This window comes from Phoca vitulina, unplaced genomic scaffold, assembly GCF_004348235.1.
Source record: "Phoca vitulina isolate PV1807 unplaced genomic scaffold, GSC_HSeal_1.0 scaffold36, whole genome shotgun sequence".
Lineage (NCBI taxonomy): Eukaryota > Metazoa > Chordata > Mammalia > Carnivora > Phocidae > Phoca > Phoca vitulina.
In genome coordinates, this window is record NW_022589739.1 from 2,662,784 (window position 1) to 2,734,872 (window position 72,089).

Consider the following 72,089-nt stretch of genomic DNA (forward strand, 5'->3'; position numbering starts at 1 on the left):
CCACAGGGCCTGGGTTGGCAGGTGCTATGGCCCAAATCCCTGTGACTCTTCAGAAAACTGTCTCCAGTTCAGCCCTCCCCACTAGGATCCTGAGTGTGGGGATGGAGGTGTGTCAAAGGACAATTGCATCTGTAATCCTGCCTTTAAGTCGCAGACTTCTGCACACTGTGGGGAGAGGTTATGTTCTTAAAGACGTGGCCTCTAGCTGATTGGGACAACAGAAGAGCAAATAAGTGGGTCTAGTGAAGTCTCTGGAGGCCGAGCCTCAGGCCAGACCAAGCACTGGACTTATGCCCCAAATATGCATCCCAGGTTTCTCTGTGGCGGCTGCTATATCCCCTGTGAGATGCTCTTTATCTCCAGCTGGGCAGGGACTTTGTCTCTTGCAATGGCCTCAGGCACAGGACACCCCGGCCCATCACACACCTGTTCCCTCACCCTCTCAGCCGTCACCTTCATAGTAGTCACCCCTTTACTCACTCACACCCACGGTCCCCAGTGAGCCTTTGCCAAGGGCTCTGAGTACAACTGGGGTAGAAATGGTCACAGGCCAGGCCACATGAGTGCACAAGGGATCCAGAGCCAGGCTCTACTCCCATTGGCAGGCAGCTCTTCCTGAGCCCACCTCTGGCCCACCCTGAGACCCGTCTAACACCTTCTTGGTCTGGGGCAAGAGGGGTGACAGTATGGTCACGGGGTAGGGCAGAGCATCTGCTCTGTATCAGGCCCCAGCTAAGTGATAGAGAAGTAAATGAATAAAACAATTTTCTTAGAATTTCCTCTTCCATTGAAAGAAATATACAAATGTATAATTCAAACTAGTAATTCCACCAACAGGAGTTCAAATAAGATGCTTGACCTTTCTCTTGCCACATGTGCTCTATATGGTCTTGAATATTTTATGCCCCTTCTGGGCTTCTCATTGCCCCATCTGGAAGAGGAGAGGGGTGGATTAGATGAACTTCCACTCTGAAACTTATGTTTCTACAATCCAATGACCCCTTCCCCAGAAGCTTCTATAAGAGTCATCATGGCCAGAGGCCAGACCCAAACCTCCAGATTGCTCTGCCCAGAACTCAGTTTGCTCTGCGTTCTTCGCTCAAAGGTGAGTTACAGGAGACATCTGGCATTTGTCCCAGAGATAGCCGCTCACATCATCTGCTGCTATTGTTGGCCATTAGAGCCCCCACATCATTGCTTCCCTGCCCACTCTGCACCTGGGGGCCACCCCAACAGTCTCTCCAATCTCAGGACCCTATGGGTCATAAGACTAAGAAGGCTTGCACAAGGCAATTGTTTTCTCGTTGGCCTCCAGCCTCCAGCCTAACCCCGTCATTCCGGTGTTAGTTTCAACCCCTTAAAACACAGCTCTTGTAACATCCCCTTAGAAACCAGTTACATCTCCCCAGTATCTCTTAACTCAAGTCTGAACTGCTTAGCCTGGTGCTCATGACTCCCCAGACCTGTGTCCAGCCCACCCCACCTCTTTTGGTATTACCACCCTTTACTCCCCACTATGTCCTTTATGTTCAAGCTTCTAGGCATGTTCCCTGCTATTCTTCAGAACTGATTTGCTGTCCCCACCCATCAAGATTCAACATAAATGTGGCCTCCTCCTGGAAGCGTACTCACACTCCTTGCCAAATCATAAGGCACCCAAAATACTGAAGCGCTGACATGATTCATTCTGGGTTTGCCAGGGCCCGCTTGGTTTTCTAACTGACTAGTGATCTCCCATGGATGCATCTAGCACCCCCTGCTGGGGCCCAAGTCCCAGAAGAATATGCCCCTAGCAACCAGCATCTAGCATAATGCTCTACGTGTAGCAGGTAAAGACTTGTTAAAGACCAGTACAGACTTGTAAAAAATTCACTTGAAGATAGCTCGACAGAGGATGAAGGGAAAAAGGAATGGATGAACAGTGACAAAAAGCCTCAGAGGCCATGTCACATTGGTAGAAGAAAAACTGAAATGGATGGAGAAATAAATGATAAGTGAACCTTGGGCGTGGCCACCACCATCTCTCACCTGCATTACTACAATAGGCTCCTAACTTGCCTTCCCCCCTACTCTCATCAAACTGCCACCAGAGCATGTCATTTCTCTGTTCAAAACCTTCCAATGTCCACCCATATCACCCAGATTAAAAGCCAAAGTTCTCCAAATAACCCACAAAGGCCTTCATGACCTCGCCCAAATTATTGCACTGACTTCAACACTTTGACTTTCATTTCACTACAGGTCTATGGACCTTCATACTCCTCCTCAAGCATATGTCGGGACTTTTGCCTTTCTTCTTCCATTTGACTGCTTTTCCCCCAAATACTCACACAGCTTGCCGTTTCACTTCCTCCTGGCCTCTGGTTAAATATCTGCTCATCAGAGAAAATCTCCCGACCCTATATAGATGTATAAACCTCTCCCACCCTTGGGATTCACTTGCCTTTCTTGTATTTCTCCATAGTGCTCAGCACCATTTGCATGCTGTATGTCAGCCTGCTTACTGTCCATCTTCCCATACCAGGAAGCAGATTCTTCAAGAGCATGTATTTTGCTCACTGCTGTATCTCCAGTGCCTAGAATAATGCATGGCACAGAGTAGGTACTAGGTGGATAGTTGTTGACTGGATGAGTGAGGGATTGAGTGAATGAGTCTGTAACTGAGATCCCTGGCACCTTCGCGCATTTTTCTAAGATGCCCTTATCTGATGTGGTTGCCATTGTCTTGTGTCTGCTCAGTTCCAGCCCTGTCTGATGTCACAACAGATGGACAGCACACATTCTCAGGGGTTCTTTATAAGCGGCAAACTTAAGAGAACTGAAAGAGCATCTTCTGGAGGGGATGGGGCCAGGATTAGTCTACTGCCTGGTTCCTAAGGCCACATTTTAAAAAATCCTGCTCTCCCTCCTCCTGCCAGCTTTCTGCAAATTCCACAGGTTTAAAAGCACAATTCTGGTAGAAAATGAAGAAAACAAAAGCATCCTCTTTTCCATGGTGGAGCTCTTAGGGAGATATGTTTCTCTTTTCCCTTTGGACCTCAGCCCCAAGCACCTCTGCAGAGCCCAGCTACCACCTTCCATCAATCTGATCAAGGAGCCTAAATCCTAAGCTCTCATCACACTGAAAGAGGGGACAGAACACTAGAAGAGCAGAAAGTGAGATAAGAAGAGCAATCATCATGGCAGCTTCTGGTCTCACTTTCTTCCTGCTAACACCCTGCAATCACATGTGGCCCTCAAACAGCACAATGACATCTCCCCACCCCAATGGTCTCTTCGCCTGAGCTTCTGGGCTGTGAGAACCATGTGAAAGAAGGTTGAAGAAGAGGGGGACGCAGGTAATTCACCAGCCTTGAGTCCTGCTATAAACCCAACATAAACTCTTGTCTGTGACTGGACAGGTGGGTGTTGAAGGAGGGGTGAAGGGAGTAAGTGACTTAAATGAAGACAAAATAGATCATTGAATGAGTGAGTGAGGAACGCAAGAGTCAGTGAGCCACAGTGACTGAATAGGCTGTCTGTCCCAGTGCTAAGGGCCCCATTGCAAGGATGGCTCCCTGGTCTTAGTAAGACATGCTCTCTGAATGCTCTTACAGGCCTAAGCCTAGTACAACCTCAGGGGTGGGGAGGAGACTGTCAGCGTCTGATCCATGTGATATATCATGCAAATAACTCCCAAGCTCCAAGGAGCCTTCATAAGTTTGTAAAGATCCTTCATAAAAGCAGCCATGGAGCCAAGTCAGGACCACCTGGAGGCCTCTCAGATCTCCTGTATCCTCTACAAACCAGGGTAGATGGGTGAGCCACAGGCTCAGGGATGCCTTGTGACTTAGCTCCCTCCTCCAGGCAGCCCCTTAGAATCACCTAGGAATTAGATGTCATCTATCACCAGTCACCAAAAAGCTGCTGAATGACAGTCTAATTTGTGTTGCCCAGAAGATGGTAAGATCTTTGAAGGGGAGGGGCTGATAGGAACCTCAAATGCCACATGTCCTAAAATGAATTATCTTCCCCCTCCCAAATCTATTTCTTCCTTAAAAGTTTTATTCTAGTGAATGGCACCACCATCTATCTGGGTGCTCAGCTGATAAAGCTTCATTCATTCATTCATCCAACAAATATTTGCAGAATGTCTCAGTAACATACTAACTGCTAGGATCAAGCAATGAATAGCCCTCATGGAGCTCATCACCAAATAGGAAAAAGAGGCATTAATTATCATGTAATAATTGTAAATAAAGGTAAAGTTACAACTGTGATAAACCCTTGAAGGAGGTAAACAATGTTTTAAAGCCTTACAAAATGGGATTTGACATAGTCATGGAGGTCATGGAAGCGACAGTTGAGCTGCAAACTGAGAGATAAGTAGGAATTCAGTATGTGAAGACATGAAGGGAGAGTATCCTAAACAGAGCGACAGCAAATGCAATGGCCAATGGTAGGAGGGAGTCTGACAAGCCCAAGGGACTGAGACGAGGCCAGCATGGCAGATGGGAGGAAGGGGGATGCTGGCTAGGAGGACATAGGCAATGGTGGTAGGGTCGGACAAACAAGACCTTGTAGGATTTATTAAAGTGTTTGGTCTCTATCTTAAGATCAACAGGAAGCAACTGAAATATTTTCAAGGAGGGAAATGACATGAACAAGTTGTGTCTCGAAAGGCACTCTGGCTGCTGTGTAGTGAGCCAGCATGGATGCAGCTGGACCAGTTAGGAGGCTCCTGTGGTACTCTACAGGAAAGACGAAAATGGTGCCTTGAACCAGAGTGGAGACGGACAGACAGAAGTGATGAATTTCAGAGATATTTACAAGAGAACATCAACCAGCCTTGGTGAGGGATTGGACGGGCTCCAAGGGAGACGGGTGCTGAGGAGGACTGACAGTGCTCTCTGATGTATGCAGCTGCGTAGATGAAGGAGCTGGTCAAGGAGACCTGACATACCTGAAGAGGACCACATAGGAATAGGATAGTGTGGGAAAAGAACACGGAAATGCCGTTTTGGATATGCTGAGTTTGAGAGTCCCTTTGACTTTTTCATCTCCCTTACTTTCTGCATTTGAGAGGAGACCTCCTCTCCACCTTATCTTAATTAAGGCCCTTCTCATTAAAACAATCTCGAGGCTCTCATGAAATATCACCTCCTCAAAGAGGCCCTCTCTGACCACTCAATCTAAAGTACCCTTATGCTACTACTCTCTATTTCAGTCACTTGTGGGGTTTTGTTTTCATTTCTAAAAATAGATAATAATTTCTTGCACTTTGAATCATAGAAATAAATACGGACATATAGGTCTATGTCCTAGCTCTGTTTGCTAAGAGGGCATAGAAGCAATGGCACACCAAATCCAAAGAGCACATATTGTCCCAGATTTTGGTTTCTAAATACCATTCTCCACTAAAAGGATCCAGGGCTTCTTGGAGAAATGGCTAGTTCCAGGGCCAGAAACTTCCTTTTATCTCTCAAGATCCAGACCAAGAGTTTTCACCTCTGGGAAGGCCTGTCTGATTGCCCCAGTAAGAGAGGACACTTCCTGTTCTGATACGGCAAGGAGTCCCGTACCTGCTGGGATCACGTCCCACAAACAGGCCTGTCACTTATTGTTCACAAGCCATGTGGTCTGACTGCAGCTGGAGGACCAGGACATGCCCTGCTCACATGCCCTGTATTCCCTGTGCCTTGCACAGACCCTAGCACACCACAGGATCTCAATTAATATGTGTGGTGTGAATAAATGAAAAAGAGTAATTGAACTTTCTGCATCTTCTGGGAGATCTCTCTGACTTCATTATCCTCAAAAACTACAGAGAGTGAGAGAAATTCATTCTTCCCCTATTTTACATACAGGCCTTCTCTGAGGCCCAGAGAAAGGAAGATAACACAGTATACCCAGAGGCTAAGCTAGAGCTGGGGTCCAGGTCTGTTACCAATCAGTCCGGTGTTCTTCCCCAGAAGGGGAGTGGGACAAAAAGGAAGGATATGCCATTCGTGGTTCCCCTATTCTATGTCAGATACTACACTTCAGTACATTTTCTAGGAACCCCATTTTACATACCAGGAAACTGAGGCTCCAAATCAGATCTGTCTGACTACAAAGCCCACGCTCTTTTCTCTGCACATGGCTGGAATGTACAGCCCTCCTCTGCCCCTTCATCAGGAGCAGTGAGACAACCTGAGTCCATCATTCTGTCTCTCAACCACGTCCTTTAAACCAGCACCACACACAGGCCCACAGTGCAGCCCACACTCCCAGACCACAGGCTGTATTTTACATGGTTTCCAAGCCCAGGATATTTGGGTTGTAAGACAAAACCTCCATTTCTCCAGCAGAAAGTGAACACTACACACAATTACCCGGCCAAACTGCTGATGCCTACAGACACTGCATCATGCCGAATAGGGTCTGGTCTGCACAGAGACATTCTCAGTGGATCCTGGACTCCCCCAGAGCTTGGCACCGAGGGGACCCTGGAACCAGGGGAGGGAGGAGCTCTCTGGATCACAGAGTCTGGGTGGAGGCTTCACTCCCAGGACAGAGATTGATCCAGGGGAGAAGTGAAACCACAGAAGCCCAAAGCTGCCCACCCCAAGAGAGTGGGGTTGATCCCTGCCAAATCCGAGAGACCTCCCCACCCCGCCCCTGCTTCCCACAGAGTGGCAGTCTCCGTTTTGAGACTGGTAAGGCTGAGGATGCTGATGTTCAAGTCCTGGGGCCAGAAACGTCAAGCCCTTAGCCCTTCCCCAGTTGTCCCAAAGGGGTGGATTTTCCTGTTTTCAAAGCTTTAGAACCAGGGGAGTGATCCGCACACATTCACTACAGACTCTGACAGCAGACAGACCTGGGATGGAATCCTGGCCAGCTCTCACTTAACCTCATTGTGCTTCAGTTGCCTTATCTTTAAAACAGGAGTGCCTGTCTCACAGCGTTGTTCCAGAGGTTTCATGAAACAAAAGATGCAAAGAACATAACAAGGGGCTGGCCTTTAGCAGGTACTAAATAAATGGGAATAACCGTGAGTAAGCCTTCCCCCTCAGCCACTCTGACTGCAGGGCCCGACACAATCTTGCTGGATTTTAAACCTGTTCTCATTTGGTTGAGCTAAAAGTCCTGGGAACACCTCAAATCCTCAGCAGAGATACAATCAAATCTGTCTTACTTTTTTGAGATGACATTATTTACCCCTCACCTATACCAACCTCCCAAACTGCTGGAGGAGTTTCCCACGATGAACTGCTTGAGTTAGCAAAGTTTCATTTTGGTGACTCTTTGTCCACACACAAAGGAGAAATACCAGCTCTGCCTCCCTGCAAATTCACAGGAAGTGAGATACGAGTGAGGGATGACAAGATGCCTTTGGCGCATCTTGCAGTAGCTGTTGAGGCCGTTGGTTGGGCACATCCAGATACAATCTGTCTCATGGTTGCAAATACACTGATTGGCAATTGGGATCGCTCTTTTGGAGGAGGAATGAATCTCTCTAGCAAGCTGGCCCAGCTCACCTGTCACGGCAACCTCTGTCATAGCTTCCAGTCCTTCAACACTTCCTACACAGATACGGGATTGTGGGGGATCTACATGGTCTGTGAACCGGCCACCATTGCAGACATGCTGCATGTTGTTCAAAAAGAATGGATGCGACTCTGTACAAGTGTAACTGAAAGTGAAGTCGCTCGAGCCAAAAATCTTCTGAAAACAAACATGTTGTTGCAACTTGACGGTTCTACCCCAATCTGTGAAGATATTGGCAGACAAATGTTATGCTATAACAGAAGGATTCCCATTCCGGAGCTTGAGGCAAGAATTGATGCTGTAAATGCTAAGACAGTTCAAGAAGTGTGCACCAAATATATTTATGATAAGAGCCATCATCACCCAGTACCAGGTATTTCCCAGGACCTCAGGCCAATGACTCCTCCTTTCCACTTTGTAACCAAATGCTTTTGGGAGGTTAACAGCCATCAATGTGTGTGAAGGCAGTGGGGGGGGGGGGGTGACTTAATGCATACTGAGAAGCAGAATCCCAATACAGTGCCTGAAAGCCCACCATTAGAGTCCTTCTAATCATTCTTTAGTGCTAAACACTGCCCCCCACTGCTCCCCTTGCCAAACATTAATAGCCTTGGGCAGGGTAAAATAAGCAGTCTTGGAGTCAACTAGTTAATGCAGCCAGAGCCCTGCCCTGCATTCAGAGGCCCCCGGTGACTGACATCTCTTATAGGTAAGAGGTGACAAATGACGCCCTAACCACTTGGTAGACTTGAAGCCCCTCACTGGGAAGGAGAAAAAAGTGAGCATTTGTCTATGACCTCACAGGTCCAGGGCAGAAAAGCTTCAGTGTATGTCCCTCCACATTCCAGAGTCCAGACTCCTCATCCCGAGCTCTGGGTCCAGAAGAGCCATGCTGATCAGAGACCATGTGGTCCACACTGGGGGAGGCAGAGCTCAAGTCCAAGAGACACAGACCTCCCAGCAGAGCCCTGGGCCTTGACAGGGTCACATGAAGAAGGGGTGGCCATGGGGCCAGGGCCAGGCTTAGGGCAGGGGTCAAACTCCTTCAGGCATCCAGACACTCACGCTTTTGAGACAGGGAGGAACTGGCAGCTGAAGTCCTCAGAGCAAGGGGCATTTATCAATGGCCCAATTCATTCTTAACAATCCCCATTGTCTGAGCCAGCACAGAGATGGCCATTTTCTCCCAGAGCCACTAGAAAGAATAGCCCCAGGACATAGTCATGAATCCGAGTCCAAAGATACAGAAGCCAAAATTAAGACATGGTTTGGAAACCACGTGAAATATCTGAAATTGGAGATGTCCCCCCAAATCCAGGCAACACACTTCCCATCCTCACAGGCAAATAAAAGGCTTAATTGCTAGTTGTTCATTTATTTATTCTGATCTCTTTCTACAAAGGATGTGGGAGTTTACATTTAAAGATGTGTATACTATGTAGTTGTTAAAGCAGAAATTAAAAGTGAAGCCAGGGTTCCAATGAACACAATTACTACGCTGGAGCAATAGGATAGACTAAGAGCTTCCTGGCAGCTAGAGTAGGAAGAGAAACCCCCAGGTTCGGTCATGAGCTCAGGAGTCACAGAGACCTATAGAAATCCCTTGAGCACCCTCAGCCTCAGTTTCCTTGTCAGGAAAAAAAATGGGACTATTAACCTAAGAAAGAAAGTTGTTGTGAAAAGTAAATGAAATAAAGCATATACTAAAGATTCCATCAATATGTTTCTATTACCATTATTACACATGTCATTATTACTATTATTCTGATGTCTGACTTCTCCTCTTTAAACTGGAACTATGTGAACTTAGTGGAGTTGTCCTGATGCTCTATGATTCTGCATCGTTGCTCTGAAGTTCTGACTGGCAGGTATATGTATTTGATTAAGAGGGGGAAAAAAGGAAATAGACCAGGACTGAGTCACCATGAGTCCTCCAGTTTTCCAGTCTTGTCTTGAGCCCTATGGTGGCTGGGGGCCCCTACAAAGGGGAAGGCTGGGGAAGGTATGCAGACTTCCTTCACTCTGCAAGAAGGCTGCCAGGCTGACCTCAGCCCGCCCTTACTGAACCATCCCCAGGGGTCAGGCTGAGGACCAGGGCAGGGGAGAATAGATCCCTGCACCCCACTCAGGAAATGGCTGAAGATCATCTCTCCCCTGCATATAAGGAGACTTGGTAGAGTGAGAGCTCAGGCACTCCTTGGACTAAACCATAAACACTAAGTAAGATAAAGTCCATGTCATCTGAAGGATGCACATCTGGACATCCCCACTGAAGCCTGTCCAGAGGAGAATGACCTGGATGGAAGAGGTCTAGAAGCCATAACAACAATAACAACAACAACCTGATATTTTGGGTCACCTACTCCTCCAAGCACTGTTTAGTGTGTCCTCAGTGGTCCCCAGGGGAAGGAGATCAGGGAGAACAAGATTCTGTCAAGGAAAGAGATAACCACTGGGGGAAGGGAGAGGAACAAAGCCAAAGCCAGCTCTTTTAGCCTAGCTGAGATGGGAGACTCAAAACAGGGCTGATTAAAACCAAAGGGAAGGATTCAGTCCGGCTCAACTCACTGTCCCTCCCTGTCAAATGACTGCATGGCCCCAGCCCACAGAAGGCTCATGGTTTTTCTATAGCAGGGAGAATCCAGAGTGCAAACTAGAGCCTAGAGCAAATTACAGATGCCTTGCTCTGCCTCAGCCTGCAAGCCTGACCTTTTCATTTGTAAGAGGGTAAAAGCTGCTTCTAAGTCCAGACCCTTAAGCCCCAGGCTACACGGGCAGCCTTAGTGCTAGAACGAATGGGAAATCCCAAAGGCACTGTGTTATCATTTTCCCTGAACCCACAGCCAAAGTCCCTAACTTAAGATAGTCCCTACTGTGGCCAGTTTCTTGGACTCATTGGCCAAGGTACCATATGTAGGCTAAAGGGGACCCAAAAAGGGGGTCTGGAGGCTGAGGGTACAGTAAGCCAGGGGGGCATGTTTGTGCATATGCATATTCTACACATGTAGGTACGTGTTGCATACACGTCACTGTCCACAGGTGTACGTGTTGAAAGTATGTGAGTGTCTGCCTGGATGTCCTGACTGGAAGTGCATGTGTGGGTAGGAATGTGTGTACTCAGGAGCAGCTGTCAGGGTGTGGGTGTGAGCGCCCTATCAGCGTTTGTGAGTGCACACGACTGTGTGGTCTGCCCACCCGCTCTCACTGTCCTCCTGCCTCTCTGCCATGACAGTGGGTCCCCCAAGCTGTCTCCTCACCCTGGCCAGCCAGCTGGGGTCCCTCAGAGCCCCATCGACTCCAGTGTTGGCCAAGGACTCTGAGCTCCCGCCCTGCTTACAGCCGTGAAAAACCAAAGCCACCGAATGACCCACAGAGAAGATACCCCAGCTGGGGACGAGCCAGTCACCCTAGAAAGTCGGAGTTCAGATAACACTCTTTATCCTTACTCTGTCTTCATGGGCTCACGCACACACATCCATCCGTCCCCCCATGTGCACTCTCTCAGCCCACCTGCAGCCTTCCTACCCCACACACGAATGTACTTCCAGGAAAGAGACACACCTGTCACCTGCGGGCACACTCCAGGCCCACCTACCAGTACGTTCCCCCACACACGGACATGCTCTCTCACTCGTACTCCTCCCCTGGGACACATGCTAGAAAGTTCCACAGGCTAACACATCGGCCCAGGCACTTCCTCCCACGGCCCACTGCCACTCCTACACCTACCGTCCAAAGAGTCGCAAGCACGCTGGGTCCCCCACTAGGCCGTCCGACCGGCAGGGCCCGGAATCAGCCGGCCCAGGGGGTCTACTCACTGCGAGGGAGCGGGGCGGCGAGCCGGGTGCGCGCGGCGGCCAGCGGTGGCAGGGGCGCAGCTGGGGCTCCAGAGGCCGGGCCAGCCGAGGGGCCGCCCGCTGCCCCGCGCCCCCGCCCCGCGCGGCCCCAGCCCGCCCACTCCCCGGCGGCGGCCGCAGGACCTTCCACGACAGCGCGCCCCCTGCCAAGCCTCCGTCCCGCGTCAGCCACCGCCGCCAGGAGTCTCCGCCGGGCCACGAAGCTATTTTCGTGCCCCCGGCAGTGGAGACGTCGCGCTCTGGTCTGTGGGGAGCGCTGGAATGGGGCCGCGGTCAGGCTTAATTAGAGACCTGGCTCACCCCGGGGCCCGGCGGGAGTCAGGGCTGGGAAGCACCCCGGAGCCGACGAGGCAGGGGTGCCCACGTGTGCCCGGCGTGCCAACATCTGGAGAGGGGAAGGGAAGGAGCGGCGAGCGCTTCCCTTGGAGATGAAACAAAACAAGGAGGGGTTTGGGTGCGGTTCACAGGCTCTGCGGAGGGAGCCGCCAAACTTTGAGCAGTCCCCAAAAGCCTGGAATGCGCCTGGGTTCATTCACCACAGGTGCTTCCCTTTGGAATCTAAGTCACCCATATAAGATCACCGACCTCCAGAACACCGACCTGCCAAAAATGACAGAGGGTGTTTGTTGAGACTCCTTTTAACTTGGGACACATCAAACTTCCCCTCTGGATGGCTTTGTGTCAGATGGCTAAGTCTAGAAAAGAAGGCTGATTCCTACCCAAAAGCTCAGGAATGTTGCATTCCTGAATTGGAAGGAAGCTGCAAGGTCATTCCATCCAAGTTCCTCCACCCCTCCAGGAATCCAATGGGGCCTGAAGGGCCTCTACCCTCTCTGGGGGATCACCAACATAAGTCAGCCCCTAGCCTCCCTTGGGCCCCGTTCCTAAGCTTGCACCCTCTAGTTGGCAGGAAGTTCTCCTTGGCATCTAACCTAAATCCCTCATGTGTAAACTATCTCAATATGCTCACACTACACATGCAGAGGGAAAGAGGGCAGCTCCATCTCCATGACAGAATGACTGCTCCAAGGTGCCATCTTAGCCTCCTCTTCCTTGATGCTAATACCCTTGTTCCCTTTTTCAGGCCCGGGCTAACAAGGAAAATTGCACCCTGACCCTGGACACATCACAGCTCCTGACATTAACTCAACTGCCTCAGCTCTCTGGGAACCCCAGGCTCTGGGTGCCCAAGTCATTCAGATGAGCCAGCTTTGCCGACAGCTTCCAACTATCCAGGAGAGCCTGATTCCACTCCCCAGTCCCTTGAGAGGAGCTTCAGTTCCTATCTCAATCACGTCTGTCTCAGAGCCTGGGAACAGAACTTGGGGCCCAGCCACCCACATGGCTAGGCATTAACACTGGGGCCACAGCCTTCCTCAAATGGGCATGCTTTGCAGAATCTTTTCTCTGAGTCTGTTCCTGGTAGATGTGTTGTATTACAAAAATAGTCTGGGCTTTCTCCTCAAAGAGACCTGACTTTGCATCCTGCCTCTACTGCTTTCTAGCTGTGTGTCCTTAGACAAGTCACTTAACCTCCTCACGACTCAAGTTTTCCCATATTTACAAAGGGAATCATAATAATTCTGCCTAGCTCAGAGGGTGTTGGAAGTATGAGATGAGATCAGGAATGTAAAAGTACCTGGAAAGCCAAGATATTTTTTAGTATGCTAGTAATGGAATGAGGCTTAGATCATAAACAGGATAAATACTGGCAAAAGCCTCAGAAATCTTTTATTTCCAGAACCAAATTTTGTGCCTGGGTTTTAGAGCAAGAGAGGAACAGACTTGGTTTGTTAGAGTTCCTTTAGGGCATTTGTATGAATGTCCCCCACCCTGCATTCCCCAAAACACACACACACACACACACACACACACACACACACACACACTTTCCCAGATACGTACGGCACAGTCCAGCCTCCTGGCCTCCCGTCGGCCCCATAGGCCCCAGCTGCCTCTACCCTCGCTGGCCACCTCTCCATTCCCAGGAAGCCACCTCATGGCTCCAGTCTTGGCTGCAGCAACTCCAAATCTCCCTACAGAGGCCCCTGCGGGCAACTCCTCTCTCTTTGCCCATCCTTCTGGGCCATGGCTCCAGCAAGGCCTGCAACTCAAGGCAAAGGTGGCAGAGGCCTTCTCCAAGGCAGTTCAGAATTGAGGCTGCCCAAGGGAGCTCAGAGCTGGAACATCATCCCCCTTGACCCCCTCCGCTCTGTCTGCCTGGCTTCCCAGGGCTGTCCTGTTTAATTCTTAATGGAAATTCCATCCCTAGCGCCGGCCTGGCTGGCTTACGGAGTCCAGGCTTGGGCCAACAGCAAACTCCACCCAGAGACAAGAGGCCTCCTGGCCATATAAACACAGATACGCCATATGCACATATGTGTATACACACACGAGCAGAGAGACTTGGCCAGAGACATTCACAAATTAGAGATTCTCACCCAGATACAACCGTACACAGAAAGATAATAGGCACTCTAATCACTAATACTTAGGGCACGGTACTAAGTACTTTGCAGATAGCAACTTCCCTGATCCCCACAACGACCCTGGGTTCTGGTATTATCCCCAATGTACACATGAGGAAACTGAGGCACAGGGAGGCTAAGTCACTGGTATAAGGCATCTAGTAACAATAGCCTAACCCATGAATCCTAAGAACTGTGGAAGGGGCTTATGCCTTCATTTTGCCACCGTGGTCACTTTTCGTGGAAGTTACTATTATCCCATTATACAGACAAGGAAAATGGAGGCCAAATGGTTTAAATCACCTGCCTGTAGCCTCACAGCTTGTGAGATGCAGGGAGACTTTACACAGATATGTACAGGAACCCTCATAGATGAGCATGGGGACACACAGGTAAGGAGATACATGTCCACACGCACGTGCGCACACACAGAGGAACAACTGTAGTTTCTTCTACCAAAAGAAGCCTCAGGAATTGTCCAGAGCTGCCTCACGCAAAGGTCCCCTGTAGCCTGACTCCATGCTCTTCTTCCGTTCTGGCTCCACCAACTTCACAAATCACTTTAGGAAGGGCAAGTTCAGACCTAAATGGAGGGAAGATTTCAGGTTTACAGGTCAGCCAGTCAGGTCAGTAGTCAGCCCTCCATCCTCAGCTCCAAATCTGATTTGCCCAGCATCCGATACAAGGTCAGTGGAAGAAGGCCCAGGTGCACTTTCCAGAAGGGCTCCGTAGGGAGTACCTTAGAGACTCTGGGCACTGTGAAGAGGCTGACCTGGGAGGGCTCCCAGCCTCCAGGACCAGATGAGGTGGACAGGCCCCAGAGGTGGGGTACAGCACGAGAGCCTCAGGCAGAACAGAGCATGCGTTGCCCGAGGGAGCTGGAGCCACATTACAGACATGGCAAGACTTTGGTGGCAGGGGGAATGGAGGAGGAGACAGGGCAAGACCGGAGCCCAGGGAGTTAAGAGAACAGGCCTGCAGAAGGACAGAAGAATTTGGCATCCAAGAACTTGTCCACTGCTTAAAGCTTCCACGCTAAGCTGGACATCCCCAAGCAGAGGCTGTGCTGGCCCTGGGCCTCCTCCCAAGCAGCCCCACCAGAGAACACCCAGGAAGGCTTGTCATAATCAGGCTCATCTCCATTGCCTCTTGTGGTTTCTCACCCCCCGTCCCCATCGAGAATCCCCTGTACGTGCTGTCACAAGCCCATCCACACTGTGGTCTGAGGACAGCTCAGCAGGGCAGTCCCATAGGGCATCTGGATTGGAAAAGGTTTTTAGGAGAGAGGAATGCTAAACCCCCACAAATGAACCTGACATCACATTGTCAGGCAAGGGCTCTAAGAGGTGCAGACATTTTAGTCGGCGAATTTGCATTTCTAAAAACTTCTCAGATGCTACCCATTTGGGTGCCACACTATGAGAACTCCTGCTTTATAGAATAAGAGAAAGTCAGAGGTCATTCCAGCTCAAAAGTAAATGTGCAACCTAACTTCAGAGTGCAAATGGATCCTTCTGCAAGATCCCTAAAGAAAGAATTCACATCCCAGGAGTCGTTTGCACTTTCCGCTCCCCAATCTCCATCTTCCCAGCTTCTGTGCAGGCCTTGCTGTCCCTTACTATGTCTCCTGTGGGCTCCCCGATGGTCCCTCTGCCTCAGCACTTCCCAAGTGAGAGAGGACGTCCCCCACTCTGTGCTCCAACAGCTCAGAGAGGGTTATCAAGAAGAGGGACCTGCACAGAAGTAACTGCCAACCAGGCAGGCTCTCGGTCCTGGGGCTGGAGATACCGGATCACGATGTTGTGATGACAGCAGCAGGAAGGCCAGGGCACCCAGAGAGATGAGAGCTGGGCAAGGGTCCCAGGACCCACAGCTCCCCCCTCATGTCCCGCAGCCCCTGTCTCCATCCCTGAGGCGTGCACGCCACAATGGTGCCCTGCCTCCAGGCGTGATGGCACGATAGGGCACTCCGGGAGAACAGGGAGAGGTGAACCTGGCCTCAGAATCCCAGAAAGGCTGCTGCGGGCACACCTTTGACTCACTTGGCCCATCAAACTCCCCGGGACTTCTTCTGCGATGCCCTCAAAGGGAAAACTTCCCCCAACTTCCAGAGCCAGTGTGAGAATTTGTAATATAATTAGAACGAGGCAGTGTAATGGCCAGAAAGGTCCTCAGAGATCTCTGGGTGCAGGGGTTCTGAAATTGCATTATCCACCAGAATCGCCCGAGGGGGGAGGGATGCAGATTCCCAGGGCTCCTTCAGAGGTTCTGATTCTGTCGGCCAGTGATGAGCTGGAGCCCCCGGTTCACCTACCTCTCTTCCCAACTCCCTGTTCAGTGACTTCACTTTGCTAGCTTGAAACTGGCTGTGGTGGGAATGTTTGTTTACACCACAGAAATTGGGCTAACATTACAAATCGGGGTGTTTTGTTTTGTTATACTTCGCTTTGCTTTGTTTTAGAAAGTCTGTTGTGGACCATTTACTAGCACACCATGGAGCATGTGGGTCTCTATTTTCAAGCACCCCAAGGAATTATGATGCAGGCCCATTTTTGAGAAAGAAACACTGATCCAGTAATGAGGTTCTAACCCAAACCCATTATTTTACAGATAGGGGAACTGAGGTCCCGTGAAGGGAAGAATCTTGGTCACCATCACTGTGGTAGGCCCCTTGTGGGGTCACAGCTGCTCAGTTCAGGGTGGTGGGGGCTTAGGGCAGCCCTACCTGTTTTCTAGACCTTTTCCTGTGGCCTTTCCACCACACACCTGCGATGGCTTACTGGTTAAGTGAGAGAAGGCAGGAAGGTTCCGCCCTTCGTGGATCAATTATAATACCTCTTAGCAGCATCTGGAATTTGAATAGGCTGGACTAGAGGTTATTCATGGCCAGAACACTGGACTAGAGTGCCCTGGACAACAGGCACATGAATTCCAGGCACAGAGGGCCCCAGGGCTGCCCTGCCCTTCCTAAGCCTGACTTGTTCAGCTCTTCATTGAATTTAGAGAGATTCCCAAGCATCCTCCCCACAAGTTCCCTGCCTTAAAGTAAAAAGCTATTTTCCATTACTCCCAACCAAAACCACCTTCAGAAATACAGCTACAGAGCAAGTTAATAGAAATAAGAACCCAAGACCCCCACCCATTTGTCTTGCCCCTATGTCCAGCTCTCAGATGGGCTGCAAAAGAATGAATGAGCATGGAAACAAGCAATTCCCCAGGGCAGTGGTTTTTCCAAGATGATCCCAACCAACAGCATCAGTGACCCTGGGCTTGTATAGGAAATGCAAATTCTTAGGTCTCCCCTCAGAACTGCTGAATCAGAAACTCTGGGACTAGGGTCCAAGAAGCTATGGCTTCACAAACCTTCCAGGTGATACCAGTGTCCTCTAAACTTCGAAGACTGCCATTCTAGTAGGTGGGGCTGTAGTTTCTCCCTCCCTGACAATGAATCAAGGCCTGTTTGGCTCAGGAGGAAAGGTCATCAGGATGCCAAGACCAGCACCAGCTGTGTGCCTAGTCACACTCCTTCTTGGCCAGCCTCCTTAATCCCATGCTCCTGGGAATTTTGGGCATCAGAGCTATAACCATGCATCTTGAGCTAAGACAGAGGCCCTCTTTCCAAAGTCTAAGGGGCCAACATCTTTCCAAAACCAGCAGGACAAGCTCATCAGAGATATAGCAGAGAAATTTCCTGTCACTGTCTTGGTGTCTGATTGAGGGAGTGACTCAGTGGACATTGCCTGGCCGTTTGGATTCTCAGAAGCTTGCTCTGGCTGGCCTGGGGACAGCTTCAGGAATCCTTCTAGAAAGAGGCCTGCCCAGGACCTGACTCTAGAAGCCACTTTAGCCTCTCCAGTGTGAGTCCACTATTTTCTCTGCTTCTTGTGCTCCCAGGTTCAGGAAGAAGACGAGATTTGAGGGTAATTTAAAAAGTGAGGTCTTGGGGCACTTGGGTGGCTCAGTAGTGGAGTATACGACTTGATCTCAGCTCAGATGTTGATCTCAGGGTCGTGAGTTCAAGCTCCACATTGGGCTCCAGGCAAAAAAAAAAAAAAAAAGTGAGGCCTTGGGAAGAGGGACAAAATAATAATAAAAAGAGCTACTGCTATATGAACAGGCATTGACTTCTTCCTGTATATCATGGTTTACCTTCTTTATGTCTCACCATGATCTAATGATATAGTTATTACTATCCCCACTTTAGAGGTGAGAAAACAGGGACTAAGAAAGATTAAGTAGCTCTCCCAAGATCACACAGCCAGGGAGTGGAAGATCAAAGATTCAAACCCAGGTCTGACTGACTCTAGACCCCACAAGTTTCACAAGGTACAACACAAGAATACAGGTGCAGAGGTTCACCCAGGGCAGGGGAAGGATACCTGCTGCTGCTGAGACAGATGGCCAGGGGCTAGCTCAGATAGGATGGGAAAGGAGAGCTGGGAGGGTCTTTTTCTAAAGTGGGAGACCAAAATAGGGACAGGGCCTTGAGGAGTCAAGGAAGAAACAGCCCAGCTCCCCTGGGAAGCAGGGAAAGTAGCAAATTAGAAATGACAATCATGGCCAGGCTAGAGTTGAAAAACATACATTTGAAATGAAGCTAGGGGCGCCTGGGTGGCTCAGTCTTTGGGCGTCTGCCTTCGGCTCAGGTCATGGTCCCAGGGCCCTGGGATCGAGCCCCACATCAGGCTCCCTGCTCAACAGGAAGCCTGCTTCTTCCTCTCCCACTCCCCCTGCTTGTGTTCCCTCTCTCACTGTGTCTTTCTATCAAATAAATAAAATCTTTCAAAAAAAAAAAAAAGAAACAAAGAAATGACCATTATGGCAATTTAGTGGCTCTCTAGAGAGAGCAATTACACAAGCCAGAACTCAGTAACTCTAGCTCTAAGTTTGGAGATAAGAGCTGAGAGGTGTCCTAAATGGGGACTGCAAGGAGCTTACCATCTATGGGGAGAAGGGGAAATGGCTGGGACCCTGCTTCACTATGGTTGGGGGATGCCCTAAGTAGGGCCCTGTGTGGTGCTTCTCTGAAGAATTTTGCTCCCAGCCCTGGAAGAACATGGCCCAGATTCCCAGATAGAACAGGGTCTGTCAATAGATGTGGTCAGGGGAGAAGGAACTTTACCCACACAGAGAGTGGAAGGCTCTGGAACTGGTTGTGAGTTGGAATCAAGGCAAGTCATTAAATGGTACCACCTCTACCCAGCTGATCAAAAGCAAATAAATCAAATCAAAAACAAAATAAAAGTCATCTTTTAATTCCTCTTAACTCATCATCCCCCTCCTCCAACATCCAGCTGGTCAGTACATCCTATTTGTTCTACTTCCATATTGAATCCATAACCATCTAGACTCCATTAACCACAAAGCAGTCAGAGTCATCCTTTAACAATGTAAATGAGATCACATCCTCCTCCATCAACAGCTTCTTATTTTTGCACTTAGAATAAAAGTTCTAGACCCTTTACACTGGCTCACAAAACTCTACATGGTTCTTCTCTCCATTAGGGTCTCAGATCATGCCATATTCCTGAGAGAGGTCTTCCCTGACCACCCAAACAAAAAGAACCCTCCCCTGTCATTCTCTCCTGTTAATACCACTTATCACTCTCTGAAATTTCCTTGTTTATTTATTTGTTTGATTACTACCTCTCTCACCCTCTGCGCCACGAGAACAGAGGCCCTATCTTCTAGTGCGGTGCCTGGCACATACTAGAAATTCCAGAAACTTCTGTGGAATGGTTCAAGCATGGTAGAACCCCATGTAGCAGAGCAGAGAAGTGGCAGAGATCATCCAGGAACCAGATGCTGAAATGATAAAGGAAGCTAGACAGAACACCCAGCCCCTAAAAGGAAGAGAACTTGAGTTTCCAAAATTTTTCCCTGAGAAGAGCATTTGCACCCCTGGTTTATGAGACCTAACAGCTTCCCTGTCCTGGAAGTTCCATGAGACAACATTTTTTTTTACTTTTTTTTTTATTATTATTATGTTAATCACCATACATTACATCATTAGTTTTTGTTGTAGTGTTCCATGATTCATTGTTTGCGTATAACACCCAGTGCTCCATTCAATACGTGCCCTCTTTAATACCCATCACCAGGCTAACCCACCCCCCCCACCCCCCTCCACTCTAGAACCCTCAGTTTGTTTCTCAGAGTCCACAGTCTCTCATCGTTCGTCTTCCCCTCCAATTTCCCCCCCTTCATTTTTCCCTTCCTACTATCTTCTTTTTTCTAACATATAATGTATTATTTGTTTCAGAGGTACAGGTCTGTGATTCAACAGTCTTACACAATTCACAGCGCTCACCATAGCACATACCCTCCCCAGTGTCTATCACCCAGCCACCCCATCCCTCCCACCCCCCACCACTCCAGCAGCCCTCAGTTTGTCTCCTGAGATTAAGAATTCCTCATATCAGTGAGATCATATGATACATGTCTTTTTCTGGTTGACTTATTTCGCTTAGCATAATACCATCTAGTTCCATCCACGTCGTTGCAAATGGCAAGACTTCATTTTTTGATGGCTGCATAATATTCCATTGTATATATATACCACATCTTCTTTATTTTTTTTTTATTTCTCCTAAGCTGGCTTGGGTTTTTGTTTCTTTTGCTTACACGTTAAAAAGTCCTAACTTATACATCCTCCCCATGTCTCCTTGGTGAACACAGCATCAAGAGAAGGTCCAGCAGTTGGTGGGAAGAACACAGAACAGGAGATAAGGATCCTAGGCTTATCTTTTACCTCTGTGACCATAAGTAAGTGTCTTTCTTTCACTGGGTTGCCAAGTCTATAGCATCCGAGATCTGGTCTAATAGTCCTCCCAGGTGTATCTGACAAGGACTCTGAGGCCATGAACTAAGGAAAGAAGTCATCATTCAGGCAGAATGAATGTTCTGTTTATTTTCACAGCCCAGGTAGGTACAAGAAGGGAAAAAAAAATCCACTCAGATGGGATTTGGAAGACAATTTAATGAAGGGCTATTTATGTCAGGGTTAAGAGTAAAACAACTGTTTTGAGGTACCCAGGTACTGACAAGTGGGGAAGCTGTTATCACCTCTAAGCCTAGAGAAACAGGGGGGAAATAGCTTGCTGGTGTTCCAATAGAACCATGGAAGAGGCTGTACAGCCATGTAAGAGATCATCTCAAAACCACAACAACAAGCGAGGAAGGAATTCCCTAACCTCTCTCTTCTTCTGATCTCCAGCCAGTGCCTCCATTGACAGAATCCAACCAGAGAGGCCTGGTGGTGTGATCCGAGGACCAGCTCCTCAGGACACAGAGCAGGTAAAGAGATGGAGAAGCTGTGGGGGAGGGTGCACAAGACAAATGGAAAATAACCAGAACCCAGAATATAACCACAATCTACAAACGCTCTCAATCCCCACATCTTCCCTCTCATTTAAATCTCTCTATAGAAGCACTAAACTGTCCAGGAAGCCACTAAATTGCCATAATGGTCTTGACAGGCCCAGATTTACAGCTTTTTTCTAAGAGCTTGCCAAAGACAGAGGCAAGAACTTTAGCTATGCTATCAAGCACAAGCAACGGCTGCCACAAGAGCTTCCAGAAAAAATTTCACCAGTAAATGAAAACTCTGACAATCTGAATAACTGAAAAGCCTTAATGCCAACCTCCAGAAACATTATTGAGGATGAATGGATAATTAGCTAGAAAGAAACCTTCCAATAGAAACCATACCCGGCCTAGGACTTTGTATGGGGGAAAAAACCCAACCAATCTACTTTAAGTTCCCTGCAATAATACCCACCTTTGGCTTAAAAGGTCTGGCCTCAAACACACCCATTCTACTTGGTTACAACAAACGTCCCCTAAGGCCCTAGATAAAAAAAATAGTAGAAAAACTAATGAAAAGTACAAAAATCTTGGTAAGGCAGAATGTTGGGTTTCAACGTGGAACTAAGAATATTTCTAAAGGCGTGCAGAAACTCCAATCTTCACCCCATCTCACCAGGAAGTAACTAGAATGGTCATCGTCCCAATTCCCTCAAGAATGAGGAATGATCAAAGGACAGTGGAGATTGAAACCAGTAACCAAAGGGTTAATGGGACTGATCACAGTTTCAGACTAATAAGCTCAGCTGCAACTTTTTACCCAGAACTTTTCATTTGCCTTTAAATTTCCCTAACTCTCCTTGGGAGAGGCAGATTTGCGGCTTGCACTCCCATCTCCTCATTTGGCTACTTCTCAAATAAACCCTTTCTTTGCTGCATCCTTGATGCCTCAGTGATTATCTTTGTTGTGCATCAGGCAGACGAACTTGGGTTTGGTTATACACCCAGGTCATTCTGTCTATTTCTACAAGAAAATATTTTAAATATGCAACTCTACACCCCCCCCAAATTACATATTTCAAGTGATAAAATTTCTTCTTAGGATTTAAAGTAAAATGGAAAGTATGTATCTGTAACATTACTTTAAAAATAAATTTAATTAAAAAAATAAAGAGTCTGATCTCAGACACACCCATTCTTCCTGGAGGGAAATTCTCCAGAACCCATCCATGCCCAAGCCCCATTAGAAAAGCTGGAAAGAGGGGAGAGGATAGGTTATAGTCCAGAAGACTAAGACCCTTCTAAGAGAAAGAACATTCCAAAAGAAAGAATGTGCCATTTCAGAACATAATGATCTCACTATTGCCAGATGAAGTTTAGTCCAGCAAACAATGAATGAAGACCAGCCCTGTGCCTGACACTATGCACATCATTTGGGATACAAGTGATCAAGGCAGTCTCTGACCTTGGGATGCTCACAGTATAATAGTGGAGAAAAAAACATAAATAAAGCATTCCCATACTAGGAAATAATTAGTAAGAGAGGTGTATCAAAATGTCTCACCATAATTGTGGATTTCTACTTTATATATTCTGAGGCTATGTTATTAGGAGCATATACATTTAGAATTCTTACATCCTGTCAGAAAATGTTAAATACTGCTATTATAAGGACCTCATTATCTCTGTGATGCTTTTTGACTTAAAGTCAATTTTATTCAAAATTAATATAGCTACACTACCATTATTTTGGTTACTCTTTTCATGGTAAATTGTTCATTCTTACTTTTGTGCTTTCTACATTTGTACATTTTAGATACTTCTTATAAAGAACCTACAGTTGACTCTTTTTTAATCCAATCAATGTAAATAGAGGTCAGGGGGTTATGTGTTACTCTAGATGGTTATCTGGGAGAAGAGCTTTCCAAGAAAAGGAAACAGTCAAAGCAAAGACTCTAAGGCAAGCATGAATCTAATGTTTGAACAAGAGCAAGAGACTAGGGAAGTGGAGCAGAGTAAACAAGGGTGGGAAGGAGGGGTGTAGGAGAGGATGAGAGCAGAGATAGAGAATAACTGGAGCAATGCCCTTGAGTAGTGGAAAGGGAACAGGATCTATTGCACAAATGGAAGAAATGACTCTAGTTAGGAGCATGGAAAATTCATCTATGGCAACTAGTGGGAGAAGAGTACCAGGAATCATATACCAGTGTATAGGAGTTTTGGTGGAGTCTATGGAGGGTCTCTTCTGATTGATGTCATTTTCTCAATGAAATAGGAAGCAAGGTCAGGAGCTGAGAAAAAGGATGGTGGAGGAGGTGTTGAATTTTGAGGAGAAGGTGTGAAATAATGATCTAGAAGTATATGGGAGAGTGAATGGACTAAAGGCATGATTTCCTGGCAGAAAAAAGAAAAAAAAAACTAATTAAGGCTCAGGCTCATGGATTCATGGATTTAAAATGAGGCAATCAATGAATATGGTTGTGTGTTTTTCTCCAGGCTTTGAAGGTCCTTAGTCCAGAGGCCAAGTTGCTGACATCTTCTCCACCAAATCCTATTGAATGGCCATCTGCCCTCTTCTTGAACACCTCCAGTGACAGGGAGCCTCTCACTTCCTGAGAAGCCCATGTTACCATTAGACAGCCCTGACTATTAGGAAGTGTGTCCTCATCTCTTCCTATTTGTTCCTCCTATATTTTAGCCTCTGTGTCTGTTTTTTATGTCACTCTGTCTCTCCCTGTGTCAGGTCATCCAGAAATTTGACAATATATCCAGCTGGCAAGACTGGGAAACACAAGAACTCTCACACACGCTGGCAGGAATGCAAAATGGTATATTGCCTATATCTAGCAAAATTAGATATGCATTTACTCTTTGACTCTACAATCCCACTTCTAGAAAAGATAAATAATAATGGTATCACATTAGATTAAAATTGGATTAAGATGATCCCAGGTTGTGTCCATGCACATTCTCTCTAAGGAAATAGGAATATTTTGCAAAATTTAGCTCCAAAGCTGATTATTACAGCATTTTATATAATAACAAAAATCTATCTAAAAATAAAAATATACAATTTACATGTATACAAGGGATTGATTAAATAGACTTTGGCACATTTCTTTAATGGAATGTGAAATAGACATACAAAATAATGCAATACAATATTGAATGGCATAGAAAGATACACATTGAAAAAGGCAGGTTTCAAAGAAGTAAGTATGTACATAGAATATAAAAGAAAGAATATACACCAAACTTAATGGTAGATTTCTCTGCCATATAAGATAACTAACAAACACAGTCCATCCTCTTCTCTTTTTTTTTGTCTTTCTATTTTCTAAATTTTCTATATTATTTTTATTTAATAATTACAAAAAGAAGTTATTGAATTTTTTAAATAAACGTTTAATTTTAAAACGGTTTTAATTTCCAGAAAATTTTAAAGATAGTACAGAGACTTCCTATTTATCCTGTAGCTGGCTTCCCCTATTATTAACAGCTTACATTGGTATGGCACATTTGCTACACTTAATGAGCCACTGTGGATACCTTATTATTAACTAAAGCCCATATTACTCAAATTTCCTTAGATTTTACCGAATATCTTCTAGTCTAGGATCCCATCCAGGATACCACATTACATTTAGTAGTCATGTCTCCTTAGGCTCCTCTCAGTAATTTTTTAAATTAAAAAACATTTTTAATTAAAAAAAAAACCTGCCAACCCTTCCACATTGAGTTCAAGACTAACTCCTCTATAAAATCTAATTTTGTCTTCACCCAATCCCCCAACTCCAGCCAGGAGAACTTTATGCCTCCTCTGAGTTCAGACAGCATTCTGAAATAATAAATCTTAGAAAAGAGAAGTTCAGGAAGAAGACCAGTCCTGTGTCAGAATGCATGGTGCTTAGTTCATGCCCTTGGTGCCCCCCACTCCCACTACTCCTCCATCTCTGCCCCAGCCTGTGTCCTTTGAAGGAAATTGAAGGTAACCAAACCAAGTCTCACTATGGCTGCCCTTTTCCTAGTCCCTGGGCATCTCAGACCAGGTCCCCAGTGAAGGAGAAATTTCTAGTCTCTCTTCCCTAAGGACTACCATCTACCCCAGAATCCTGAGTGCCTTCGATAGGATGTTGAGGAAGGAGTCATTATCGCAAATTTACAGACCGGAAAACCAAGGCCCAGAGAGGGAAGAATGAGAGGTGAATCTGAGAGACCTGCGGGACAGACTGGGTGGAGGGGGTCCTGGCAAAGCAAACTTAAGTGCCTGCTTCGTGCGCCCTCTGGTGGAGAAGGGGCTGTTTCGCACTCAGAGGAAGGGACTGGGGGAGACAGGGTATTTTAAGAGGTTGCCAGGCCCCTACACTTTTATTGTTGACATCCTCACTCTACATCATATTAAAATGCACCTGTATCTAACATTAAATATAATTTATATACAACTACACAAGAGTTGAGTTGAAGTAGACCAATGGACATGTAGATATTTAAACAAACATGTTTTTTTAATCTTGTTTTCCAATTTTCATATTTTGAAGCCAATCACTTACTCTGGAAACTTGAACATTTTCATGGGTCCTTGAAAAGTTTTTAGGCCTTTAGCTCATCATTGTGGGATCTGAGTGACATGATGTCCAGATCCTCGCTCCGGTCAATATCAGCTCAGGTTTGGGGTCTCAAGGAGGCAGCAGGAGCAGGGACCAGAACTTGAACACAGTCTGGCTGGTGAAGTCCCACACAGAAGGGGTGCTGTTCCAGACATGACCTCAGTAGTACATGGAGAGGTATGTTCATGCTTCTCACTAAGCTTTACTTCCTCATTCTGCATTCCCAATGCAAATACCCCACCAATCAAGAGAAAGTGGGCATGGCTTTATATATATATGGATTCTCCAGCTCATGCAGAACACAGACTCTTCTTTTTAGGCACCCAGCTGAGACTGTCCAGAACTTTCATAGATTTTATTGAACCCAGATGGAGAACAACACATAAATAAAAACTGAAGGAATAAGAAGTCTGGCTTTACTGTCCAAGGCTGGGGTTACCAAAAGGAGCTCATTCCCAGGGCTCACTCAAAGGCCTATAACATTTCACTTCCATCCTAGACAGATAACCATCAACCAGCTTCAAAAGGTTGGCCACCTTCCTGGGGCCCTGCCTTCTCAGCTCCCAGCCTGCCTCCACATGGTCAGTGTCATCTTAACACCCAGCATCAATGAACCTCCTTCTAGCCATCCTAACATCCCTTCTCCAAAATCAAGGCCAAAGATGAGATCAGTTCCCTTCTGGTTACCTGGGACTCTTCTCCCTAGTACTAGTTTCATCTGAGAAGCAGGCCTGTTTCCCCAGATAACTGGAACAAGGAATAAGCTTACTCTATAGGAGAGTCCTTATCTCTGACAGAAGGGCTCTGGCTTTATCCTTTACTGTCATATCCCTATAGGTGAGCTCCATACACAATATTCATTGAATAAGAATTAAAAGTTATGGGGCGCCTGGGTGGCTCAGTTGGTTAAGCGACTGCCTTCGGCTCAGGTCATGATCCTGGAGTTCCTGGATCGAGTCCCACATCGGGCTCCCTGCTCGGCAGGGAGCCTGCTTCTCCCTCTGACCCTCCCCCCTCTCATGTGCTCTCTCTCTCTCTCTCTCTCATTCTCTCTGTCTCAAATAAATAAATAAAATCTTTAAAAAAAATAAAAAAAATAAAAAAAATAAAAGTTATACAAGCAGAATATCATTCCCTAACACAAGACATACCAAATATTGGAAATTTTGTCTCTTTGTCTGCAATAGATTAAAGTATGATGACTTCTACCATCTTTCTAGAGGCTCAGATTTGAGGCAACTGAAGAATCATCAGATGGATGCTATTATTTAGAAAGGATTGTTCTTCTCCAAAACAAACTCTGAAAGGCACTTGCTACATTTGCATTACCTCCTATTCAAATTCCAATGACTGCCACATCTAATTATTCAGCATAGGTCAATAAGAGCTATAGATTGTGTTAGCCACTTAGGAGTCCTCAACTCTATGTGACTATAGAGAATATTGTCTCTTGACTAATGTGTCTAGTGTCTTTTTCGAGGGGGAAGGGAGACATCTAGCTTTAAACCTTTCTTTCCTATTAGCACCCTGACCTCCCATTTGAAGAATTACTTGTTGTGTGTAGTCTTGGTGAAAGGTGGTGCTTGCTTCTCACAACGGAAGCTAAATTTCTCCTTAACCCATCACAGTGGGGATGCAGTGGGCTCAAAAATCTCTCAGGATTCTAAATCTTGAGTGAATGATCCAACAGTGTAGAATGACTGAAGGTCATATTCATCACAGTGGCAACAATGTAAAGATCTCTGTTCCCACTGTGACATTTTCTGAAGTTTTATTGGCTGGCTTTCAAGAGCATCCCTATTTTCTTCCTGTTTCCTAGCTTTGTCCTCCACTTCCATTGTAGTAGGAAGCTTCAAAAATGACCCCCAGTGATCCCTGCTCCTAGTATTCACACTTTGTGTAATTCTCCCCACATTATACTAGGGTTGGTCTGTGTGATGAGCAGAATACAACAGAAATAATTCAGATATAAGAGACACTGCAGCTTCCATCTTGCACTCTCATTCTCTCCCCTCACCAGGCCATCTTCCTCCTTCAATCAATTGCTCTGGGATAAACCATGACATGAACAACCTTATGAAGAGGCCAACATGACAAGAAACAGAAACCTCCTGTCAACAGTCACATGAGTGAGGTTAGAGAAGATCCTCCAGCCCCATTCAAATTTTTGGAGACTGCAGTTCTGGTTGACATCTTAACCAAAATCTCAAGAGAGACCCTGAGCCAGAACCACTCAGCTAAGCTATCCCCACATTCTGAGAATTCAAGAATTCAGTGAGGTTTTGATATTCTTCCCAAAAAAATTGCTTTCCTGCAAGACAGAACCCAAGTCTATTTCAATTGCTTGCAGCCAAGAACTTTTACTGATATACAGATTGATGCCATGAATGAAATGCAGGAGACAGCTATTCAGAGAAATGTTCAGAATAAGGAAATTTAGGATATTTATTTAGCTGATGTGTGGTAAGTAGCATAAAAACCCAATCACATTCCAGAATGGAAATCCAGCAACTATGACACTCAGCAAAAAATTGGTTACCTGGAACCAAATTCCCATTAAATGCAAGGATATGGGGAATCCAAGGATCTCAGGGTGGAGGTGGATACTTAGGTCCCTATAATCCCCAAATTCTCAAGCCCAAGGTGTGAACTGAAACTCAAGGACTTTGGACTTTCTATGATAGTGCTAAAGAAATTTCTCATCAGTCGTAGGGCCACAATGACCAAAATCCAAACTTGAAGTTTGAGCCTGCCTTTATGGAATTATATCATACGATCACCAGGTGTCTTATATGAAATTAAGACACTAATCACGAACGAGGATGATCCTGAGATTTTTGAAAGGAGATATTTGGATAGATTCACGGGGATTTCAAATATTTAAAATCCCTACTCCCCTATTGAGGCTCTTATCAGAAATAAACCTTCCGTACCTAGTTCAGAAGGCTATTTTTCCCTGCCTAAAGATATTTTTATTTTGCAAGAGAAGGCCTGTTTCCCTCGTGTCTACTACGCATGATGGGTGGCAGGTAAGTAGATAGATACATACATACATACATATATACATACATAGATACATAGATAGATGACTGATTTATACCTATATTATATATAGGATACAATGCTATCCTTTATCAGTTATATGTGTTACAAATACCTCTACTAGTTTGCCAATTGTTTTTTCACTTTCTTTATTGCATCCTTTAAAAAAATAGAAGTTTTTAATTTATTGACTTTTTCTTCTATGGTTAGCACTGTTGAGGTTAAGATGACTTCTTTACTCTGAGGTCAGAAAGACTTCTCTTATATTTTCTCCTAAAGGTTCTAAGTATTTGCATTTCACAGTAGAACCCCAACCCATGTTGAATTGATATTTTTCAAGGTACAAGATAGGATCCAAGTTCATTTTCTCCTCCAAAGGTATAACAAATTGCCCGAAACCATTTATTGAGTAGTTCCTCTGGCCAAAATTTTACATATGTGTAAATCTATTTCTGGGATCTTGATGATTTTCCATTAGTTAATTGCTAGATCAATACCACTTTGTTTTAATTATTATAGGTTTATAGGGCAAGCAATCCTCAAAAAATATTATTATTATTATTCAGGAACATTTGCCTATTCTTAACCATTTTCTTTTCTAAATAATTTTGAAATTAACTTGCCAGATTCTAAGGAAAACGCTATTATTTCTTGAATTTGCATTGAATTTAATTATGGGATATTTGACACCTTTAAGATACTGAGTCTTTTCAACCATGCACATAGCATGTTTCTTCTACTATTTAGCTTCTTTTGTATATGTGTGTGCGTGTGTGTGTGTCTCAGTAAAGTCTGATGATTTCTCAACACATATTTTGTTTAATTTATATTTTATTTAATTTATATACACATATATGTGTATATATATATATAAAATATTGCTATTGTCATTGGTATCTAATGTGTGTATATATATATACATATATACAGCAATATATATATATTGCTATTGTCATTGGTATCTCTTGTTTACTATATTTTCAAAACATTTACTATAAGTCAGTTTATTCAAGGTTTACTGATCTCATGGCCAGCCATTTTCCAAATATTCTTATCAATTCTAATAATTGTATTTGTATATTGTTTGGGGGATTCAGTGTATAAAATTATGAAACCCCCCATCTTTAAAACTTCCTTTCTCTTTCTTGTTTTAGTGACTTAGCTAGAACCTGTTATAAATTGCTGAATAAAAGCAGTGATAGTTGGCTTCTTTACTTTTTACCTGATTTTAAAGGGATTGTTTTTAATGTTATTCACTAAGATTGATAACTATTGCAGATTTTTGATAGGTATCTATAATCAGGTTAAGAATGTTCCTTTCTGGGCTCATGGATGGCTCAGTTGGTTGGGTGTCGGACTCTTGATTTTGGCTCAGGTCATGATCTCAGGGTCATGGGCTCAAGCCCCTCATCAGGCTCCATGCTCAGTGGGCAGTTTGCTTGAGATTCTCTCTCTCCCTCTGCCCCTCCCCCTATCTCTCTCTCTCTCTCTCTCAAGTAAATAAATAAATCTTTAAAAAGAAAATAATGTTCCTTTCCATTCCCTGATTACTCTGAGGTTTTCTCAGATCATTTTATCTACTGAGCTAATCATAATATTACTAAATTTATTAATTTTTTATGGATTAATGGATTTTCAAATGTCAAATCACTCTTGTATTTGGGAAGCAAGCAATTATTGGTCATGATGCATTGTTTTATGTATATTGTTATATTTTGTTTGCTATAGTTTTGTTTAGGATATTTGCATCTATGTTCATGAATGAGATTGAACTGAATTTTTTCTTTCTCATAAACTTATTTTCTGATCTTATTGTCTTTGTCACAATGGCCTCCTAAAATGAGTTAGGCAGTATTTCTTCTTTTTCTATATTTGGGAAAATTCTGCATGCGAGTGGAATTGATTCCTTGAATATTTGGGAGAATTCATCATAATTTCAGCAAGTCTATGCTGTTGTTGTGATAAGATTTTACAAAACTGATTCAACATATTATAGTTTTTCCTTATTCAGGATTTCCACTCCTACTCAAGTGAGTTTTAATACCTTTATATTTTCTAGGAATTTGTCCATTTCATCTATATTATAAAATTTTTGGCATAAAGATAGTTGTAGTATTCTTTTACTATCATTTCATCTCTGCTCTATCTATAGGCATGTTCTTCTTTTTATTCTTGGTATTATTTTTTAAGAGTTTAATTCTTTTTTTAAAAGATTTTATTTATTTACTTGTCAGAGAGAGAGAGACAGAGAGAGAGAGAGTATAAGCAGGGGGGAGCGGCAGGCAGAGGGAGAAGCAGACTCCCCGCTGAGCAAGGAGCCCGATGTGGGACTCGATCCCAGGACCCTGGGATCATGACCTGAGCCGAAGGCAGATGCTTAACTGACTGAGCCACCCAGGCATCCCAGTATTCTTGGTATTATTTGTGTCTGCTCTCTTTTTTTCTTGTTCAACCTCACTAGAGGTTTGTCAATTTCATTAGTCTTTTCAAAGAATAAACTTTTGGCTTTGTTGATCCTCTTTATTTAATCCTCATCTTATAATTAGTTAATTTCTGTTTTATTATCTCCTTTTCACATTCTTTGGGTTTTCTCCATTTTTCTTTTCTAATTTCTCAAATTGAACACCTCAGTTTAAGTTTCAACCATTTTTCTTTTCTAATTTCTCAAACTGAACACCTCAAGTGTTCAATTGAAAATTTAGAGTTTAGCTCATTACAAAAACAACCACAAAACAAGTAACAAAATGGCAATAAATACACACCTATAAATAATTACTTTGAATGCAAATGGACTAAACACTCCAATCAAAAGACATAGGGTGACAGAGTAGATTAAAAAAACAAGACCCTTTGGGGAACCTGGGTGGCTCAGGTGCTTAAGTGTCTGACTTTTGATTTCAGCTCAGGTCATGATTTTGGGGTTGTGAGATGAAGCCCCACATCAGGCTCTACCCTAGACATAGAGCCTGCTTAAGATTCTCTCTCTTACTCTCCTTTTGCCCCTCCCCACGACCCCCCCCCACTCTCTCTAAAAAAGAAAAAGAAAAAAAACAAGACCCATCTATATGCTGCCCGCGAGAGACGCATTTCAGACCTGAAGACACCTGCAGATTGAAAGGGGATAAAGAAACATTTATCATGCAAATGGATGTCAAAAGAAAGGCAGAGTAGCAATATTTATATTGGACAAAATAGACTTTAAAACACAGATGGTAACAAGACAATCCAACAAGAAGATACATCAATTGTAAATATTTATGCACCCCAACATGGGAGCAGCCAAATACATAAAACAGGTAATAACAAACATAAAGGAACTCATCAATAGTAATACAATAATAGTAGGGGATTTTAACATCTCATTTATATCAATGGACAGATCATCCAAACGGAAAATCAACAAGGAAAGAGTGGCTTTGAATGACACACTGGACCAGATGGATTTAACAGATATATTCAGAATATCCCATCCTAAAACAGAACACATATTCTTTTCAAGTGCACATGGAACATTCTCCAGAATTGATCACATATTAGGCCACAAAATAAGTCTCACAAATTCAAAAAGATCAAAGTCCTACCATGCATCTTTTCTGACCACAATGCTATGAAACTAGTAATCAACCACAAGAAAAAATCTGGAACAAGCACAAATACATGGAGGTTAAATAACATGCTACTAAACAATGAATGGGTTAACTAAGAAATCAAAGAAGAAATAAAAAATTACATGGAAACAAATGAAAATGAAAATACCATGGCCCAAAACCTTTGGGATCCAATAAAAGTAGTTCTAAAAGGGAAGTTTATAGCAATATAAGCGCCTCAAGAAGTAAGAAAAATCTCAGATAAACAACCTAACCTTACACTGAAAGGAGCTAGAAAAAGAAGAACCCAACCCCCCCCCAAAAAAACCCCACAAAACCAGCAGAAGGAAGGAAACAATAAAGATTAGAGCAGACATAACTGATATAAAACTAAAAAAAAAAAGGGAAACAAGAGAACAGGTCAGTTAAAAAAATAAAATAAAATATAGCTCATTAAATTTTACCCATTTTTTTCTTTTCTAACAATTTTATGTAGAGCTATAAAATTTTCTAAAGTTACCACTTTCACTGCAGCCTCAAATTCTGAGGCATTACCGTTCAATTCTAGATATTTTAAATTTTCCATTATGATTTTTTCTTTAGTTTCTGGCTTGTTTTAAAAACTTACATAATTTCCAAGTTTTAAAAATTATATTATTATTACTATTATTATCTTCTATCTTAATTGCATTATGGTCAATAAATGTGTTGACCACAATGGAGTGAACCACTACAACCTGTCTCTTCCACTGATTGCAACTGAAACCTCCACACAGAATACAAAAAGAATCTACCTGGGAACTCTTAAAATCAGTCAGTGGCAGGTACATTAGGGTACATTGGGGGGGAAAAAGAGTGACAAAAATGCCAGTAAGTTTTCTGGTTCTTTTTTTTTCTCTTTTGTCTTTTAAATTTAGCCCAAAGGTTGTCTCCATCATGGAACTGTGCAGTGGGCCCAGACAACAAAACCCTGAGAGAATTCCCCTCTTTCTGGCCAGAGGGACAGGAACAGGAGCCCCTTCAATCTAGAATCTCCATTACTTTTTCTTGTCTTTTTTGCTCTTGGCCCTGTTCCAACACCAGCCCCAATGTCAGAGCTGCACAGCCGTGTGAAGCCGCAGTGATAGTGACTGTGCAGAGAGCTAAAACCTGTATCTTTGACAAAAGTCACTGTAAAAGGAGGTCTTTGACTGCCAAAGGCCGTGGGGGGGAGGGGTGTCTTTTTCCTCTCCCTCCCTTGTCTCTTGATACTTTTCAAGGGTAACTGAAGTTCCACAAACCCAACCCATGCAATAGCATGTTCTATGAAGTAATTATGAACACTCTTAAAATCAATGAAAAGATAGCTATGACTAGCAGAAAAATAGAAACTATTTTTAAAAATGGGTGAATGAATAAACTGTGGAATATTATTCAGTGTTAAAAGCAAATGAGCTACCAAGCCATGAAAAAACATGGAGGAACTTAAATGCATATTACTAAGCAAAAGAAGCCAATCTGAAAAGGCTACATATTGTATGATTTCAACTATATGATAGTCTGAAGAAGGTGAAACCATGGAAACAATAAAAAGATCAGTGGTTGCCAGGGGAATGATGAACAGACTGAGCATGGAAGATCTTTAGGGCAGTGAAATACTTTATATGATTATAATTATGGATATATGTCATTATGCTCTTCTCCAAACCCATAAGTGTACAACACCAGCGTGAACTCTGAAATAAACTCTAGATTTTGGATGATTATGATGTGTCAATGTAGGTTCATCCTTGGCAAAAATATATATATATTTCTTTTAAATATATATTTTAATTTTAATATAATTTAATTTTAAATATATAAATAGTTGTTCTGGTAAGTGACGTTGATAATGGGAGAAGCTATGCATGTGTGGGACATGTGGGAACAGGAGGTATATGGGAAATCTCTGTCCCTTCCTCTCAATGTTGTTGTAAACCTAAAACTGCTCTAAAAAAATATTTTATTTAAAAAACACAACATAGTATATACAGTATAGAACAATGTAAAATATATATATATAAGGAAGACAATAAAATAATCATGGTGGTTGAATTAAACGTACTGAAATCTTTCATCATGTCTTGATTTTTCAAAGTTTTTGTAATTCATTTTTCTTACTTTACTTAATTAAGCAGTATAATTACGTTTATTATAGTATATGTAATAACAAGCAGCATACATGATGTTATGTATAGATTATTTGGTAACAATTATCAAGAATGTAAATGTATATGGACAGAGATTAGAAGGTAATGATAAAAATAAATGACTTTTTAAGGAAAAAAATATATATATACTTGCCAAATGACAGCAATCCCATTCCAAGGTATTTACCTAAAAGAAATAAAAAATTATTGTATTAGTTTCCTAGGGTTATCATAACAGACTACCACAAACTGGGTGGTTTAAAACAGCAGAAACTTATTCTACCATTCCAGTGGCCAGAAGTCCAAAATCTAGGTGACAACAGGGCTCTACTCCCTCCAGAGACCCTAGGGGAATATCCACTCCATGCCTCTTATAGCTTCTAATGGTTGCTGGCTAAAAACTTGGCTTGTGACTCTGCCTCTGTCTTCACATCACCTTCTCCTCTGTGTGTATCTTCTCTGTGTATCTCTTATAAAAACATATTACTGGATTTAAGACCTACTTAGATAATTCAAGATGATCTCATTTTAAGATCCTTAATTTAATTACATCACCAAAGACCCTTTTCCCAAATAAGGTAATATTCACATGTTGCCGGGGATCAGAACATGGACATATCTTTTGAGGGGCCCCATTCATCCCACTACACTTATTTTCACTCAAAAATCTATACACAGAAATTTATAGGAGCTGAATCCATAAATGCCAAAAACTGGAAACAATCCAAGTATCCTTCAACAGATAAATGAATTATCCAACTACAGTACATGCCTACAATCTAATACTGCCCAGCAATAAAAGGAAACAAATTATTCATACATGCAACAACATGGATAAATCTCAAATGCATTATGCTAAGTAAAAGACTCAAAGCTACATACTGATTTCATTTATATGACATTCTGGAAAAGGCATAAGGATCTGAATAGACATTTTCCAAAGAAGATATACAAATGGCCAACAGGAACATGAAAAGGCGCTCAACATCGCCAATCATCAGGGAAATGCAAATCACAACCACAGTGAGATATTATGTCACAACTCTTAGAATGGCTATTATCAAAAAGATACAAAATAGCAAATGTTGGCAATGATGTGGAGAAAGGGGAACCCTTGTGGGCTGTTGGTGAGAATGTAAATCAGTGCAGCCACAATGGAAAACAGTATGGAGGTTCCTCAAAAAATTAAAAATAGAACTGCCATATGATCCAGCAATTCCATTTCTGGGTATTTATCTGAAGGAAATGCAATCATTATCTCAAAAAGGTATCTGCACCCACATGTTCACTGCAGCATTACTTACAATACAGAAGACATGGAAACGAAGTAAGTGTCTATTAACAGATAAAGGTTAAAGACATGTGATATGTATATATAATTTATATATGCAGAGAGAGAAATATATAGATACAGGTGTAATGGAAGATTATTCACCATGAAAAAGAAGGAAATCCTGCCACTTGTTACAACATGGGTAGACCTCGAGGTCCTTATGCTAAATGAGATAAGTCAGGCAGAGAAAGACAAGTACTGGATGGTCTCACTTATATGTGGAATTGAGAACAAAAACAAAAAACAGGGGCGCCTGGGTGGCTCAGTCATTGGGCGTCTGCCTTCTACTCAGGTCATGGTCCCAGGGTCCTGGGATCGGGCCCCACATCAGGCTCCCTGAGGAGCAGGGAGCCTGCTTCTCCCTCTCCCACTCCCCCTGCTTGTGTTCCCTCTCTCGCTGTCTCTCTCTCTGTCAAATAAATAAATAAAATCTTTAAAAACAAAAAACAAACTCAAAGAAACAGAACAGATATGTGGTTGCCAGAGGCAGGGGGTGGGGGTGGGCAAAATCGGTGAAGGGGGTCAAAAAGTACAAATTTCCAGTTATAAGATAAGTAAGTCCTGGGAATGTAATGTACAGCATGTGGACTAGAGTTAACAATACCTTACTGTATATTTGAGAGTTACTAAGAGAGTAGATCTTAAAAGGCCTTATCACAAGAAAAAACAATTATTACTATGTGTGGTGATGGATGTTAACTAGACTTATCATGGTGATCATTTCACATTATCTACAAATATTAAATCATTATGTGGTACATATAAAACTAATAGTGTTACATATCAATTATATCTCAGTTTTAAAAGATAAACATTAAAAATACACTAGGTGGACAGAGACATAACAGTTGTTAGCGGGGTTGAGGGTCGAGGGGGCAAAAGAGAAACATGGGAAACTTCTGAGGAGCGATGAAACTGCTTTGTATCTTTATTGTGGTGGCGATTACACAACTCAATGTATTTGTCAAAATTCATAGAGCTATACACCAGAAAGAATTGACCTTTCTCTATGTCAATTTAAAATGATATGCTGAAACAGAGCTGCTGGAGCTGGGACTCTGGGAGCCCCATGTTCCTTGGTCAGGTGGATCTCAGGCTCTGCCAGTTGGGGGACCCTTAAAGGAGACAAGGAAGCATGAAGAAAAAGAAACATTCTTTCCTATTTTGATTTCTGTCTCTGTCAGCATCGCCCACAGAGATTACTCTGGCAGGTAAGTTGTTTCCAGTTTTATTTTGTTTTCCCATACTCCTCGAACAGCTTTGTCACACCTTTTCAAAGATCCCGCATCAGCCTACCTCCCCTCTCAGTGGTCTGAGCATCCTTCTCCAAGGTTCTAGATTCTCAGCATCCCACCTCTTGTCTTTGTTCCCCAGGCCCTGAGGATGGCAGCCACCTCCTTCACTTTCTATCTCTGCACTACCTCTTGTTCTCTTTCGCCTTTTCAGAACTCTACTACCTGCTTCGTCAGTTTCTTAAATTATACTTTCTGTTAAAAATTACTGCTGTGGTTTCTGCTTCACTGATGAGAAGCTGATAGGAAGCCAAAGTCTTTCCTATGCCCTAGAAGGTCCTACATGATCTGCCCTCCTCATTTCTTCTCTGACCTCGCCTCCGACTTCTCTTTCTCCTCACTGACTGATTCTCAAGAAATAAAGCAGATAAAGGAGCATGTTGAACCTCACCACAGAAATGTGGTCATCAAAATTCAAAGTGTGGAAAGCTCTATTGGACAAATAACTTAGTTTCTCCAACAAATAAATTGAAGAGGGAAAAAAACAATGGAGCAGCAACCTCCATTAAAGGGCCTTAAAACATATAAACCAACAACAGTGTGAAGACCTAACTTGAGCCCTGATTTTATATATATACATTATCTTATATATGTGTATATATAAGATAATAGAGGAATTTGAAGCATGACTGGATGTGAGATAGGAATTAAGAAATTACTGTTAATTTATTTTAGCTGTTAAATGGGACTGTGGTTATGTTTAAAAAGTCCTTCCCATATATGGGGAAGTATTTATGGATACACTGATGTTATAATGCATGTGGGGGGTGTAATAGATGGTGCATGGATGCAACAACAATGACCATAAAAGGATCATTGTTGAAGCCAAGTGTCTTAGTCCATTGGGAGTGCTATAACAAAATGGCACATGGGCGCCTGGGTGGCTCAGTCGTTGAGCGTCTGCCTTCGGCTCAGGTCATGATCCCAGGGTCCTGGGATCGAGTCCCACATCGGGCTCCCTGCTCGGCAGGAAGCCTGCTTCTCCCTCTCTCACTCCCCCTGCTTGTGTTCCTGCTCTCGCTGTCTCTCTCTCTGTCAAATAAATAAATAAAATCTTTAAAAAAAAAAAAAAAAAAAGTGGCACAAACCGGGTGGCTTCTAAACAACAAATATTGGGGCGCCTGGGTGGCTCAGTCGTTAAGCGTCTGCCTTTGGCTCAGGTCATGATCTCAGGGTCCTGGGATCGAGCCCTGCATCAGGCTCCCTGCTCAGCGGGGAGTCTATGTCTCCCTCTCCCTCTGCCTCTCCCCACTGCTCCTACTCTCTCTCTCTCTCTCTGTATCTCTCTGTTTCAAATGAATAAATAAAAAAAAAAAATTCTTTAAACAACAAATATTTATTTCTCAGTTCGGGAGGCCATGAAATCCAAAATCAAGGCGCCCACAGATTCCGTGTCTTGTGGGGGCCCCTTTCCTCCCTCAGAGCAGTCTTCTGACTGTAAGCTCTCATGGCGGAAGGAGCAAGGGAATTCTCTCCATCCTCATCTGTAAGGGCCAAGGGATAGCCCTGATGACCTAATCACCTCCCCAAGGCCCCACCTCCCAAGACCATCACTTTGGGCATTAGGTTTCAATATACAATTTGGGAGTGAAGGGGAAACAAACTTTCAACCTGCAGCACCAAGTAATGGGGTAGAAGGGATCCACTTTATTATATAAAGTCAGGTTGTTTGTATGGTTTTTTTCCATTTTTCTTCAAAATCTGAGGGTCCACCATGTGAGGGAATTAGGTCAAAGGATGGCCAGCGGGTCTCTGGAACACATCAGAAGCCACTGTCGAGAAGCATATAGCGCAGTGGTTTCAACTATAGACTCTGGAAACCACCACCTGAGACTGCCACCATCTATCTATGTGACCTTGGACTTCACTTCTCCAGGCCTCTGTTCCCTCAGATACAAAGTGGAAATAATAATGGGATCTCCTTCACGGAGTTGTCATAAAGATTAAATGAATTCATAGGTATACAGCACTGTCCTAGAACATCATCTGGTCCATTTTGAGCAAGCACTCAAAAAACATCAACTACTATTGTTATTATTATTACACAGGGAAACAAGTTGAAATGAACCACCAGGGTCTCAAAACACATGTATCCAAAATATGTTTTTAATCTTGATGAAGTTCACAAATGGTACAATACTGAGATTTCCTTAAACAAAGTATACAATCATGTTCTTAGACAACAAGGCAAAGCATCACCATTACCGTGTGTCCCTAGAGGCCACAAAGACAATGATTTATTGTCCACCTAAGGTTCGGCAGAGCCGCCATGATCCACAGGATAGCTCTCAAAGAACCAATTTGCTACCAGATAAGCCAATAATAGATGCCATCACACTGACCGCACACAGAATCAAATATAAAAAGAATACACAATACATATGGAATTAGCCTATTTTGCATTCAGTTTCATTCCTTTCGAGTGACAAAGGTGTTTTTCAGTATCTATTGGGATGCAAACATGTATATCTTCCATGGGGCCTTCTCACCAAGTGTTGTCAACAGAAATTAATAGAAGTGGTGAGTTCAGCTTCATGGTTACCTGAGATGGGAAAAAAATAAATAAAAAAGAAGAGGAAGAAGGAGGAGGAAGTGGAGAAGGAGAAGAAAGAGAAATAGAAGAAGGACAAGAAGAGAATAATCACCATTATTACTAAAAAGAACACACATTTACAGGAGTGCTTCTTTAAACAGCATTTACAAAGTATGGGTCTGAGATGTAAACAGGCTTTTAAGGCAAATGACGAGGGGAAAAAAGCAACTATCAATCAGCAAGCAAGCATTTTTTTTTTTTTTCATTTCTCCTCTCAGAAAGATGACACTGCATGTCTGTAGTCTATCCTAGTGCTCTGATTTCAGGCTGAGTTGCTGAAGAAACTCACTACTCAGAAGGAAGAATGTGATTGGAAAGAAGGGATCTCAAGACCCTACCAGGTCCAATGGGGTTCAACACGTGGATCATAACCTCCAAATTCCTTCCCCTCCCATCCAACAGAACAACGGCGGTCACCTTCTTCCTGGAGTCCAGTAGCTGCTCAGGCATGAAGGTCCCTGCGGCGACGGCCAAAGGCTTCAGAGCCCACGTTGGTGGGCACAAAGTTGTTCTTCACCACAGCTCCAGATCTGCTCAGCAAGCCTGCCAGCCGATGGGTCACACAGGTGGCAGTGTTGCAGGATCTCTTCTGGGCAGTGATGCTGATTTGCAGGATGGAGAAAGAAGGCAAGGCCTATCAGTGAGAGGCGAGAGAGAGGAGCCTGCCTCATGGGGCCTTCATAAAGGGAATGGCAGCTCTTCGACATACCACTTAAGAATAAGAGTTTCTCCTAAATGCAATTATCAAAGCTGTTAGGAGAAATGGCCTGGCAGCTTCCGCTAGGAGCCCTGCCCAAAGACCTTCATGAAAAAAAACCCAGTGCCAGTGATGTGGAAGTGTGTAATCACTATATGGTACACATGAAGCTAATGTTACACTGTACATTAACTAACTGGAATTTAAATAAAAACTTAAAAAGAAAAAGAAAAAACCCAGTGCTAAGCTAGACTCCAGGAATCATGTACTGAAACCTGCACTTCCTGTCACTTACATACAGTCCTTCTAGACCCAGGAGGAAGTGGTCACCGAAGGCCCAGCCCTACCAAGACATGCAAGGAGCACATATAGCAGCCATACAGCAGTCGCAGACACCAACAAAACCACTCTCCATGGGAAAATGAAAATTCCCTGAAGTCTTACCTGGAAGAGGCTCAGAGAGCAGGGATGCAGCATCCTCCCCCAGAAGTGTTTACCTGCTCCTCAGCACACCTGTTCTTGATGGTGGAGCTGGTTCACAGGGACCACTCACCAAGGCCTGTATCCGGCTATGCTGAGGCTAAAGCTACTTCTGAACATAGGTTCTGGTCACTCTCGAGCCTCGGACAGGGACCAGAGTAATGACCACCACGGTGCAAATCCTTTTAGAAAATAGGTTTATTCATCAATGATGAAGCATGAGGGATGAAGCAGAAATTGGAGGACTCTGCCTTGAAATCCTCTGGGATCTCAAAAAGCTTCCCTCACTCTTACCTCTAACCTGGGCTAGGAGTCCTGCTCTCTTCCCTTCCATCCTGAGATCCCCAGTATTCTCTGTCATAAGCAAAGCTACCAATACCAGCTTGAAGAACAATCAAAGTAAGATCTGCATGTGTTAAGTTCATCAATGGGAGCAAGAAGGGAAATCAGGAAAGAGTGGGAGGAGTTCAGTTGGCATCCTGGAGGGCCCCAAAGTGGGGTTAACGGCCCCTCTCCAAGCCGCTGGCTATGTCCCTTTTCTTCCCAGGAGTTTCAGCCCCGAAGCCGATGCCAGAGAATGTATGAAAGTTGTTGAGGTCCTTCGAGTATGTGCCCAGCACACAGGTACTCAGATTACTGCACCGCTTAGCTCGGAAGCTGTCCAGGCTGCAGGGAAAAGACATGCCAGGTGGTACCACGTCCTGGGTCTGCCCGTGTGGCTATCACACAGAAGGTGAGACCAGGGAGGGGGCACTTCGAGCAGAGGCGGGAGGGGCAGGCAGCAGGGCAGCTCACACATCCTCCATCAGGAGAACCTAGAGGTTTGCTGAGCCAGGGCAAGGTGGGGAAGGGCTTCGTGGGGAAGGGGTAGACTTTTCTAGCATTCCTCATGCTGCATTATGTCAGTCCTCATGCTCTGCACTGAGATTCTCGGGGTAGCTGCATGTGCATCACATGCCTCTGACCCACGGGGCCATAGCCAGGCCCGGGGCTGGTGTGTGCTCCAAGCTCAGGGGACACGGGGAAGTGAGGCTGGGGAAGGGTGTCTGGCCCCAGGACAACATGCGCGTCTCCACAGATCCTACACAATAAAGACCCCAGACCTACCTCAGACACTGCTCTACCCAAGCCCACCCTCTGCAAAGCCTTTGGCTTCACCTTGCAAATGTGCAATGAAGACTCCTTGTGGGTGTGAAAGAACAATGCACACAGGTTAAATTTCTAAAACATCCTGAGATATACCGAGTCCATCCCCTGGCTTCATACTTACCAGTCCCAAGTCAACCAATGCTGGAAGTGCTCCTCAGTAGGGCAAGACCAATGCCCAGAGTAAGGGATTCTATACGTCCTCATTCCATTTCCTAACAGCTTTCAGGAATGGGCCTCTTTAATGCGTCTAACCACAGTCTCTTGGGCTACACCGGGACCACTGTCGTCCATGGAGCCCAAGCCCGGCTGCACCCCAGGGCCTGGTGAACAGCTGCTGGACTCCTGGCCAGATGTTGTTTTTCCTACCTCTCTGGGATCTGTCCTTCTGGAGACGCCAGGGCAGAGTGGGGGGCCTTACCTGGAGCCCTCCATCTCCTCCTGCTCCTGCTCCAGCTCATTTCTCTTCGTCTGCACAAAGGCCTTCACCAGAGCAGCCAGCAGGAGGCGGCCTTCCTTCTCACTGAGTGCCGTGGGGTCTGGGGGGCTCTCCAAAGCAGACCTGGTAAGGGGAAGCAAAGCCAAGAGAGGCTCTGAGCCCTTGCCTTTCTCCTCCCCGGGATAAGTGGCAAGGCTTCCTGGTCCCTGTGACTCTCCCTGAGGATGTGCCCTCCACCCCCACGCCCCCTCGCAGGGCTGAATTCAATGTCCCCCCACGGGTCTTGTAGCCTTGTGGCAGTGACTTCAGAGGCACAGAACTGCCTGATCCCAGGGGCAGTAGAAGGGGAATGCTCTATGGCTTCGGGCTGCCTCACCTGAATGGTGCCGCCTGGAGGCTGCCTGCCTGGCACAGGACCAAGATGCTGAAAGCCAAGAAGGGGGAGGTCTTCCAGAAGCCCATGATGCCTCTCTGTAAGGAGAGAAAGACATTACCACTGCACGGGGACCAAGCAAGGCCTGGAGCCCACACACCTGGGTTCCTGTTCTGCCTCTGCCACAACGGCCTTGTGGCTTCAGGCAAGTTACCCACCTCCCCAAGCCTCCGTGCATTTGCCAGAGGGGCTGCTGTGAACCTCAAAAGATACCAGGCCGTGAACGGCTTGGTAGAGCAGAAACAGGTGTCCCGGGGTGTGGTGAGTTCTGTGGAAAATCAGGGAGAAGCCACACACGAGTGCATGCACACAAACGCACACCTTTTGCCTTCTGCAGAGACCAAGCGGGGACCCACCCTCGTAAGATGTATTTGTTCTTCCACTGCGCCTGTCTGCTCAGGGACTGAGAAATCTAGGGCCACCTTCCCCTCGGCTGGACTTCCCGCTAAGGCGTGGCAGAGGAAAGAGGGAAGGGTACCTTGGGAAGGAGCACTGATCTCTCAGTACGTGGGTTTGGACTTGGGGAAAATTTTAACGTGCCAGTTACTGGTGTCTGGGCTCTGGCAGCCCAGCCCCCTATGCTGGAGCGCAGTTTAGCTGTAGGTGCGGGTGGCCAGCATCCGGAGGTGAGCCCTCCGTCCTGCTCGGCTGACTGCACAGCCCCAGGTCTCCGCAAGTGTGTCAGGGACGCTCGTGGGCTGGCGGCGCCTCATAGGAATGCTCCAGGCTCCACCGTCCCGAGAATCAAACGTGATCCCTCAGGACACAGATCGCGCAGGGCACTCCCAAACCAAACTCAGGCTGGATCCTGCACGCCAAGGTGCACCAAAGCAGGGGCCCGCAGACCCGCCTACCTGAGCTCGCGGAGCTTCCAGCGCCCACGCGAAGCCCTAGGAATGCTTGGAGTTCCACCTGCGCTAATTAGAAGACAGTGCTCCGACTGTCCCAACCGCCCTCCTACCCCTGAGCCGGACAGAGAACTAGGAGCACCTGCCTGTAGCTGGGCCGCAATGGCCTTGAGAGGCAAAAAGAAAGGCAGACAGATGGAGCAAACTAGATGAACTAGTCGAGAGGCAAGTTACTAGAGTGAGCGGAGTGGGGAGTTCCTCACCTGGAGCCTGGAGTTTCTGGACAGCTGTAGCGGCCGGTCCGCCCCGATGGACACAACGCCTGCTGCGGGCGTCTTCCCCGCGGAGCTCTGGTCTCTTATTCCAGCGATAGTGGGAGGGGAGTCCCCACGAGTCGGCGCGGCCAATCCAAAGTGGCCAGGACCGACCCAGCTCCAATTGCGTCATTGCTCGCGCTCCCTGCACTGGTTCTCTAGGGAGGGGAACCATCGGCTCTAGCTGTCTTTGCAATGAGGTCATTGCTTGGAGAGCTGGAGGGCGGGGAGGGGTGGAGAGCTTTCGACGTCCAGAAAGTGGGGGCCAAGCGGGGAATTTGGCGTCACCTACAGTGAGGGGCCAGAGGAGCTTCTCTCACTTTCTTGGTGCCTGAACTCCGACCTCAAAGCCCCTCCTACCATGCCAGTACCGACCCCGGACTGGCCGCCTGAACCCCCAGGAGGTTAAACAGCAGTCTGGGGTTCTAAAAAGGCATCTCAGCTGAAAGAGCCCACTGTAAAAGAGTTGGATGGGGGCGGGGGGATGGGAGGGAACTTGAAAGATTAATCTCCTTGGACCACCTTGGGTACTCCTGAGATATCCCCTGCTCTCCCCCACCCCCCACTCCACCTGCGCCTTGGCACCCTGCGCTATGCAAAGTAGCTTTGCTTCTAGTCTGGCGAGCCAAGCCTCCTTCGCCTCACTCGTCTGGGACAGGTGGGAGTGGGAGGGAGGACTGGGGAAGGGGCTAAGCCGGCACTGGCTACACCGAGCGCTAGGCATTTCCCTCCTACTCCCGAGATCTCGACTGCGGGCTCAGCACCCTCCACTCTAACCCAGGACCCTCCACTGCAGCGCCGCGGTTGGTTTACACAGCTGTCCTGTGCTTCGGGCTTCTGTTTGCCAAGCTGCTGGGCTGGGACAGCCTGTGCCCGGGTTTCTACCGGTGTCTCTCCACACCCATGCCCCACTTCTCTGAAGCGCTTGATTGCTGAGTGGGCGGGGGTCCTGCGCGGTCCCACAAAGGAGAGACGGTGCTGCAAGCTCAAAGGGCAGCCTTCGGACTTTCACACACGCGCGTCTCTCAGCTACAGGCGGGCTGGTGAGCGCACTCGCGCTACGCGCGGGGCGCACGTCCGGCACTCACACACCTGGACCCCAACCACCGGTCGGCTTTTTGCATTCACACGCGGACACTCGGGGAGAGAGCCTGCACCTGCTGCAAATTACGCGCCTCCACCCGCTGTTCGCAAATGAGCGCGCGCCCAACAACACAAACCAACCTCGCCCAAACCCAAAAGCGACCCCGCGAGTTTCTGCTTTAGGAAATAGACACGTTTTTCACACACAGGGGTGCACATTGTTCCCCAGGCACGGGCGCACGCACTCAACCTCTGCTTTATTTCTTAAGGAAAGCCGAGTTCTCGGGAGTCCGCGCTGCGGGCGCTCGCCGCACCTGGGCGCGGCGAGAACAGCCCCAGCTCTTGCCGACCGGGCAGAGTGGGATGGCGGGTAGAGGCAGTGTGGAAGAAGTGAAGAAGTATACTTCCACACACACCTCGGGGCCTTAGGCTGGTCCTTTTTGGGGGTGAGGGCTGTGCCCCCAAATGCGCCCTCTGGCCCCTCCTGCCCTCAGGAAGCCTCTCGAATAGCCTCGCCCCGGGGTGCGGTGCAGAGAGCGAAGCCAGAGGCTCGCGGGATCCCACCCGCTGGTGCTTACTGCTTTTGCAGATCAGAAAGGCGCTCAGGGGCTGCCTGTTGGGGCCCTCGGGTCTTATTTTCAATTGCACCGGGGCAATTGAAACTCCAGGTAACACCCCCAAAGAATCCTGATCCTCGAATCCGGCGGCTCTGGCCGGGCCTGCTTGCTACCCCAGCAGGCAGGGCGCACAGTGGCTGCATGACCCAGAGTCGCCCCTAACCCCGGAACGCTGCGCGGGACCTACAAAGTAGCCCAGGGCTGTAGCGGACGGCTAGCCGGGCAGGACCCTTCCTCCCAAGGCTCTACAAATACAAGAGACTTCTTGTCCCTCTCTCCCGGATTCTGGCAGGAGTGGAAAGGCACAGCTGGGAGGCACTACCTGACTAACGCCTCTGCCCTCTACACCGCCCGTTCCCGGACCACTGCCACCGTCTCTGAGGTCTGGCAGAGCGTTGTAGCTGGCTCCAGCAGCTCGGGGTTGCACCGTTCCCCCCACCCCCGCCACGAGCTCTGCGGCCTCGGAAAAATAGCTGCGCCGGCGTAGGGGACAGAGGGGAGGAGGGAGGGGGTAGGAAAGAAGCTCCGGAAGGCCCCAGACCCTAGAGCCCCAAGCTGCCTAGCCCGGACGAAGCTAGTGGCGCGCCGAGCCTGAGAAGCAGGTGGGGAGCGTTGGTGGAGTCAGGTTGGGGTTTGGCCTCCCAGGAGGCCCACAAGTTTGAATTTGGGGGAAACTTTGAATCCTTGGGGTTGAGGACTGGAGAGGGCTAGGACTTTTCTGAAGTGCGCTGCCACTAAGAGGGGTACAATCGCCAGCTGTGCCTTGCGCTCCCGCGGGGCGCGATGGTTGCCCGCAACCCCGCAAAGAGCTGCTACCCCGGGTAAAGTTGGGCGGAGGTTTCTTTAAAGGCCTCTGACAAGTAAGAGTGTGCACCCGACTCGCAGGCAGATCGTAACACCAAAATACCTGGATTCGCGCTTTGGATACCTTCTTGCGTGCTCCAGTGGGACCGGCTATTTTAGCTGTAAGCACCCAGAATTATTTGACATGGTCTTCTTCCTCCTGTTCTTGCAGTGTCTGGCACACAGTAGATGTACAGCAAATGTTCGGTGAAGGGAGAGTGAGCGAGAGGATGAATGAGTGAAAAGTTCCATGGGTTCATTACAGTCCGAGTCAGCCGTAAATTCGCAGCCAAGTTGAACTAAATAGACCTGATTTAGATCCATTAGATGGCAAAACAGATCCTTGATCCAAAGACGCACCTCTTTATTGAATAGAAGGAATCACTGCCCTGGTAAAAACTTTCTGGAATCAAATGTGAGAAGTACTGAGGACTTCTCTTCCGAAGTACACCAGCTCGAAAAGCAGTTTTCCTCACCCCATCCTTGTATTATATTAGTGAGTGAATGGAAGGAAAAGTCAATACAATAACTTGCTTTCTAAATTGAGAAAATTACATTTTGATTTCCCTGGAACTGTTCTGAGCTCCAAGGCATCCCCAATCAAACCAGCTAGCATAAAGATTTACAAAGAATAGTTTCTCAGGAATATTTTGTGCTTTTAAATCATCTCAAGTATTGTGATGCTCAGCTTAACTATTTTATGTAATTACTTTTAAATTTTGAAACTGCTAGTCTTAATTTTAGAGAGAAAGAGATTCCATGTATTAAACTTTTTGAAGCAGAAAATGTCATTCATGCAACAGTTATTTGAGAACCTTCTATGTGGGGGCCATAGTTCTAGGCACTAGCAATTCATGGTGAACAAAAAAAAAAAACCCTTCCCTCCTGATGCTTGTATTAAAATTATGTATTTAACAGAAATCTTTATATATTACCCTCTACCCAAATAAAACACATCCCTACCCTACTCACATCCTCTCAATATGGTAATGTCATATATTTGTTTGTCAGAAGGATATTCAGGGCTTACATTATTAAACCATGTAAATATTACTTATTCCCAGCTGAGCCACATAGTGTACTTTGATTACATTTCCTTGTTCATTTGTTTTACTTCTAGTAATTCCCTCACTTTTCATTTGTCTAATTTTCTTTCTGCCCATCCCTGTTTATTCCTTTTCCTTGATCTTATTTGTTCCTCATTCTTGGTTTCCTCTCTCACTTTGGTGGAGCATATTCACCATTATTTGATAAATAGATTTTCTGGAAATGGAATTCTAGGTTGGAAATTATTTTCACTCAGATTTTTAAAATATTCTCCACTGTTTTCTATTTCCAGTGTGGAAACCCGTTTCTTTCTTTCTTTCTTTCTTTCTTTCTTTCTTTCTTTCTTTCTTTCTTTCTTCCTTTCTTTCTTCCTTCTTTTTTTTTCTCTCTCTCAGAATCTTCTCACTAGTGTTCTAAAATATGATTATGTACCTTGGTGTAGGCTATTTTTATTTGTTTTATTTATTGTTATGAGTACTGAGAGAACACTTGTAATCTGAAAATTCATGTCCTTCACTTCAGGGAAATTTTCTTGCTTTATTTCTTTGATAATCTCCCCTCCCCCTTGGGTTCAACATTTTAAGAGATTTATTGTTGTTTTTTTTTTCCAAATTTACATTGTTTTTAAGTTCTCTTGGCCATATTTTTAATTTCCAAGAGCTTTTTTGTTTTCATTCTGTGAATGTTACTTTTTACATCCTCCTGTTTTTATTTAATGGATACAACATCTTCTCGTAGTTCTCTGAAGCTGTTAAATATAGGTTTTGTTTTTCCCTAGGGGAAATATCCTCTAAGAAATATTTCTTCTAGAAAATATGTAAAGAAAACAGAGTAAGTTAAAATTTGTTTTGTTCTTCTCACATTAGAGGCTATCCTCACACCTCTAGTCCTCCTTGATTGCTTATTTATATTTAAGAGGAAGGTAATAAACTGCTAATCGGAATATGGGAATGGTGGAGTTGTCCATCAGTGGGCCTGAATATAGGGTGATTAGATGGGAAGCAACCTCCCCATTTTATTGGAGGGGATCCTAAACTATGAGTAGCTATGAGATTTTTCCCTTGTCTTTTCATTCGCCCTAAGAGTCTTCCAATCTCCTGCATGGGTCACTGGGATGGGGGTTGAGGCAGAGCATAAGCCCAATGAGTAGGGAAGGAGGCTGAGAGTTTTGCCATTCATTACAGTAATCCTCCAGTCTTTTCTAGGACCCAGGAGGGATAATCATCTAACTGCATACGATATAGATAGAAATCTTGTGTCTGTGTACTCCTCTTAAAGGCTTGCAATCACTCCGCTTTCACTCCGTCCTGTATCTCCACCAACAGAGGCAACCAACTGCTCAAAGCCCTGAGTTTGTCCTGGGTCCTTGCTTCTTGATGGATTTCCCTGCCCTACTAGAGTTTATACTACAGATTTATGTCTTTGCAATGCTTTCTCCTCTACTCAACCAGTTACGAACAATGGCTGAAGTACAAGAGATACAGACAATCTTTGCAGAGCCCTCAAATTAGACCCAGTTCACTGGGCACTTGACCTCAGCTGATTCCCACTCCCCATCACAGGCCACCTGCCTGGAGGCTTTTTCCCCAAACCTGAGCGAAATAGAGATGCCAACATTTAACCCACAGAAGTCCCTCCTAGAGAATATTTTTAGAGTTGTCTGTCCCTGCCAGAGAATGAGCAAAGCATGGTGGCCCGGACCCAAGCTGGTCACTCTGAGAGATGGACAGACTCAGTGAATGACGTCAAGGAATTACTCAGGTTGGGTTCCTCTGAGTTGATTAAAATTCTCTCTTGGCTCAGACCCACAGGACCAAAATTGACTCTCTCCTCCCTGTCTGAGAGCATTTTTCCACACTACAAAGGAAGTAGAAATAAAGGCCCTTAAAACTTTCTTGTAAAGCTAATTAAAGCAAAATCTCCTGCATTCAACACTCTCAGAAAAAAATGAGTTTTGGTAAATTCCCAAGTAACTGAAACATACTTTAAATGGAAAAACGCACCTTTTTAAAAGCCATTTTGGATGGAAATCCTTTTTAATGCACACATTCTCCTCTTAACCTTCTCTGAAGGACTCACAGCCATCATCGGTCACAGTGCTGCATCCTGAGTAAGGGCCTGAGTTAGCTGGGCTGTTTACCTCCATACCTGCTGACCGCAAATGCTGTGCTTTTTAACTCTTGGCCCATCATTTTTAGTTATTCTATATTCATATTAGCATATTAGTTATTTGTATTTCGTTGCCTATGAGATCCTCTCAGTCAGGTTTCAGGATCATGTTTTTGATTTTTGATGGTTTCTTCTGGTCATTAATAATATCTGCCCCTACCCCAGGCCCAGTCTACCTGAATTTTCACCTGCTAAATTCAATGCCATCAAAAAAACAAAAGAAGCATGCTCAGTAGAACTGGCTGGAGCAAATCAAAAGGAGGATTAAAGGAAAGATGTGAGTATCTCTCTTATGAGTAATGCTAAAGAGCTCTAATGCATTTTCCTATCTTTTCTGGTCCTCGGCTATGTCCTATATAGAGAATGTTTCTGGGGAAGTGAGTGTTTCTGTGATGTTAAAGAAACATGAGATTGGCCATAGATATAAAAGAGGGTCTTGCATAACAGTGCTGTGCAATAGAACTTTCCACAATAATGGAAATGTTCCATATCTGTGCCATCCAATACAATAGCCACTAGCCACATGTGGCTCTTGAGCACTTGAAATATAGCTAGTGCCAACTGAAAGACTGAATTTTTAATTTAGTTTTAATTAATTTAAATGTAAATAGCTGGGGAACCTGGGTGGCTCAGTCAGTTAGGCATCCAACTCTTGGTTTCAACTCAGGTCATGATCTAGCAGTTGTGGGATCGAGCCCTGCATCAGGCTGTGCTCAGTGTAGACCTGCTTCAAATTCTGTCCCCCTCTCCCTCTCATTCACTCTCTCTCCCTCTCTCAAGTAAATAAATAAAATCTTAAAAAAATTAAAAATAAATGTAACTAGCCATATTTAGCTAGAGGCTACTGTATTGGACATCACAATCTACAGAATAGAGTAGTGGTTAAATGCATAGATTCTGGAGCCAGACTGCCTATTGTTCAAATTCTGACTCTTATATTTATTAGCTGTTTGACCACAGACAAAGCTCTTGAACTTTCTGTGATCCTCCTTTGTAAAATGGGGACAATAATATTGCTTGTTTCATAGGGTTGCTGTGAGGATTACACAGGTAATAAATATAAAGTGCTTAGAATAGTGTATGACAAACTAGTAAGTGCTATATAAATGTTAACCATTGTCTTATAGTGGGTTTTTCCAGAAGCATAACCCAAGACAAGAGTTTGAGTACAAACCGTTTATTAGGGAGTTGTATCAGTAAGGGAACAGGGAAGTGAGACAGAGAAGGGAAGATAACCATTACAGAGTATAGTAATAAGTAGGTTACAGCGGCAGGCAGCTGGGGCTTTATCCTGCTTGAGACCTTCTGGAATACTGTAGAAAGAATACCTAGAATTGTCCCATCCAACTTCAACCAATGATAAACTATCTACCAACTCCAGTCCATCATCAGTTGAGGGGTGCTTCCCAGAGTACAAACTCCCCAACACATCTAGCCAGTCTCGCATGGCCAAGCTTCTGGCACAGGGGCTTACAGTAGAAAGCTGTGGGTGCAAATGGAACTGGTAAACACTGGTGGGGCATGAAGACAGTCTGCTATAGTCATATTAATATTATAAAGAGTCTGCCACTCCTTAATGACCCTCCCTAGAAACAGGCAGGAATAAGTTTCTCATCCATAATATGTTGTGAAAGATTAGCAAACAGGTTGTTATATGCTGGTGTCACCCCCACCCATCTGATTCTTAAGGTCTTTCCTCAGAGTATCTAGAAAGCCCTTTGGCAGCCCCTGAGTCCTACAGCCTGTTAACTTCAGTGCTCCTTTCATCAGTAGACAAACACACAGAAAGATCAGTGCTCTCTATTCTCTTAAAGCAATAAATCAAACCCATACAGAAGGCTGCCATTCAAAAGAAAATATAAAGGACATGCTGTCAGAGACTTATTAATGCTGGATGAAGGCCAGCAGCAGGAGTCGGGAGAGCGGGTATGGGGGGTTCTCAACCTTGATTTATTAGTTTTCATGAATTGATTTTTTATTTCTTGTTGAACAGACCATATTTTCTCAAACCTCACATCTTAGAAATTTCCTTGGCCAGGAAATTACTGGAGAATTTCTTCTGCTTATTGTTGAAGATAATTATATCAGGATTTTTTTTTTTTTTGTATATAGGTGTTTTCAGCTCTCAACCTTGGTGAGTTAAAATTAAATTTTCATTCTCACTCCTGAAAGGATGGAAGGCTATGGGACATGGTAGAATGACTCTTAGCAATAATGCTAATTGTTAACATTTGACATTGTATTCAGCAGGGTGCTTAGTGTCATATAACAGAATCTTCTAAGCTAGTTTAAACAGGACAGTATTTGTTGCAGGGTATTGAGTAGCTTATAGAATTTTTTAAAAGGCCAGAGAATCAGGTCTGGTTTTGCCTCCTATTCAGAAATCAACCACACCATGGAAATGTTCTAGTAGGAAGTTGTTGCTGTTCACCTATAGCAGTTTTGCCTCCAGGCAACTACTCCATGAGTGCCCCCAGAATATCCAGGACCCTCTTATACCAACAATATCTTAAAATGCTCACTCTTGCCTTCCAAGTGTTCATGAATGTCTGCCGGTTCACGAAAGATCACCAGAACCTAAATTTTGTGTGGAACTCTCGCTGCAAGAGGACCTGAGAGGAAATGTTTTTAATTTTCTAACCTCTAAAGGAAGGCTTGCAAGAAGGGGTTTGGATGGTTATTGAGTATGCTACACTCAGCTTCACTTGGATGTCTAATAATCTTCTCTAAAAAGGAATTTTACAGGTTTTTTTCTATCCAAATCTAATTCTCCCCCACTTTTACCCATAATAGTAAATGGCAGCACCAATAGCTTAGTGTTTTCAGCTCAAAATTTAGGTATTATCCTTAATTCCTCCTTTCCCTTCATCTATATCCAGTCCATCAGTAAGTCCTATTAATTCTACTCTCCCCACCCCAAACACATCCCAAATCCATCCATTTCCCTCCATCTCCACTAGTGTCTTAGTCTGTTTGAGCTACTATGACAAAATAACACAGACTAGGTGGCTTGTGAACCATAGAAATTTATTTCTCACAGTTCTGGAAGCTGGAAGTCCAGGATGAAGGTGCTAATATGATCAGAGACGAGCCCCCTTATGGGTGGCAGACTTCTCACTGTATCCTCACGTGGTGGAATGGGGCAAGGGAGCTCTCTGAGATCTCTTTTCCACAGGCATTAATCTCACCCATGAGGGCTCAGGACCTAACCACTTCCCAAAGTCCCCATCTCATAACACCATCACACTGAGTATTGGGATTTCAACATATGGACTTTGGGAGGACACAAAAATTCAGACCATAGCAACCAGGGACCCTGGTCCAAAACACCATCATCTCTTGCCTGTAGAATCCCAGTAGTCTTTGAACTAGTCTCCTGGGTGTGACTGTTGCCTCTGTAATCCCTTCTCCACATAACTCTTACAGTGATCTTTTAAAAGCAGAGATTTGTACTGAGTCACTCATTTTCTTACAATTCTCCAGTATAATTAGAATAAAAAATTAAATACTTTTATATAGCTTTTTAACACAGATGTGATCTACCTCTTATCTTTCTCTCCAGTATCCTCTAATGGCAATCTCCCCTCACCCATATACCCACACTGGCTTTTTGAAAAGTCCTAGAGCTAACCTTTCTCATCCCAGAGCCTTTGATTTGCTGGTTCCTATGCCTGGAAAAGCCTTTCCTATCTGTCAATCTTCCCCTTCTATGACAATACCCCCACCTAACACACACACACCCCCACGACTTTTTTGATGGCTGTCTCCTTATCACTCCTTAGTTTTCAACTTAAAAATCAAACGTTGTCCACTTAAAAGACTTCCCCTGGCCCCCCTCCCCATTTAAAGAAGTCCCTTCAATCTCTTTATGATATTAATCTCTTTTTGCTTCCTTTACAGAACTTACCCCTCTTTGAAATTATCTCTGAAATCTACTTATTTGTGTATTATTTGTCTTCTTTCACTAGAATGTTAGCTCCTTGAGAGCAGCCTTCTTATATCTCGGGTATCTCCAGTACCTGAAAGTGCCCAGCACGAAGTTGGCTTAATTAACATCTGAAGAATCATGGAAGTGTATGAATGCTGACTCTGTAAAACTTAGCAGTGGGCTAAGGGCTCTACTTAGGTCATTTGACATAATCCTTATGTATTAATCTGTGTTCTCCAGAGAAACAGAATCAATAGGAAATATATATGTATTTACTACAAGGAATTGGCTCACATGATTATGGAATCTGAGTAGGTTAAGATCTGTAGCCAGCAAGCTGGAGACCGAGGAGAGTAGATAGTGTAGTTCCAGTCTAGATCCAAGTCTGAAGGCAGGAAAACACTGATGGCCCAGCTCAAAAGCAGCCAGGCAGAGAAAAAATTCTTTCTTACTCAGCTTTTTATCATATTCAGGATTCGGTGGATGAGATGAGGCCCACCCACACTGGGGAGGGCAATCTGCTTTATTCAGTCTACCAATTCAAATATTAATCTTATCCAGGAACACCCCCACAGACACATCCGAAATAATGTATGACAAATTTCTATGGTCTAGTCAAGATGACACAAACAATCAACTATCACACCTCACAATAACTCTTTGAAGTAGATACTATTATCCTTGCTTTCCATTTGAGAAAACCAAGTATAGAAAAGTTAAATACTAGCCCAATGTCACATCAAATAAGCTTAAGAGTAGGATTTAAGCATAGACAGTCTGACTCCATAGTTACATTTATTTGCCTCTTTCATAACAATTGTAGATATTTATGGAGAAGCATAACACTCCTGATAAATGGTCTCCTGAGCTCCACCAATTCAAATAGGCATGCAAAGTAGAGCAAACTCTAGGCAGACCCAACTATCTCTCCAGGTACCCAGACATAATTACTACAGAAGGCTCTTGGGGGACGAAATTCACTCGTTTATAGACCATCACATTCCTTTGGTCATCTCTTTCTATCTCTTCAGTATATTTGAAGACCATGGCAGTACCCCAGAACTTTTCAGAGAGGGAGCCTCCAGTCCCAAGACCAGAGCCCCATCTCTCCTGAGTTGCCTACTTCTCCACAGAGGGTAGATTGCGTGGGTCAGAGATGCTGTCTATTTTCTAGAAGTGAATGAATAAATGAACTATCAGGTATAGGAGTCAGAATTTACCAAAAGTCTTGACCCAAGGGCAACAAATATGATATTCCAATTGAAACCAGGTTCTAATCCTGAGAAGATAAAAATGCCATGCAAGTTTCTGTCCAGAGATGGACAGTGCTTAGAACAGGGCTGGCACACAGTAGTCACCCAACACGTATTTGTTAAAATGAAAAGTAGTAGTATAACAACTTGTTTTGCTTGTCTGTTAATTTGTTTTGTTTATTCATGATCACCACTGCCTTGCTGCATCATTGATGTGTTTGGATATCTAACTTTGTGATCTGGACTTAGGAAAAACTGCATTGTTCTGTACAATAGAGGGATTAAAAAAATGAAGTTCCCTTAGGGCAATCTGGAAGGGCTGTGTGAAAGAGAAAGAGAAGACAGCTGAAGCTTCAGAACTCACAGGGGTGAAGAGCTAGTGAGAAACATTTCTTGGTAGTTAGGGAATGAAATGAAGGACAAAAAAAGAAAAAAGAAAACAAAATCCCTAATATGAAAATTTAGTTTATTTATCTGGCAAATGGTGATGTGATTTCTCTCCTTACCCCTATATCTTTAATACAATTGATTATAATTTTTTCTGTTTTGTTGAACTGGATATTTTTTAGGAAATCAAGGAAGAGTTTGAGTTTTATCTCAGACTCCACATGAGGAAGAATCAAAAGGCAGTACACACAAAAACTGAAACTTAGAGATGATGAGGCATGAAATCAGGGTTTGAGCTGACACTATCTTATAATATAAGGGGGCTCGAAAGGGGTTAGTAGAGCTCAGCTCACATCTGGGGCTATAGCAGTATCAGGACAGCCTTCAATGGAGAAATTTCTCAAGGTTATTGCCTTCCATTCAGAAGAAATGTGAGTCACCCCCCATCCTTCTCTCCTGTGAGATCCCATTGGGAGTTGTTCACTGAAAAATCTTCATGCCATTGCATCAACCCCCTTGGACTCACCATGCCTGCCCCTAGCTCAGCTGTGACTCACAAGTACCTTGTTGCAAAAGAAATCCAGTAGAGGGCAAAGCTCTCACCCTATCTTCATTATTATGAGCTTCAGTGTTCTCCTGTGTCGCTTGGTAATTGGGATTGTCAATTAGTCACTTCATTTCTGGTCCTCATTTTCCTCTCTTGCAGCTAAACTCAACCTTCAGCTCACACAATGGAAGTCAACAAAATGAGGTAACAGCTTTCTATGTGAGTCACTCTGGGTGACACTGTGTTCAGAGAGCACTGTGGGGCGAGTAGACAGAGTCCTCCAGGCAAGTGTTTCAGCCATCCACGAACTGGCATTCAGCCCAAGAAACACTCTCACCTGATGACGGACTAGTGGGATGAGTCCTGGAGGAAATAGTTTCCCAACAGCCATAGAGAGTCTCTTGGCTCATGCACAGCAATGCTCTTCTCGATTAAAAATGTTGTCATCATTCACACTGCAATGTAAAATCCTTTTACACAGTGCTCACATTTCTACAGGCTTCCATCTACTCTGCATATTAAAGACAGGACCCTTCCATGAAAAGGTGACATCTCTTAAGTTACTGTTCTGCCTGAATAGCCCTAAATAATGGACAGAAAATGGTTTGAAGCCCTCAAAGGGCAAATGCAAGGAGAGAGATTTCTATGATCTATTTCTCTTTGCTGAGCACTCAGAGAAAAATTACAGGTGGTTGGACGAAGGCTTTGTTTTCTAAAAGACTTTCAGTTATTCCTAAGAAATCCCTCTGCTTATTCCCGGAGAGAGGTCATCTCTTAGATGCTTTCAGTCAGACAGAGATCAGCAGTGAAGGATTGGTGCTCAGAGAGATTTCCAACTAATGCAGCCAGAGGAAACTGCCAAAGAAGCAGAGCTCCTTAGGATAAGTAAATTGAAGGATATTTGGGGGATAAAAATAAAGCCTTTTTGAAAATGAAAGATATAAGGATGCTGTATATGCAAATTGCCCTGTACATCAAATTCTGAACAGCAATGTGGCCATTGCTGACTGTGCAGAGCAATGACGCAAATAAAGATCTTCTCAGCTATGCTTGCTGGGCCTTTCCTCCACAGGTATCTATCCTGTTTCCATTCTCATTCTCATAGGACTTGCAATACACTTTGGTCATAATCTCAGTGGATCCTGGTTGAGAACTTTGGGATAGGGACTTCTTTATAGAGATTTATAGAGATTGGGGAAACACAGCCTAAATACAGAGACTGGCAGAGGAGAGGTAGGTTGTCTAGCCTAGTCGGAGAGGACACCACCCCAGAGCTTTAACTCCAGAAGTAATCAGCACTATCAGATTTTATTGGTGAAACAAGTTGATCAGGAATCCATAAGCGGAAGGACCACTCAAGAGTCTGAAATATTTATAAAAAAAAATTAAAAAAAAAAAAAAGAGTCTGAAATATTTCAAGTCACAGAATATGGATCACACCCCCCAACACCCAACAAGAAAATTGGTGGAACTGGAGCTGACCTCCCCCACCCCCATGAAGGTAAAGCTGAAATTGGAGTGTCAGAGCTGTATCCTCATGATGGAGTAGAGACAGTTAATCAGTGAGGATCAACATAGGGGTTCAGTACTGGGTAGGGTCATAAGAGAAGTAAGGAGAGCACTAACTTGGTACTAGAGGATCCTGAAACACTGGTTCCTAGTTATAACTGTTAGCAAAAAAAAAGAAAGAAAGAAAAGAAAAAAGGTGGTCTGCAGGGAGAGGGTCTAAAAGGGCCCAAATGGGGGCTGAGCAGCTGGCAAGTAGTCTGAGGACCATGACAATTCCAGGCCCTCTAAGGTGGTAGGACAGATACTATTAAGATATATTCTGCCACAGTGAGACTATTCTACCAGAGAGGATTCATAATTAAAATAGGCAAACAGGAAATATAAGACAGAGCCTGACAGTGGTTTCGTTGCAATTCTTAAAGAACTCAAGGACAAAACCCAAAAGACCCAAAAAACTAAAAAGCTCCTGATTGAATTTTAGAGCACTAAACAAGCAGTCAGGGGTTTTTGTGAGTTTCGTTAAGTCTTGCCTACCCTTCCCTGTTCCACTCCCAATCGCAACTATTCTGTCTACCAGTAATGCACCATACATAACACCTGCTAAAGTGTAAGGTCCGGGAGGGCAGGGCCCAGGCACATTTCACTCCCCTCTGTATTCCCAGCACTTATCACAACCTCTGGCACAAAGTGGGCACTCAAGAAATACGTATTGAGTTCTCAACACCCACCCCAGGAAAAATAAATAAATATATAAATATGAGAGGTGGTGGGTGTGTTAATTAACTAGATGTGGGAATCCCTTCCCAATGTGTATATCAAATCACCATGCTGTACACTCTAAATAACTAACAATTTGTCAATTATACCTCAATGAAGCTGAAAAATGTAAGATAGATAGATGATAGATAGAAAGATATTGAATAAATTATGAAAACAACTCCTATGTGGTGGCACATAGCTAAGGGCATTTGCCAGGCATTGAAAGGGAGGATATCTGAATCCCTATGTCCTGTATTGCATACATTTGTTGCTGATAAACTCTCTGCATCAGGGATGGAACTTCGGGTAACTGAAGACAGATAGGGTGAGAGTTCTCACTAATAAGTGGACTATCAATACTACCAACAAGTAGGCAGTTTAGGAGGATCAGTCTAAGTCGTAGAACATGGAATAGAGATTCCTAACCTGGGGCGCCTGGGTGGCTCAGTCGGTTAAGCGTCTGCCTTTGGCTCAGGTCATTATCCCAGGGTCCTGGGATCAAGTTCCGTGTCCGGCTCCTAGCTTGGCAGGGAGTCTGTTTCTCCCTCTCCCCACTGCTCGTGCTCCCTCTTGCTATCTCTCTCTCTCTCTCTCAAATAAATAAATAAAATCTTAAGAAAAAAAAAGATAGAGAGATTCCTAACCTGGTTAGTGAAATAATAAAGGACTAGAAAGAGTCTGTAATTCTCACAATTCTGGTTAAGGGCTTCACTAATGCTCTAATGAGAAAGTATTGGTAGTTGGCCCCAATACACACTGTCAAAGTGCCTAAGTAGTATTTGTAACATAAGACAATACTGGAAATATACATCATATGTATTGTTTATAATATAAACTACATGAAGCATATATCATAAAGCATATATATAATAAACATGTAGGTAAATTCTCAATAGCTTCTGTTTTCATATAGTTCCTCCTTGCCAAATAAAAATTTGTTGTCTCTATTAAGAAAATATTTTTAGGGATGCCTGGGTGGCTCAGTCGGTTAAGCGTCTGCCTTCAGCTCAGGTCATGATCTCAGGGTCCTGGGATTGGGCCCTACATTGGGCTCCCTGCTCAGCGGGGAGTCTGTTTCTCCCTCTCCCTCTGCTGCTCTCCCTGCTTGTGCTCTTTCTCTCTAACAAATAAATAAATAAAATCTTTAAAAAAAAAGAAAATATTTTTAAAGACATTTCAAATTGTTGTTAATGAGTAATACCTGAATAAAGTAGAACTAGCTAGTTGTCTAATTGAGTAGACCAGGCAGCCATCCCCTTCCATATCCATACATGTCCTCATCTCTGAAAGAACAGTGAAGATCTTTATTTAATATGAGTCATTGCAGATGATTAGCACTGTTTAAACCATCCCAATAACTGATTATTTTTATTTGTTATATTGATATATGAATTCTCAAAGGCTATAACTTACTGGTGTGGGTTGAATTTCATAAAATGATAGTTCAAGCACTTGAAATATTGACTGAGAGAACTAATTCATCAATGCTGGCAAGAAATCTTAATATCTTAATTGGTTGTAATATAGGATTCCCTGGTTTTAAAAAAGAAAGAACAAAAAACCTTCCCCTGTTTCCAAGTACCAATCAATATATTTCTAATGCTCCTTGGATTCCCTCTTATCTTCTACCCTCCCCCATTCCCCATTCTTCCCTATGAACTAAACATTAAATGTACCAATTAAACATATAATCTGAGCTAGTGGGTTTTCCTACTTATTTTAAACCAAAAATAAACAGCTCTACATTTTTATAAAAGGGCATAAGAAATACCCTAACGAGGAAACATGGCTTAAATTCCTGTATGTTCAAAGAAAAAAAAAATAGTAAACTTGTTCAAGAAAGGATAAAAAAAAATCAGTCAATAGGTAGAGATTTAAGTTATAGAAATGAACCAGGTAATTGAATGTCCAAAACCATGGGTTTTTCTTTTTCATTTTCCTGCCTAATATGTATACTTTGTAAGACAACGATTCCATAAACCAGTGAGGTAATTTGTCCACTGGGTCCATCAGTTACTGGAGATGGCTTCAAAAGAACTATAAGGCTTCTAAAGCCAAATTGCCCAGAGCCTTTTATGTGGCAGGCACTTTGCTAGGTGCCCTAGAGAAAGCAAGAAGTATAAATGTTTTACAAGAATTCATGCTGGAAATGTATTCCTAATTACTCCTGTGGAATTTTCCAGTCAGATAAGAATCTAGTGGGGTATAGGTCTGGGGTAAATTACAATTTTCTGAATGCACTTACACTAGACTCAATTCATGCATTACCCCAGATTCTTGCAGCCACACCTACTTTGCACTGCTTGGGCCCACTTCCACCCCCAACCAAGCATGCTTCACACAGTTCCCATGGTCACAAAGCACATCACTGATGCTTCCCCTACCCCCCACCACACACACACACACACACACACACACACACACAAATCAAGTGGCCCCAGACATAGGACTGATTAGGAAAGAGGGACCAGCAAAAGCCTTGCTTCCCCAACAGCTGCCTGAAGAGGTAAGGCAGCGTAACCCAGAAGTGTAGAGGGAGTGAGGCCTCCTGGAATGGACTTAACTAGTAGAAGACAAGACAGGAGGGAGTAAATAAATGTACCCTTCTTTCCCTCTTCCTCGCCTACCCCTGTCCAATGCCCACACCATGGACAGTTTGAAAGGTGCAGTAAAAGCTTATTTGGACTCTCTGAAGACATCCTATGAGGCTGAGCAGTTGACAGGTTTGTTATCCATGAGGTGGTGGCCAGCTCAGTAACACATCCCTGGATTGCCCTCCCTCTTTCCCCTGCCTCACCTCTCTTTTTCCCTCACTTTTACTTTCCTGAGATTAAACTCTCCTCTAAAATATTAGGATGGAGGGGCGCCTGGATGGCTCAGTTGGTTAAGCATCTGCCTTTGGCTCAGGTCATAATCTCAGGGTCCTGAGATGGAGCCCCCGCATAGGGCTCCCTGCTCAGTGGGGAGTCTGCATCTCCCTCTCCCTCTGCCCCTCCCCGTCTGCTCCTTCCCCTCCCCCATGCTCGCATGTTCGTATGCTCGTGCACGCGCGCTCTCTCTCTCTCTCTCTCTCAAATAATTAAATAAAATCTTTAAAAAATAAAATAAAATGTTAGGATGGAAATTTTTGCCTCAGATCCTGTTTTCTAGGAAACCCATGCTAGGGCAGTCCCCATGGCCCTGGGAAAACAAACTCACAACAGGATTTGGAGTTGGATTATTCACTGATCTGAGGGCAACAGGGACCCCGTGGAGGCAGTAAGCAGGGTGGCAATGACCCCTGGCATAGAGGCAATCACAATTACTGAGACTTTTTTCTACCTGTGGTTAACTGGAAGGCAGAACAACAGGAAATTTGTTATTGAGATTATCAAGTGACTTTTTCACTTGACTGGTATAATCTTATGAGGTTAACCTGTTTTAGGGCCTAGAGAACACTCTATATACCCTCAAGGGGGCAGCTATTTGTCCTTACTGCAATTGAGACATACTATGGATATGAGTTTGCCTTCCCCCCTCAGCACCACTTCTCATGGACTTAAGAATGTCTGATCTATCGATATTGTATCCCACACAACATTCTCAAAGAAAGTGTAGCAATTGACTTCCCACATACCCATCTCCAGGAGTATCCAGCTTATGGAATGATGGAATAGTCTGTTAAAGGCTCAGATAAGGCACCATTTCAGGGCCACTTTGCCAAGGTGGGTGCTTTCCTCCAGGATACAACATATGTATTAAACCAACAATTTACATGTTGTGCTGTGTCCTTTGATCATTACTCCCAGTGACCTACTTACAGAATTTGTGCTTCCTGTCTCTGCAACTTTAGGTTCTACTGTGGATCTCATTAAATCCTGGTGAATAAGAAATAGATATTTGGAATGTCAGAAGGACAACTTAAATGAAAAAAAAAACAAAACTGAAGTGTACTGATCAATTGACATCAAGCTAGAGAAATTTGTACTTACATGTCTAAGGCTACGTGAGCATTTGGATCAATGATTTGTATATATCTATTGAAAAACTTGCTCAACAGAAATGCATAAGTATTCAGAGGATGCTCTAGCATCCAAAGGGATGGACATTTATCACCAGATAACAGATAGTGTTAGCACCAGGATGAACTTTAGCTTGACATTTTAGGGAAAGCATAGTGAGCAACCTGAGATCTGGGTCTTTGGCCAATATGCTTATATTTAAGGATATGCTGGGCACCCAATTTTTTGTCTCTTTGGAAAACGTATTCTTAAATTCTCTTTTTGCATTTCAAATACTTCACTACTCCATTATTCAAGGAATTATTGTTTTGTAGAGTTATATTAAACCAATAATACATAGGCAGAATGCCATTGACATCTCTACTTAGAGAAAACTTAAGGGTGCTATACCTATAAATCCCTAGAATATCTGAAAGATGATCTCTGGCAAGAGTTTTAAGGAAAAAAATACATTAGTAACAAAGGAGAACCAGTGAGGTTGTTTAAAATAAAAGGAGAATTGGAAAAGTGTTGCTAGTAAACATCCACTAATGAAATATTCATAGAGACAGCTGTTCTAAGGACAAAGTTCTCTTTAAAGTTAAAGGATTATATTATTGCATGCAGTTCTATGGAACTTGTACTCTGAAGAATTACAGAAACCATTATCTACAGCAAGATTCTGTTAACAGAATAAGAAAAACTCCAAAAAGATCGAACAAAAAGAGTGAATAAAAAATGTCTACATTAAATGGGCTAGTGGCTCGAGGACTCCCATGATGTCTAATCTGCAATATGAATGAATGAAAACACCTTTTGCTTAACTTATCTCAAAGTTTCCCGCCAGAGTCTTTTCCCAAAACATGGTTTCTAACTGCAGGTGCTAACCGTGCTTGGAGAGACAGGCCCTGGGGCGTTCAGTGTTGTATGTAACTATTGTGTATAACCTACCACTCAACGGAAGAATGCAAAACTGTATTCAAACTTTCTTAGAGCTTCTAAAAACCTTCACTGGTTCTTGGTATGAAATGTGTCCCCACAAAATGAGGCTTCCATGCAGACTTTTTGGGTAAGTGGAATGTTGCACATAAAGAAATTATGAAAGATCCTGAAAATACAATTCTATTTTACGTCCTGCAGCATTCTGGCAGTTACCATGTATGCTGTCAAATATTCTATTCATGGGGTAGAGCTGTTCTGTGGGTGTGGCCAGGCAGATAACCTGCTGTGTACCTGAAGATGACACAAGAGATGGCAGGTGGCAAAGGACATGCCCATCCAGACTTGGCAAGTGAGAAGATGGAAGACATATCAATGGATATACTGGCTGGCAAATTCAAGCAAGGTCTCACTGTGGTCAGTATCTTGGTACATTCTCTATATCCAAGCTCTCATTCTAAGCTTTGAAGTGTGGAAACTCAATTTTTTTTTTCAGTGCACTCAGAGTTGACCAGTCTTGGGGAACTGATCCCCACCCCCATCACCACCACCTTGAATTTAACTCACCCAAGGCTGGTATATATAATTTACAATGACTTTCTCTTTCCAAGGGCCAAAATTTTATGTCATTTTCTAAAGACTGATCTTCCTCATTAAGATACCTGAGGAGCTAAATTATTAGGCTCTTCCTTAGCAGAAAAAATTGAGGTGCAAGAAATTTGATGGCCAACAGGGATATTTCATTTCATCACTGGCAAAGCCTGGTACAATCCTGCCTCACAACAAAGGTTACTTCTTTGATCAGAATCCTCTGCTAGATACAGTCATTTTACTCCTTGACTAATGCTGAACCAATAGTGACAAATTCTTATCTTCCAGTTTTCCTTTTTATAGACTTTACATAGGATAATCCTACAAAACACAACTTCAAACAGATTGCAGAATTTATGTTTACTTATACAAATATTTATTTTCTGCAAATATTTATTTATTGCAAATATTATGTTCCCTTCCCCCAAAAAACAGGTGAATACTATCAGTCAGAGACTGAATGTTTGTGTTCCCCTCAAATTCATATGTTGAAGCCCTGAGCTCCAATATGATAGATAGTATTTGGAGGTGGGGCCTTAGGGAAGTAATTAGTTTTGGGTGAGGTCATAAGGGTAGGGCCCCTATCATGGGATTAGTGTCCTTATGAAAAGAAAAACCAGTGCTTTTCTCTCCATACACAAAGAAGAGGTCATGTGAGCATTCAGCAAGATGACAGCAGCTGCAAGCCAAGAGAAGAGGCAACAGAATGAAACCTACCTTGCTAGCATCTTGATCTTGGACTTCCTAGCCTCCAGGACTGTGAGAAGCAAACTTCTATTATTTAAGCCACTCAGTCTATGGTATTTTGTTATGGAAACCTGAACGGACTAAGATAAATGCCATTGCAATAAGATCACACACATTGTTTACAGCCACCTTCCCAGAGCAGTTTTTGAAGTATTTTTTGCTGGCCCATTTGGAACAAACAGATCAATTCTTAACCACTATACCTTGGCATGGTGAGTTGGGGGAGGGTAATGCTTAAATCCACCAATAAGTTTCTTTAATGGCACCTTGGAGATCTTCCAAGAAGAAGCATAAATACCCTGGGTTCATTTATAGGTCATAATTTGTAATTTGTCTCCAGGGTTTTTAAAAAGAAGTATGTATTTATATTCAGATTGATGGCCCATCATCTTTAACCCTGATTAAATAGGTTTGGGGCAATGTACAGGCTAGAAAAATTCCTGTGGTGGATATATTTCCTGAAAGCCTCTTTGAGCTTCCTACTCTCAGGGACGACAGGTAGTAAATCACTGGCTCTATGGAAATTCATCAAAAAGACCAGACCACAGATAGAGCTGTGGAGATCTGTGCTACAGCTGAAATGTGAGATTATTGTTTTTATGGTCCCATGATAGGTTTTGTCCATGTTTGTTTCCTAAAATATGCCAGGCACTTAGTAATGTTCTTTACCTATTTTAATGTTCAAAGCCTCTGCTGTAGGAATTATTATATCTACTTTACAACTTGGAATATCCAAGCTAAAAGACATTAATTAACTTTCCAAAGATATATATCTAGTAGATGGTAATTCCAAGAAGGGAACTCTTACCCTTCCATTCTGTTTCTCTTTTTACCAAATGCAGGTGCTTCTTAAATCAACCAAAGGTTTAAAACATCATAGAAGTAGTCAGCTGGATGTGTACTCAAAAGGATCCATAAAATCCAAGAGTTAACCCAGCACTACTAATTAACAGAAAATCTTTCCAGAAAATAAGTTTCTCCCCCCACCTATTCATCTGGAACTGCTTGAAAAGACCCCTAAAAAAGGTTGAAAATATTTTAGTGGTAAAGTCAGTGCCCAAGAAAACTCAACAAATAAAGCTAGAAAGAGTTGCTTGAGCCATCTTTAAAACCTTGAATCTGTAATTGATCTGAGAAAGAGATTGCAATAGTCTCTATATCTATCTCAAAAGACAACTCCCAATCTTTGAAAATTCCTAAAGCTTTCTTTTTTTGTTGTTTTGTTTTGTTCTGTTTTGTTTTTGAAAATTCCTAAAGTTTTCTAAGTTGTTCTAAAGCTATCAGCATGGTATAAACATATGGAACAACACATGCTGTTGTCATCCTTTTTGGAAATTCGGAAATTGCAGTTTCATGCCCCTCAGTGATTCAGCTCTCAAGAATCCCTTCATTTTACCCTATCTTCATGTCAACAGCAGTAGCACATGATGCTTATTTGGGGCTTTTTCAAATGTGTAGAGACATTTTGGCCTATGGACAATTCATGGGGAAACTGTTAAGGATGAACCAATAAACCAAAGACTAACATGTTTAAACTTTCTATTGCTGTGTGACATTCATTCATAAAAACTTATAAATCTAGGGGCGCCTGGGTGGCTCAGTCATTAAGTGTCTGCCTTCAGCTCAGGTCATGATCCCAGGGTCCTGGGATCGAGTTCCGCATCAGGCTCCTTACTCAGCCAGGAGCCTGCTTCTCCCTCTGCCTGCCGCTCTGCCGGCTTGTGCTCTCTCTCTGTGTCAAATAAATAAGTAAAATCTTAAAAAAAATTATAAATCTAACATTTATTTATTTTTTTTAAAGATTTTATTTATTTGACAGAGAGAGACACAGCAAGAGAGGGAACACAAGCAGGGGGAGTGGGAGAGGGAGAAGCAGGCTTCCCGCTGAGCAGGGAGCCCGATGTGGGGCTCGATCCCAGGACCCTGGGATCATGACTCGAGCCAAAGGCAGACGCCTAATGACTAAGCCACCCAGGCACCTAAATCTAACATTTAAATTAGATCTAAATACACACCATTTCTCTTCTCCTCTTTCTCCAGCTTCCCTCCACATTCCCTCCTTGTCCTCCCCCCACTAACTTGTTCCTCTCCACCATAAGAAATCAGCTTTCAGATTCTCAAAGAGCAGTATATAAAGTATAAGAGAAACTTCACAAGACAGGCTAACATTAAAATGAAGCTTTTTAACACAAATAAATTTCCTTGGTAGCCCTACTGTACAAGGTCTGACTTTGAATTCCCACTTTGATTTTCATTTATGATTTCACCCTGTAACTCGTTTTACAGACGCTTTATCTGTTAATCAACATCCACCCTTGTTTTCAATAACGTCCACCTTAACCGTGGTATTGCCAGGACTCTGGGTGCGGGGTTTCTCATGCATGTTCACAAATAAGACATATTAGTCACCACACGATATCCACCACCACTCCCCTTTGGCCCCCACTTGATGATGCCTACTGCTGCAGCCAATGCCCACAGATGATCCTCATCCATCGGGAATCATCGCCTTCTATCTGACTAGTAGCTCTTTGGAGAACCATCTCTGCTCCATGTTCAGTCCACATAGAGTTTGGAAAACTGACCTCACATCTTGGTTGTGCAGTAGGCACATAACGTAGACCTAACCAACAGGAGCCCCCATCCTTTTTTATATGCAATTGCTTCAGAGATGGGCTTGTAACTTAACCAGTACAATGTAAGCCTCACCTGGGAGTTTGCCTGGAGCCACTGGGAAAGTAGGGCTCTTTCCATTTGGGGAATCATTAGCTGAAAGAAGGATGTATCCTGGGACTACTGGCATACATCCTTGCCACCACACTGGGAAAAATCTGCTGGGAAAGGAGCTAACATAGAAGAAAGCAGAGTCAAGTACAGAAATAGAGTCAATCCAATGACTTTGCTTCAATCCAGGATCTAGCCATACCTGAAGGCGGAGATGCCCTCAACTTTCCAGTTAGTTAGTACATCTTTCCTTTTCCTTTAAACTACTCTGTCACTTTTAAATAAAAAGATTCCTGACTAATGCACTTAAACAGTTATACCTACTTTTTGGCTTGTAAAGTCTGAAATCTAATATAAAACATGAACCTCCCTAACTCTAATACCTACAGCTCAATCAGAAGTGAAATTTATTATATTTTAAGATCAAAATAACTTCCTTAAATGTCTTTTTCACCCACAGAGTTTCCCTCTATTTAAGGATCTGCCCAGATCAAGAATTATTCCTTTTTTCTGGGCCTGAATACACTTTGATTTGTTAAATTGCTTTGAGACAGAAATCTCAGGACACTAAAAGAAAAAAAAACAGGGCAGAGGGTTTCACGTGTCCTTTTATTCCATATTAAATATAATGTCCAATAATCCTTTTGTATCAACTTCCTAGCATTCCACAGTGCCTGGAGGCAGAAAGTGTCAATTATTCAGGCAGCCTGAACCCCAAGCTAGATTGTTCATTCATGCTGGGGACAAATAACATTGGGTGGTGTGTCTGAAGCCAGAAGCCAAGCCTCTGTAGGAAACTTCTGAGTCATTTCTACAGTACGGTAAAAGAGGTGCTCTGACCTTTTATTACATTGTCTGAGATTGAAAACAGAAGATAAATTCTACCCATAAACTCTCCTAAATTTAATCCCATCAAAACCTTGTTTGGTTGAAGTCCTCATTAAGGGAATCCAATTTGATCTTACACAAAGGTACTCACTTCCCCTAAATATATTAAGGCAACCATTCTCAATCTGCCTCAGAATCACCTAGGGCATAGTTTGCTGTTGTTAATACTTTCAAAAATAAATTTTCCAATTGATAACTATTTGGGGAAGGGTAGGATTATTTGGGGATTTTCTGGTTTGTATTCTTTATTTTACTTTTTATTTTTAAATAATTTGAGACTTATAAGAAGTTGCAAAAACATCACAACACATGCCCTCCTGGGTGTTATACGCAGCTAATGAATCGTTGAACACTACATCAAAAACTAATGATGTACTATATGTTGGATAATTGAACATAATGATAATGATAATAATAATAATAATAATAATAATAATAAAAGAAGTTGCAAAAACAATTTAGAGAGTTCCCCTGCACCCTTCACCAGCTTCCTCCAATGACCAAACCAGGAAACTGACATCAGTAAAATACTATTAACTAGGGGCACCTGAGTGGCTCAGTCATTAAGGTCTGCCTTCAGCTCAGGTCATGATCCCAGGGGCCTGGGATCGAGTCCCACATCGGGCTCCCTGCTCAACAGGAAGCCTGCTTCTCCCTCTCCCACTCCCCCTGCTTGTGTTCCCTCTCTCGCTGTCTCTCTCTCTGTTGAAAAATAAATAAAATCTTTAAAAAAAAAACAAACAATACTATTAACTAAAGTACACACCTTACTCAACTTTACCAGTTGCCCATGTACTCATTTTTTAAAAACACAGGTGTCTTCTACCACCTTATAAGAGGGAGGCAAGATGTTGAGAAAAAGTGAAAAAAGAGATGTGACCCTGGAACCAGATGTTGGAGTGATGTTCGTTGAAGATGGAGGAAAAGGCCAGGAGCCAAGGAATACAGTCAACCTCTAGAAGCTAGAAAAGACAAGGAAACAGATTCTTTCCTGCCTCCAGAGGAAACACAGCCCTTCCAACACCTCGATTTTAGGCTTCTGACCACCAGAACTAGAAAAGAATAAATGTATGTTATTTTAAGCCATTAAGTTTATGGTCATTTGCTACAACAGCAATAAGAAACTAATATGCTTGCTATTCACTGGCTGGCTGATCAAATGGTTGAATGAATAAATGCATATGAAATGCTTTCTGTAGAGCATTTTCCCACTTTGGTCCCTGATATAAGCTGAACTACCTGAGATCTACAGAGCAGCCAGATCTACTGACCTCCCACCTGAGCCTCAATGGCTGGAGCCTCATAGAGTTAAGCTGACTCTTAACTACCTGCAAAGAGTCAATGGGCTCTCCTTTGGGGTAGGAAAGTGGGAGACCTGCCACTTCACCTTGCAAGAGTTTCCTCAGCTACATCCAGACCAGCATCAGGTAGCCTTTGGCAGGCTGAAAAATATCAGCTCTTTCTCTTAAGCCACAGAATAAATGGAGGTCAAATTGTGTATCTCGGGGAGGTGGGATTTTAGGTGGTTTTTACTTTCATATTATGCTTCTCTGTGTTTTCATAACTTTTTACACTAAATGCATATTTTTATAATGAGGAAAATAAGTAATAAAATAGTTTTCATTCCAGAAAAAAAAAAAATCCCCCTTTACCTAGGCTTTCAAAATGCAATTCCATATTCAATGACAGTTTTCTTTCTGGAAAACAAGTCAACAATTTACAAGAACCATCTTGTTTTCAAAGGAAATGTGTATTAAGATAAGAATGGCATGTTATATGGGATTAGGCTGAATGTTTTTCTCTGTCTCCTCTGATTGCAGTCATCATCCACAGTCAAATGACAGCTCTGCATATTATGAGTAGAAGAGCAAACAGAACCTGACCCAATGATACAGGACTCCGGCCTTACCAAGGATGCCTATGGCATTATTTTCCTTATTAGTCTATTTAAGGGACCAGGAGATACTTTCTGCAAAGGGCAGATAGTAAATATTTTAGGCTCTGCTATAAAATCTCTGCCAAACTTCTCAACTCTGTCATTGTAGAGTGAAGGCAGCCATGCACAATATGTAAGTGGTGTGACTGTGTTTCAATAAAACTTTATTTATAGACACTGCAATTTGAATTGCATATAATTATCATGTGTCACAAAATATCATTCATCTTTTGATTTTTTCCAACCACTTAAAAATGAAAAAAAAAAAAGCTCACAGACAGTAAGGAAACAAGCAACAGGTGAATTTCGCACAGTTGGTCAACCTCTAATTTATATCATTTTTCTTTCTAGTTTACATCATTTTTTTTACAAAAAGTTCAGAGCAGATTTTTACTCTCAATTATGTAAAATGGAGTTTTCTTTATAAAAATATAACTCTATTTTTTTAGAAACATGCATTAAAGCCATTGCTTTGTTATTGTATATATACTATGATTATGCCTAAATATTTAGAATTTTTACATGCTTAAAAGTTACTGATTGTCACTTCCAGTTTCTGGTTCAGCATATAAGGAGCTTGAAAATTCCCCCTCTATTGTAACAAGTGAAAAACTAAACAGACTGAAAAATCAACAACTCTTCTAGGATCCATAAGACAAGTGAGGACACAGAGAAAAGTGTTGCCTCCAAAATTGGAGAGACAGACAGGCAAATTTAGGGAGTCACAACTTACCATAACAGAGATTTAGCAGAGGAAACTCCCTTGGGAATCCATATCAGGTGAGGAAAACCTGAACCATAATTGATGAATTGCTGGAGGTTCCATAGGGACCACTCTGAGAGTTAAAAACTCAAGGCAGACCCAGTCATGGGGAAGGTGCAATTTTGTGTGATTTACCTTCAGGAGCTTGACTAGGTTCTCAGAGTAAATATTGGTGAAAAATCCCCTCATGCTTCTGGCAACGGAAAGGGAAAAGAGCCATTTTGAAATATGCCTGATCATTCTGTTTTTCTTAACAAGGACTGCCCTCAGGAGAAACTAGTTAACCAGAGCCTAACCTGCTGGGGTATTATCAGAGCCTAGCTGACTTAGAGGAAGAGAAATGCCCAACAACAGTCAGCCCTAGCCTTCTACTCTAGCCATCCTCTCCCACTAAGGGGGAGAAAAAAAAATAAGAAACACGTGTGACATTCACAATTCAGAGGCATAAAAAGTCTGAGACCTAATTATAAAACTATAAAACACTTTGCTTACTCCCACATATCACCACCATATTACTAAATTTACAGCAGTTAGTTTTTACCTAGTACATCATACGATGCTATCAAGAAAAAATTACAATGTGTACTAAAATGCAAAAACCCACACAATATGAGTAGACTGAGCAAACATCATAAACAGACATAGCAGGGATGTTGGAATTATCAGACCAGAAATTTAAAACCACTGTGATTAATATGCTAATGGCTGTTCTAATGGATAAAGTAGACAACATACAAGAACAGATGGGCAATGTAAGCAGAGAGGGGAAAATCCTAAGAAAGAACCAAAACGAAATGCCAGAGATCAAAAACTCTGTTAAAATGAAGAACACCTTTGATAAACTTATTAGTAGCTGAACATGGCTAAAGTATCTCTGAGCTTGAGGATATGTCAACAGAAACCTCCAAAACCAAAAAGCAAAGAGAACAAAGCCTGGAAAAAACAAAAGGGAATATCCAAGGGCTGTGGGACATCTACAAAAGGAGTAATATATGCATAATGAGAATATCAGAAGGAGAAGAAAGAGAGAAAGGGACAGAAGAAATATTTGAAACAATAATAACTGAGAATTTTCCCAAATTAAAGTTAGATACCAAACCACAGATCCAGGAATCCCAGGAAACACCAAGCAGGATAAAATAAAACAAAACAAAAAAACCACATATACCTAAGCATATCCTTTTCAAACTACAGAAAATCAAAGGTAAAGAAAAAAATTCTTAAAGAAGCCAAAGGAAAAAAGAAACTAAGATAAGAATTA

The 72,089-nt window shown here is 43.6% G+C and overlaps 2 protein-coding genes across 2 annotated transcripts in view; both read right to left on the bottom strand.

The window, feature by feature from the left end:
- INSC (INSC spindle orientation adaptor protein) overlaps positions 1-11,369 on the bottom strand; it is a 118,904-nt gene extending 107,535 nt beyond the window's left edge. Inside the window, exon 1 of the mRNA XM_032427126.1 lies at positions 11,328-11,369. The gene's annotated coding sequence lies outside the window, so the exon portion shown is untranslated. The remainder of the gene's footprint in view (positions 1-11,327) is intronic.
- Positions 11,370-40,203: 28,834 nt separating this feature from the next.
- Positions 40,204-44,115, bottom strand: CALCB (calcitonin related polypeptide beta). Its single transcript, XM_032427235.1, has 4 exons — positions 44,068-44,115; positions 42,900-42,994; positions 42,506-42,646; positions 40,204-40,363 (listed from the first exon to the last, which is right to left on the bottom strand). The coding sequence occupies exons 2-4, from the start codon at positions 42,983-42,985 to the stop codon at positions 40,204-40,206; spliced, it is 387 nt and encodes a 128-aa protein (XP_032283126.1). The 5' UTR covers positions 42,986-42,994; positions 44,068-44,115.
- Between the last annotated feature and the right edge of the window lie 27,974 nt (positions 44,116-72,089).

Excerpts from the sequence above, each read along its gene's own strand:
- CALCB (XM_032427235.1), bottom strand. The coding sequence starts at position 42,985 with ATGGGCTTCTGGAAGACCTCCCCCTTCTTGGCTTTCAGCATCTTGGTC. Across the intron at positions 42,647-42,899 it reads CTCCAGGCGGCACCATTCAG|GTCTGCTTTGGAGAGCCCCC; the intron begins GTGAGGCAGCCC and ends TCCCCTTACCAG. Across the intron at positions 40,364-42,505 it reads GAGGAGATGGAGGGCTCCAG|CATCACTGCCCAGAAGAGAT; the intron begins GTAAGGCCCCCC and ends CCTGCAAATCAG.